The sequence below is a fragment of the Candoia aspera genome, chromosome 2 (assembly GCF_035149785.1).
Source record: "Candoia aspera isolate rCanAsp1 chromosome 2, rCanAsp1.hap2, whole genome shotgun sequence".
Taxonomy (NCBI): domain Eukaryota; kingdom Metazoa; phylum Chordata; class Lepidosauria; order Squamata; family Boidae; genus Candoia; species Candoia aspera.
The window spans coordinates 147,859,721-147,911,575 of NC_086154.1; the positions used below are offsets into that span (position 1 = coordinate 147,859,721).

General features: G+C 43.4%; 4 protein-coding genes across 4 annotated transcripts; 2 read left to right on the forward strand and 2 right to left on the reverse strand.

Annotated features, from left to right (window-relative positions):
* The first annotated feature begins 11,599 nt into the window (after positions 1–11,599).
* SLC35A2 (solute carrier family 35 member A2) lies at positions 11,600–19,962 on the forward strand. Its single transcript, XM_063294115.1, has 4 exons — positions 11,600–11,738; positions 15,346–15,528; positions 16,030–16,181; positions 17,322–19,962. Exons 1-4 carry the CDS (start codon positions 11,684–11,686, stop codon positions 18,060–18,062), a joined length of 1,131 nt encoding a protein of 376 aa, XP_063150185.1. The 5' UTR covers positions 11,600–11,683; the 3' UTR covers positions 18,063–19,962.
* A 5,078-nt stretch (positions 19,963–25,040) lies between these two features.
* On the reverse strand, positions 25,041–32,403 carry PQBP1 (polyglutamine binding protein 1). The gene is made up of 6 exons (XM_063294116.1): positions 32,287–32,403; positions 31,955–32,066; positions 28,167–28,276; positions 26,799–26,909; positions 26,598–26,658; positions 25,041–25,846 (listed from the first exon to the last, which is right to left on the reverse strand). Exons 1-6 carry the CDS (start codon positions 32,351–32,353, stop codon positions 25,690–25,692), a joined length of 618 nt encoding a protein of 205 aa, XP_063150186.1. The 5' UTR covers positions 32,354–32,403; the 3' UTR covers positions 25,041–25,689.
* A 1,804-nt stretch (positions 32,404–34,207) lies between these two features.
* Positions 34,208–43,619, forward strand: TIMM17B (translocase of inner mitochondrial membrane 17B). Its single transcript, XM_063294117.1, has 6 exons — positions 34,208–34,353; positions 35,982–36,081; positions 38,708–38,771; positions 40,512–40,640; positions 40,738–40,848; positions 41,815–43,619. Exons 1-6 carry the CDS (start codon positions 34,328–34,330, stop codon positions 41,898–41,900), a joined length of 516 nt encoding a protein of 171 aa, XP_063150187.1. The 5' UTR covers positions 34,208–34,327; the 3' UTR covers positions 41,901–43,619.
* LOC134492424 (chemokine-like protein TAFA-1) lies at positions 43,562–45,364 on the reverse strand. Its single transcript, XM_063296594.1, has 4 exons — positions 45,210–45,364; positions 44,535–44,675; positions 43,765–43,889; positions 43,562–43,579 (listed from the first exon to the last, which is right to left on the reverse strand). Exons 1-4 carry the CDS (start codon positions 45,358–45,360, stop codon positions 43,562–43,564), a joined length of 435 nt encoding a protein of 144 aa, XP_063152664.1. The 5' UTR covers positions 45,361–45,364.
* Positions 45,365–51,855: the final 6,491 nt, after the last annotated feature.

Below are 51,855 nucleotides of genomic sequence, written 5' to 3' on the forward strand. Positions count from 1 at the left end.
GACAGGACCATTAGGCAGTGACTCAGAACAGACACCGTATCGCCTGTTACTTCCACCCATCCCACAAGGTCATCCAGGATGGGTATGATCCTGGTCCCTTCTTTGAAGCAGTATTGTCTAATGGGACCTGGGAGATGTGCTTTCTCTGTTGTTATGCCTGCCCTTTGGAACCAGCTCCCTCCACCACCAGGTTCAGGTGGCCCAGACCTATTAGCCTTTCATAGAGCTGTGAAGACCTGTCGTTTCTCCCATGCATTGGACCAAGATGCTGAATGAGCCTGTTCTGCTGTGAGAGTGAGTGCTTATTACACCCAGTCTAGTCTATATGGTGATCATGTTCTGTTATATTGGTTTTGTATTTTGTATTTTTATTTTTATTGATGTATTCTGTACAGAATCACAAATAAATTAAGAAAGTAAGTAGAGGCAGGAGAGGGATTGGTAATAGGGCAGCCATTTCATACTAGTATAGTCTTCTGCTGACCCACGGATGGATGGTCAGCATTAACTCACAATGGGGAAAGACCCACTATGACTTAGTGCATAGTACACCCCAGCCAATTGTACTTTCATTGATAGTCACTTATTAAATAGGCTGTGGCTTAGCACAATATACGAACTAGGTCCTTGCTGGTCACTTTCTGCTTTCCCACCTAGCAATTATTCCTCCACAGCCCTTCATTACTGTCCTAAGCCACCATACCAAGCTTGATATATGCAGGTATTAAGCTCTAACACGAGCACAGCTAAACTGAGGAAGGCATGTGGGCATGCATGCATGCTTCTTGTACCTTCAGATGCCCCCTTTCTTGCAGACCGTGTGCAAAGATCTGATCAAGAAGTTATAAGCACTTTCAGTGAGTTAGGAATGATGGGTTCCAGATCATGGATAGTGTTGTAAATAGCCTTTCCCCATTTCAGCTGCACTTGTGTTGTACACAGGCAACCAACACAGATTCTCTAAGCTCAGGCCTGTCTCTTACAGGAAAAGCAGGCTTCAGCACGACCAAGCAAGTTCCAAGCTTTGCAAAAGTAGAACAATCAGGGAGTAGGAGAACCTCCCTGAAAACAGCCCAATGTGTACTGCTTGTGTTGAATAGCTACAGAATTCAAACCAAGGGGAAAGAGAATGAAATAGAATCAAATCTGGGTCCCTCGAGATGTACAGTATTTGTAACAGTCTTTCGGCACCTTTGAGCAATGCTATTACTACAATCAACCCCAAAGTTCCAAATTAGGATGCAAACTTCTGAATGTTTCATAATTCTTTGCCACTAGTGGTACAAAATGAAGGGGATGGGGTTAAAACAACAACAACAACAACAAATCAGACATTATTCTATGCAGGCAACATTTTGGAGGCAGGTCCTTTAAGAGGGCATTCTTCCTCTGCAGATCATCTTGTCTCCTTCAGGATAAATTTGGACTTTGGGATCTTATGCAGTAATCAAATGCTCAAGGGAACACGCAGCAGCCAGAGAGCCTCTGTTCACCTACAGCTTTATTAATTAAAATGGCTCAAGCATTATCCAGACACATGTTTGTACTTGTTCGCTCTGCTGGACCCTAGGCAGGTGGTGCACAGGGATTGGAGAAGACAGGAGTGCTCTATAGATGGTATTTATGGCCCTAAATAGGGAATCTGCCTTTTTTTTAAATCTGACATTGAGCGCTCCCTTCACTTTCCACCTCAGCTGTTTGCTCATTGGATGTTATTGTCATGACCTCGTTGAAAGGCACAAAGAGCCTCACAACGTAGATCATGATCATAAAGGAATAGAGGAAGGAGATAATTAAATCAGAGATTAAAACAAGCACCCAAAGCACCCACACCCATGGACTCATATACAGCCAAAAAGAAGGGCTTCCGATAAGCAGAGATAAGCCGCACCTGGTGCCCTGGAGGACACACCGGAATCAAGAGGACAAGGGAAGACACCGGGAAAACGCCCACGCAACCATCAAGGCACCCATCAAGAGGGATTAGGGACAATGAAGGGTGGAGAAGCACGGGACCCCAAAAGAGGGTATAAACAGGGTGCTTCACCACCGCACCCCCGTTCCCGTTTTTCGTTCTGTCAGCTACCATTCCAATAAACCAGAAATCCTTAATACCCATTAAGTGAGTCCGTGTCTTATTGCGAAGCGAGCCTGACCCTGACATAAAAACGGGAACCCACAAAAAATTTTTACCTAGCACCTATCCAACCAGCTTGTGAGGGACCCAGCTAGGTATGAGCAACCACTCGGCACCCGGCAGAGAAGCTCCTCTTTCCTCGGGCAGGATGCAGCTGAGGTCCGGGCGGCGCCACGCCCGGGTAAGTATGGGATCCAGCTCGGGGGAAGAGGAGTGGGAGGGAACCACCCCGGCACCCCGGGGCCCACGGGCTGCTGGGTGCGAGACGAGGGGGTCCTCTCCAGGTTTGCCCGGCACCCCGGAGGAAGCGCGAGCCGAGCCGACACCCGCGGCGGACGGAGTCGAGGGATCGCCCGGCACCCCGGAGGGACCGAGGGAAGGGGGAGTATCGAGCCAGACACTTCCCCTACAGCTCAGAGGAGGAGCGAAGCAATCCCGATGAGCCGACGGGAAACGACAGCCACCTGGCCTAAGGGGCGCTGAAGGACAGGTGGAGAAGAGTAACAGGCGCAACGACAAAGGGGTGAGTGAGGAATGCCCCACCCTCTATGTCCGTGTCACCCTCACCCATGGGGATAAAACTGAAAAGGTCTGGGCACTGATTGACTCTGGCTGCTCCAAAAGCCTAATGCACCCAGACCTGGTAGCCGCGCTTAACCTCCGCTGCTATCCACTTCAGCACCATTTGGTGTTCACGCAGCTTGACGGATCAGCAGCGGGAGGGGGCCCGGTCACCCAATACACCGGAGAAACTGCGCTAAGGCTCGGCAGCCACGAGGAAAAATTGGTTTTCATCGTGGCACCGGTGGGGCAACCCCTACTCATACTAGGGATCCCATGGCTCGTGCAGCAAAACCCAGTCATCAACTGGAAAACCAGAGAGATTAAGTTTGCTGATGGGCATTATCAAGCACCTGCAGGGAACAGGGTCCCCCGAGCGGCCATGGGGGGGGGCAACGACGACTGCAGAGCACAGAGAGGCGGCGCTGCCAGAGGGACTGCCAATCAAATACGTGGATTTTGCAGACGTCTTCGGTGAGAAAGAGGTGGACAAACTCCCCCCTCACAGGAAAACGGACTGTGCCATTGAACTGGTCCCGGGGGTACCCCTACCCAAACCCAAAATATATGCCATGACCCAGCGGGAGCTGGCAGCATTGAGGGACTTTGTGGACAAAAACTTGGCCAGAGGTTTTATCGAGCCTGCAAACTCTCCAGTAGGAGCGCCAGTCCTCTTTTGTGAGAAAAAGGACGGGTCACTGAGGCTCTGTACAGATTACCGCGGATTAAACGCAGCATGCATATCAAATAAATACCCCTTACCCTTAATAAAGGACATCTTGTCCCACCTGGCAAAGGGTAAGGTATTCTCCAAACTTGACATAAGGGAAGCCTATTACCGTATATGGATACGGGAGGGGGATGAGTGGAAAACTGCCTTCAACTGACCATTGGGGGCGTTTCAATATAAGGTGCTCCCATTCGGACTGGCAGGAGCACCGGGGGTTTTCATGCAATTAATTAATGAGGTCCTGCGTGACCACCTTTTTAAGGGGGTGTTGGTTTACCTCGACGATGTATTAATCTACACGGAAACGGAACATGAGCACGAACGCTTGTTAAAAGAAGTGCTCAGGAAACTCCGCAAGGCAGAGCTGTTTGCCAAACTCTCCAAGTGCGAGTTTCACAAGAAACAAATTGACTATCTAGGGTATAGGATTTCAGCTAAAGGAATAGAAATGGACCCAAGCAAGGTCCAAGCCATACTGGCATGGGAGCGCCCACGCACGAGGAGACAACTCCAAAGTCTCCTCGGATTCACGAATTTTTACAGGGGGTTTACCCGAGGCTGGAGGAGATTATATTACCCCTAACTGACCTACTTAAGACAAAGGGCTTGGGGGACACGCGCAAATCAAGAAACCTGGGGGCGTTACTAAACTGGACAGCTGATTGTCAAATGGCATTCGAGAGACTAAAAAACCTCTTTACAGCTGAGCCAGTGCTACAACACCCCGACCCCACCAAGCCTTTGGTGGTGCAAGCAGACGCCTCCGACTTTTCCATCGGAGCTATCCTGCTCCAAAGGGACTCCGACAACCACCTAAAACCCTGCGCCTACCTTTCCCGCAAATTCTCCGAAACAGAGCGGAGATGGCATGTATGGGAAAAGGAGGCGTTCGCAGTAAAAACAGCTCTGGAAACATGGAGGCACCTGCTGGAAGGGGCCACCTGCCCCTTCGAGGTCTGGACGGACCACAAGAACTTGGAGGCACTCAGCACGCCAAAATGGCTCAGCCCGAAGCAGGTGCGTTGGGCTCAGTTCTTCAGCCGGTTCAATTTCACGCTGAAATTTATACCGGGCAAGAAGAACTTCCTGGCAGATGCCCTCTCCCGACGGCCACAGGACGACACGCAAGCCTCCGACATCGTGGGGACAGTATGGACTGAGAAACAGCTGGGCTGCCCAGCTGTCACGCGCAGCCAGACAAGGAATCAGCACACGCCAGCACGAACGGCAGGGAACGAACGGAGCCGCCGTTCAATTTCACCGAACTGGCAACAAAAACTCGCACAAGCACTACAAACAGATACATGGTTGCAAACCAACCAACACCATGTATCTATCAAGGACAGCCTCGCCTGGAAAGAGAAAGTCTTGTACGTGCCAGAATCTCTGTGGGGGGAAACCTTACACAGATCACACAATGACAAAACTGCGGGACATTTTGGGTTTGTAAAAACCCTTCATCTAACGAGGAGGCAATTTTGGTGGCCAAACCTGAGAAAAGACGTTAAAGACTACGTTGCCACCTGCCCCACATGTGCCACCTCCAAACGGAAAGGGGGGAAACCCCAAGGGCTGCTGCAGCTAGTAGCCAGCCCCTCCCGCCCATGGGAAGAAATTTCCATGGACTTTATTGTGGACCTCCCACCCAGCCAAAGGAAAACAGTAATATGGGTGGTAAAAGACTATTTCTCAAAGCAGGCACACTTCATCCCATGTGCAACCATCCCCTCCGCACAACAACTGGCACGCCTGTACCTGACACACATATACAGGATACATGGCGTCCCCTGCAGGTTGGTAACCGATAGGGGCACACAATTCACGTCAAAATTTTGGCGGGAATTTTTAAAACTAATCGGGACTAAGCAAGCACTGTCCACGGCATGGCATCCACACACGGACGGATCTACAGAGATCCTAAACTCAACACTTGAACAGTTCCTGAGGGCATTCATAAATTACCAACAGGACAACTGGGTGGACCTACTACCTTTTGCAGAGGTAGCCTATAACAATGCAGTACATCAGAGCACTGGCCACACCCCATTTAAGGTGGTCTACGGAAGGGACTTTGTACCGATACCAGAACTGCCTCAACCAGATGCCCCGCCATGCTCGCCAGATGACTGGGCAGCACAGCTGGCAAAAACCTGGCCAATCATCCAAACGGCCCTAGCAGACGCACAAACTACGTATAAAAAATATGCGGACAACCACAGGGCGGAGGCACCGAACTACAAAGTGGGAGATAGGGTCTACCTCTCCACTAAGTTCATAAAAACCTCGCAACCCTCGAAGAAACTGGCACCGAAATTCATCGGACCTTTCAAAATCACAGAGGTAATCAATCCAGTTACATTCAAACTGGAACTGCCCAACAACTTGAGACGGGTCCACCCAGTATTCCACTGCGCCCTACTAAAACCAACAAGCACATCACAATGGCATACGGAAGAACCCCTGCCCCCACCCATAATGATAGACAACCAACAGCATTTTGAAGTACAAGAAATACTGGGCTCAAGAAAGCAAAGAGGAAAACTGCAATACCTCGTTAAATGGAAACATTTCCCACACCCAGAGTGGGTACAGGCACAACATGTCATGGCAAGACAACTAGCCAGACGGTTCCACGAGGCATACCCTGAGAAACCAGCACCCTAAAGACATCTTTGGGGGGCAGCATGTCATGACCTCGTTGAAAGGCACAAAGAGCCTCACAACGTAGATCATGATCATAAAGGAATAGAGGAAGGAGATAATTAAATCAGAGATTAAAACAAGCACCCAAAGCACCCACACCCATGGACTCATATACAGCCAAAAAGAAGGGCTTCCGATAAGCAGAGATAAGCCGCACCTGGTGCCCTGGAGGACACACCGGAATCAAGAGGACAAGGGAAGACACCGGGAAAACGCCCACGCAACCATCAAGGCACCCATCAAGAGGGATTAGGGACAATGAAGGGTGGAGAAGCACGGGACCCCAAAAGAGGGTATAAACAGGGTGCTTCACCACCGCACCCCCGTTCCCGTTTTTCGTTCTGTCAGCTACCATTCCAATAAACCAGAAATCCTTAATACCCATTAAGTGAGTCCGTGTCTTATTGCGAAGCGAGCCTGACCCTGACAGTTATGGATACTCACTGCCTGGCAATTAAATCCCACTTCTTCCACATCAGTAGCTATTATCCAATTTGGTCTGGCTTCAGCCTGTTTGCTTGCTATTCGTTCTTTGGGTTACTTTGGATCACATCTGTCTTTGAGATGGTTTTATTTGTCTACATGTCATGCTACTCAACCTTTATGGAATTTATGGATTTTATAACACATAAAAGGATCTAGATTGTGTCATCTTTTGTTTGTGACCCTCCTGGATTTCCCCACTGCTTCTTTTATCTTTGTTCTTACCATAGCAAATCTTTGAAGGAAAAAAAATGGAATAACTGTGCTATGGCTGCACTATGGCAGGGTTTACACCATATACTAAGCCATAGTTTGATTTAACCATGGATTGTCAAATAAGCCACAACTGGATTCACACACAGTGATAAGCAAATTGTGGTTACACATCACAATGGCTTCTGTAATGACTGTGTTACTCAATTTACCATTAAGTTAAATTCATACATGATTTTAGTAGAAATCTCTTCAATGGAAAGTAGCACACAGAACAATGAAAAAGTGGTGAATGAAAGTTCCAGCATTTTCCCCAAGTTAAACAACCCAATGAGTACAAGCTCCCTCCCCCTCTTAGGCATGCAGCCCCCCTCTTCATGCCGGTCAGCTCAACTCCCCGCAGATGTCTCCAACAGCTCGGTAGCTTGACCTTGGATACCAGGGATAGTCCAAACAAGATGTTTTCACACTCCTGGCATGTTGCCCCTCCCAACTCTACTGACTCGCAAGTCCCAACACGTGTCAAGTCCATTCATGCATGTGAGTCCAATCAGATGTTCTGGGAACGTTTGATCGGGGAGCATGACAGCTTCATTCATTCAATATGCTGAACTAACTATAATCTTATGTCTTAGAATAACTATGTCTTAAAATAATAAAGCACTCTCAATCTCAAACTGAGATTGTAAACTGGATTAATTAGTCATGATTAGATATTGATGGTATGCCAGAATTATTAGATAAAGAAACAATGGCTAATATTTATTTCTGAAAATAAAAAGGATGCCTGTTACCAAAGCTTATTGCTTGCCTTTGATGGACACATGGGTTCCTTGTTAGACTAAAACCAGGAATAAAGAAAAGCATGAGAATCTTTATATTCACAAAGCTGGAAATTAGTATTGGGTGGTACCCTGAATATATAAAATCAAATGAAATTTAAGGGTGTAGTATTCCCTGTGGGTTGGAAGGAATGAACTCTCAAAATGAAATGCCTCTTTTCATTTTTGGGTGACAGACGATAATCTTGTGAACTTAAGGCTGATCATTGTTAGAAGCTTATATTTTGTCTGTGGATTTTTACTGCAACTCCCAATTTATATTGGTTTGGCAGTTTATTCTTTTCTTCCAAAAATTTCTGTTGAAAGAGGTTTTAAACACAATTCACAAATTTTGCATTCCAGGAAAAAGAGAATACTGCCCCATGGCTCTTTGAAGAGGTTCAGCAGAAGTAGTAATCTTACCCCAACTAATAAGAACTAAAATCAGTAGTACTTAACTTGGGAGACACAAATAAGACTGCACTTGAAAAGCCTGTTCCCAAGTTTCATAGGGAACTCAGTGTCCCCTGTGGTCCATGTTATGAAACTTGCAGTGATTCACATTTGCCTATTAAATGCCTCTTGCTGATGACAAAGTCTATAGTTGCCACATCCAGGCAAGTAAAATGTTTAAGCCAGCGACTCTGCACGAGAGAGAAGTAGAGAGAGTGATTCAGCCTTTAAAAAGCTAGCCCAAAGTTTTCAGTCCATTGTGTTCAGCAGCTTGCACTAGTAATTTGCCATCATAGTTTGGTAATACGTCTTAGAAGGTTCAAGGGACTGAAAAAAAAGAAGGGGAGGCTGCATGCCTGGATTGCCCAACCCTGTTCTACCTGCTGCAGGATCTTAATTAGGTGAAAGTTATCCATGCTAATATCTCCTCTAATGTTACGGTGGATCTAATGTGTCACAACCACTCCACACACATATTACATTATATGTTCTGTCAGTAGTGATTTCATCCTGCCTTTTTTCACCATCCTTATATAAATAGCATTATATTCAGCCCCTCCTAAAAGGTAAAACTGAATGTAACATTATGCCTTCCTGTCACCCCTACTTGACCTGAGGTTCACACCCTTCATTAAAAGTAGAACATTCCATTACCTGGGAAGAATGCCAGTCTAATGAAACCCACAGGGCAAGTTCCTATAAATTCCACCCTATGTGGTATCAGTATGGGAATGCCAAGCAAGATCTAGAAATGACGCGCCTCAGCGTCACACTAGTGTTTACTTAGCTCCTGAGTACACAGGAAGCCACTACACAAAAGCTGGACTGTCTACTTGTATGCCTTCTGCCTGCATCTGTGATGTGCTGGCTGCTGCCCTTCCCAGTTGCAACATCTGGTCAGAAATGTAAACCTGAGGAGTTAGTGGTAGAGTTAGGGAATGAAGTTTTGGGAGAAACAAAAACCTCATGTCAAGGAAGATGCTACCTATAATATAATAATTAATATAATAATATATATTAAATATATGATAATATTGTTGTTGTTTAGTCATTAAGTTGTGTCCAACTCTTTGTGACCCCATGGGCCATAGCACACCAGGCCTTCCTGTCCTCCACTGTCTCCCAGAGTTTACTCAGATTCATGTTCATTGCATCGGTGATGCTATCTAACCATCTCATCCTCTGCCATCCCCTTCTCCTTTTGCCTTCAGTCTTTCCCAGCATCACGGTCTTTTCCAGTGAGGAAATTTCGCATCAGGTGGCCAAAATATTTGAGCTTCAGCTTCAGTATCTGTCCTTCCAATGAACAGTCAGGGTTGATTTCCTGTAGGATTGACTGATATGACCTCCTTGCAGTCCAAGGGACTCTCAAGAGTCCTCTCCAGTACCACAGTTCGAAAGCATCAATTCTTCAGCGCTCAGCCTTCCTTATGGTCCAACTCTCACAGCCATACATTACTACTGGGAAAATACAATATTATACCTTTTATTAACTTACAGCTTACAACCTCCCAAACCTGATACCTCTCGACATCCATAATTTCTGTTATTGAAGCTGGATGCTACATTTTAGGTAAATTTAAGATGACAATGAGCTGAAGCAGATCCAAATGCTAGGTTCCCTTTAGAAGTGCCACCAGGCCTCATCCCTGCTAACTGTCCCAGCAAGTTTTACTGGCAAACTACTACTGTTCTGAATGGAAGTCAGCACTCCAACCATCATCTTCAATCACTCCAAATGCATGTTTGACCTAATGTAAGTATCAGACATTGCATTTAAAGTAATCTAAGGCAGTGACCAACTGGAGTGGAGCCACCAGCTGAGTTCCATTCAGAAGTGCCACACTCACCTTTATAATAACTAACCTGTTTTTTAACATCCAGCAAAACTTCTAAATAGAAACCCAGTTGGCCCTTGCCTGCACTTGTTCTGAATCACGTCAGAACATCCTTTGTAATAGTGGAACATTTTGGACATGTTATGTGAAGACCTAGCTCTCTGGGGAAGGCTCTAATGCTGAGAAAGGTGGAAGGAAAGATGTCCAGTGGCAAGGTGGATGGACTCAGTTACAGAGGTGATGAGTGCGCCATTGGAAGACCTGAAAGACCAGGTTAGGGGCAGATGGTCATGGATAAAATCCATCTATGTGGTTGCTAAGAGTTCACACCGTGATGCCACATAATCAATCAATAGTGGAAACTGGGTTCACAAGAATGTGGTACTTCTGGGACTTTTTTATTGGCAGGGACTGTAATGTTGCCTGACACCAGTGGCAGCTATGGAACGGATGGGGTCAAAAGAGTCCTGATTGTGGTTGCAAGTGTGCAATTGAAACCTTGTTCCTTTTGTATGTGTGGCACCATGTACAAAGGGGCAGAGCATTGATTGTGCAGTTGCTCTATCTTGATCCACCCTGTGGGTGCCATTGTCCAGAGGTGTGTGTGGGGTATCAATTGAAGAAAGCAGTGTCATGCCATCATGATGCAGGCTCTACCCTTTATGTGCATCGTGATGTTGCACACATGCATTAAACAGGCAAAAATTGTCTCACAGTGGGGCAATGTTGTTTTTCTCATTGTGAAGAAAGCCTCCAATTTTGCAGATGCCTCTGTCTTCTCCTTAGCAACTTGGGAGATAACTTGGATTCTCAAATGACAGCAATCCAGTTGCTGAGATTTCTGCCACTCAGACTGAACCTTTTTTTTGTTGAAGTGAATAGCTAGGAGCTTGACAATGTGGCACAAGGAAGCCCCACAATCCAGAAACCAGGAGATGGTGAGTTCTAGGCTTGCCTTAAGCATGAAAGCTGGCTGGGTGGCTTTGGGCCAGTCCTTCTCTCTCAGCCCAACCTACCTGCCAGGGTGGTGGTTGTGGGGAAAATAGGAGGCAGAAGTATCAGATTGACCTACTACATATACTTGGAGGCAGAAGTATCAGGTTGACCTACACACACACACACACACACAATAAATATATATTTAAAAGGTGGGATAAATATCTAACCCTCCTCCAGGGCCGCAACTAGGGTCTGTGTCACCCGGGGCGAACATGGATTCCTCACCCATTTTGCCGCCCCCCCCCCAGCGCTCATTTTGGCGCCCCACCAGCGTGGCGCCCCGGTTGCCCCCCCCCCCCCGCCCCAGTTGCGGCCCTGCCCTCCTCCTCATCTCCTATTGCCCACTTCAGGCTGCTGGGGCACACTCCTCCTCTCTGATCAATGTTCTCCGCGACCAGTTTTCCTTAGGCTGCAGCTTTCTGGCTTCTGCAGAGGCATCGTAACAGCTGACCAGCACTTTGCGTTTTCGGGAGTCGAAGGGTCTGGAATTTTTTCGGTCTATCTTTACTGAACTATATGACAGTTTCGCCACTGACATCCCCATTCCTCCGCTGTGACGCTCTAGGAAGAATATTATCTATGGAACAGCTGTGTTTTGACCACGCCTACCCGCTCACTTCCGCCTCGCTTTCTATTCCATCTCGATGGCTAGCTAAGCTTCTCCCGGAAACGGAATCAGGCCGGTAAGTAGGATGCGGAAGTACCCGTTACAGTGGGAAAGCTCGGCTGTCCTGCGGTTGCCACCATGGCAGCGTCTGGGGGTCCGGGAGGCGGCGTTGACAGTCTGGTGTCGACAGCAGGTGAGAGCGAGGAGGAGGAGTGGGGACGTTTCGGGGTTTCTCCTTGTGTAGCAATCAAATTCCGAATATTTTCCAAATGGTTGATTTCCCATCTCCCTGCTCCCTTATGACTGCGTTGCCTCCTCCCTCCGGAAAGGTCTTTCCTGCACACAGGTCGGGCGAGTCTTCTGTAGGCTTTGGGGTTGGGGATTTTATTTTCGTGGGCGTAGAGGGAATCGCAGCTAATTTGCTGGAATGGATATTAATTCCTGAAGAAATAAAATAGTCCCCAACATCATGTACCTCCTTCTTCCCACATGTGTGTGTGTGTGTGTGTAGAGAGAGAGAGAGAAAAAATGCACCCCAAAGAAGTCTGCAAAATACTTAGGAAAGTCTTAGGCGTTTTATGGCGAGTAGCCAACATGTATTCCCAGTCTGATGATCTTGGTGAAGGTGAAAGGTCCCCTGTGCAAGCACCAAGTCATGTCTGGCCCTTGGGGGGATGCTGCTTTTGCGAAGTTTTCTTGGCAGACTATAGTGGGGTGGTTTGCCATTGCCTTCCCCAGTTGTCACCTTCCCCTGCAAGCAAGCTGGCTACTCATTTCACCAACCTCGGAAGGATGGCAGGCCGAGTCGACCTGAGCCAGCTACCCGAGAGAGAATCCAGCTTCCACTGGGATCGAACTCGGGTTGTGGGGAGAGTTTCGGTTGCAATACTGCCGCCTACCCCTCTGCACCATACGAGGCTCTGCCTTAACTACTAGGCCAAACTAAATCGGTATTTTAAAAATAGGCCTACTTTTAATGAACAGTATGCTTTTAATTTCACAAAGTACCAGCCACACAAGTAATTAATTTATATTATGGTGCATAAAAAAAATAGGTTAAAATTAATTTTTCAGTTTGAGATCTAATGCTGGGCCTAATAATTGTAGCTCATGAATATTCATCCAGCTCGAAAAAGCAAGTCCTTGATGTAATCTATTTTATAAATAATTACAGAAGGGCTCCTAGTTCATAATTTCTTAATTAGCAGCACAGCTAATATAAGCAAAGAATTTCTACCATGTTTTCTTTGTTCTTTTAATTACTGACTGATGGCCAACTTCTTTTAAAGATAAAGATTCTACTTCTACCTCTAGTAGGAAGTGAAAAAAAATTGAGTATCCTCTATGCTTTGTTTGGATTAGGAGAGGAAATGTACAGTATCCTAATTTATAAACAAACAGCCCTTAATGGCTGTTTGAAAGCTTTTGCTACTTTTCAGTCCAAGTCCAGTTTATATGCAAAGAAGTCTAAGTTTGGAAAACAGGGATTTTGGACTTGCCTATCTATGCTTGTTTTCTGGTAACAGTCTTCCCACAATGAATTTCAAATGGAATTATAGCAATTATTTGTTAATGCCATGTATCCATCTAAATTAGCAAATGCAAGGTTCTGTCTTTTGTCTTTTTGATGACATGTTTTTCTCTCTTTTTGGGGGGGGGGGATTATATATTTAAATTGCTGCCATAGTTGGACTGGGCAGTGAAAACATTTGGTTCTACGCAGCCAAATGATCAGATTGGAGTTCATCACGTATATAAGCCCAAAGAAATATTTCAATTCACCTAAGAATCTGATATGCCTAATTATTGTTGTTTGTTCCTTGTCAGTATGTTCCTTAACAGTCTCAAATAAGGGTATTATTCTTTAATGGAAGGGCAAATACTATCACGATACCACTTTATATAACATTACAAAGCAGGCAAAAATGGAGGCTGTTCTTCTGGAGCTCATATCTGTCTTATAAAAGGAAGATAACATTAAGAGCAACAACCTATGCATGTTAACTAAAATCAAGAACAAGAGAATTCAGTGGTGCTTATTCTCATACCATTGTGATATTGAGGTCTTGAGCTGAAAGAAAGTTCAAATGTACTTTGTTTCAGAAGAAGCTGATATCAGTAGGAAACAGAGCACACCTCATCTATATATGTGTGATGTGAAAGGTCCCCCATGCAAGCACTGAGTCGTGTCTGACCCTTTGGGGCGATGTTGTTTTCACAATGTTTTCTTGGCAGACTATCACGGGGTGGTCTGCCATTGCCTTCCCCAGTCATCTCCTTCCCCAGCAAGCTGGGTGCTCATTTTACCAACCTCGGAAGGATAGAAGGCTGAGTTGACCTGAGCCGGCTACCCAAGAATCCAGCTTCCACTGGGATCGAACTTGGGTTGTGGGGAAAGTTTCAGTTGCAATACTGCTGCCTACCACTCTGGGCCAGATGAGGGTCTCCGATGATCTCACGTTGCTAATAAACTCCAAGAGCTACTATTTGCTGTGGAGAGTGGGGAGTATAAGTCAATAACTTAGTTTAAAAAGAAAATTGGAAGGGCTGTAATTGCCACAATGGCTGCAAGGGGAGCACCCCTGAACTGTTGATTAATAGGTATTGAGGATAATCCTGAGGAAATTAAGGCATACACTGTTAATTTCCTATATTGTGAGTTTCTTCATGTGCTGGGTTAATTGTTGTTGGTTGTGGACAACTAGACAATTTAAAATGCAGTAATATTTTTAAAACAATTTCTGCAAACTAAGGTAGGTACATTTCAAAGCTAGTTTGAAATAGGGATAAAACTTGAATCCTGTTTTTAAGTTGACAAGTGTGCTTACGCAGCAATTTATTGCAAGACAAACTTCCTTGAAGCCCTTCAGATATAGACCATTATATTTGGAGTGCACCAGATTATGAATATGTTCTTTATTTACATAGCTTCCTTGCTACTTGGCTTTTCATTCAGGAAATAACTTTTTTGTTCCGAGAAGTGGAATGTTGTTCATCAAGATGTTACCCTGTTCTTTGCTCTCCACTTCCTGCTTAATGTGCATCTTAAATTGACAGGCACAAGGTATTGTTTGCAGAGCCAATCAAAGAATCCGGTTTAATGTCGGCACAGCCGGATGGAAACCCTTGACCTTTTTTTATTTCGTTGGAGTCCTGAGATATGGATCATTAGATGTGAAGAATATTGCTCCTGAATTACTTTTATACATTTGCCAGTTAGATTAGAGAGGAGGTATTTTCCCGTTTGACGTCAAGAAGCTAGGCTATTGGATTTCAGTGCTTAATGTCACGCATTGTATTTATCAAAACCAGACACATTTCAAATAAGGAAATACTATTCTGTTTTGGCATGGTCAGCAACTAGTTTAATAAGATGCCTACTCTTGGAAAGATGGAAGTTGGTAAGTTGGTGTTTTCCACTTCCATTCCTCAAAGTCAGAGCAGACTTCCAATTTACAGTATAGGAGTACACTTTAGATTTTGATTTCTTCTGCAAGATAATGTTGGAAATATAAACGGGTGGGGCTGACATTGTTGGCCATTTGTTGAGCAGTAAGTTAAGAGGTGAAATAAGCCTCGATGAAGTTAAATGTATGAGAGGAATGTAATTTCGATAAGAAAAATGGTGCCTCCAAAAATCTATGGTTTTGACATTGAATTTTGACAGTGCAAGCTGGAGGAGCTCTAGAGACTACAAAAACGAGGCTGCAGAGCTCTTGTGGTGGTCATGGGTTGTGAACCTGCTGGGGAGTGATACTGGTAGAAGGATACTGAGCTGTTTTCTGTTTTTCCTTTCCCAGGTAACCGACAGTTGAAGTACATTAGTCTAGCAGTCTTGGTGGTGCAAAATGCCTCTCTCATCCTGAGCATTCGCTATGTGCGCACCCTGCCAGGGGACCGATTCTTTGCTACCACAGCAGTGGTTATGGCTGAAATCCTTAAGGGAATCACCTGCCTGCTGATCATCTTTGTTCAAAAGCAAGGTGGGAATACCACACCGAGGAAAACGAAGGCCCTCAAGGAAGGGCTTGCTTCTCCCAACATTGTTCCATGTTCATCAGCAAGTCTTGCTGGGTTGAGATTTGAGTTTCTGCCTTTGATGAATCTAATGGTTGAATTGAAAAATCTAAATCTCTTTTATGCTCAGTCATTTCTACTTATTACTCTTTATGATCGTATCTGGATTTGGCTCACCATAAATTTAAAGAACATGGTTGAGTGCTTGCAACTGTATGCAATAGTGAGAAGAAAACAAGCAAGAAAAAAGTATTTTCTATGGATACAGAAAGAAACAATGACATAATTAAACAATTAAGTGATGTGAAACAATGAATAATTTAAAACAAACTGTTATGTCTTGATATGTACAAGAAGCCATGTAGTTGCATGCATTGCTCAGCTCTCTCCTGGCCCTCCCAGATCTTACTCAGTTAAAAACATGAGCTCTGTTAAAGAACTAGTTTCCTGTCTGTATCCTTTTCCAGGTAATCTGAGACAGTTTGCTGCCTCCTTGTATGACTCCATTTTGGTGCAGTATATGGACACTCTCAAGCTAGCAGTGCCTTCTCTCATTTACACCCTCCAAAACAACCTGCAGTACGTGGCCATCTCCAACTTGCCAGCAGCCACCTTCCAGGTGAGATGCTCCTGCTTTCACTGCTTCTCTAAAGCGCTCTCAGGCGGTCTCTCCAGAGGAAGCATCTCTCCAAAGGAGAGTCCTTCCGTTTCATCTATGCGCTTCATATCCCATGGGGTCGTACGTGCCGTTCTGTTTTTCTCTCTGTCCCTCCTCCCTGCCTCAGGGTCATGAGGATGGGCATCCTGAGTTGTATTCCTTAAAGTGTCTTAGACCGTGCTTGTTGAAATCCCTAACTCTAGAAATACCCACCGCTGTGTGTTCCCATGGTTATTGTTTGATTTCATTATCAGTGCACTGTGTATCCAGGGGGCGCAAGGGTTGTTTCCCACAGAGATGGGAACTGCAGCTAGCTATCTGGAAAGGACTGACAGTCACATTATTTCAAAACCATACATACTGTACATAGATATATGGAAAGGCAGCCTGTTTTCTATCTTTGGAAAATGCTGAATCACATTGATGTAAATTATGCAAATCAACATTTATTTTCTCTTGCTCTGCACAATTTTATGATTCTGTGTAATATACTCTTTCTAATGATTGGTTGGGGGGAACATGCTAAATTCCTGGGTTTGGAAATCTCAGCAAGTATTCCTTCTTATTCTCAAACAAATGGTCACACTATCATGAAGAGTAGAGAATTCCTTTCTTTTATAAAATGAAAGCAAACACTAATGGGATGCTGAATTGTCCAAATTGTTACAATCTCCACTTTTTATCCACTTTAGTGGAATCAGGGTACACATACAATCCTGGATATTTGATTCTAAACCACTATAGTTTCAGTGAACCACCACCCCTTTTTTTTTGAGTAAGATTAATGACCTAAAGTGGGTTAAATCAGTGCAGTGCCCTCTGAGATTTTAGTTTCATTTTGCACACAGAGAATAAGAACTGAAAGGGGATCTGGATCCTTGCAGTGATTTGGATTAACTTTCCCTAACCAGATATCTTCTGGATGAGTGGAGCTGCAACTCTCCCAAGCTACTGGGAATTCTGGGGATTGTAGTCCAGTGCGTCTGGAGAGCAGAGTCTGGGGCGAAGGGGAAGTACATAATCCTTAGGTCCCTGGCTGGCTGGCAGCTCCCTCAGTCATGGTGTATTGGGGTGGCTACTAAACTGCACTGCCTTTCCCAGGTCACCTACCAGCTGAAGATCCTCACCACAGCAGTCTTCTCAGTGCTGATGCTCCGCAAGAGCCTGTCTCGTCTTCAGTGGCTGTCCCTCGTGCTGCTTTTTGCTGGTGTAGCCATTGTCCAGGTGGAGCAGCAGCAGGCAGGGGGCAAGCCAACCCCCAAGGACCAGGGGACGCAACAAAGCTACATGGTGGGGCTTGTGGCCGTGGTGGTGTCGTGCCTCTCGTCTGGCTTTGCTGGGGTCTATTTTGAAAAGATCCTCAAGGGCAGCACAGCCTCGGTTTGGCTACGTAATATCCAACTGGGCATCTTCGGGACCTTGCTGGGGCTGTTGGGGCTGTGGTCCACTGAGGGGGCAGCCGTAGCTCAGCATGGATTCTTCTTTGGCTATACTCCTCTCGTGTGGGGAGTGATCCTGAATCAGGCTTTTGGCGGCCTCTTGGTGGCCCTGGTTGTGAAGTATGCCGACAACATCCTCAAAGGCTTTGCCACCTCCTTCTCCATTGTGGTGTCCACCGTGGCTTCCATCTACCTCTTTGACTTCCACCTCAACCTACTCTTTGCTCTAGGAGCAGGCCTGGTTATAGGAGCTGTCTATCTGTACAGCTTGCCCAAGGGACCATTGGCCAATCGATCCCTGGTCGGGGCGGCTGTCCAGCAGCAGGGCCATGGAGCACAAAGCAAGGAACTTCCTTCCGTGACTACAGATGGCTTCCTGTCCAAGTCAGTACTGATCAGTTGAGAAGAATGGAACATGTCCTGCATTCCCTGTCACTGGTTTCTTGTGAAGGTTCAACAAAACCTGGACCCCTTTTTGCAATGTCCATCTTTTTCACTTCTCACTCTCTCTCCCCAGGTCTTCTCCCCTCTTTTCTCTCCCTATTGCCTTGGTCTTTATGTTCTTAACTTTGTGCTGACCACTGCATATTCTCCTCCTTTTCCTCTCACTGGCTTCCCAGCTTATTAAGCTGCCAGTTTTATAGACCCATAAATTGTTATTTTACCCAACAGTGTATAATTCTCCACACACCTCAGCTGGTATCTGCCATTGCCTGCTTGAATTGTTCACCTTCTCTTTGACTTCTAACTTTCCTATCTGTTTCTCCACTGTCCCTCTTTTGGGGACATTGCCTCCTGAAAAGCAACTAGGGGCAAAACTGCTTTGGGAATCCTTGTGTCCCAAGAACTTTCTTATGTCTGGTCAGCAGGGAGAAATTTTATAAAGAGGTGTACTTCGGAGTAAACACTTTTCATAGAAGATCAGATATAATCTCAAGAAGGATTGAGTGGGGGAGATACAGCAACACATAAAAAGAGAAATCTGAAGAAAAATGTCCTTTGCCCTTTGGGAGCATACCAATGGTTTTTAAAATGCCAGATATGTGAAAGTAATAGGAATTAGCTTGTTTACAGCTGTTTGCCCAGAAATTGTCAACTTTATCTACTGTAGCAAATGAAAATTTAACAAGAAAGGTGGTGTGTGCGTGCGTGCATGTGGCAGTTCCAGGCCAGTGGATCAAGGTGTTGGGTATTTGAGTTGCTTGACGTTCTGCTTTTGTTCTTTCTCCAGTTCTGATTATGTAGCAAATGCTGTTGGATCGCTGTGGAAAGGGAACTGAGTTTGTGGTGTACTTAATTCTTTCCTGCCCTCAGTGAATATTTAGAATATTAAAGGTTTGGGGGTTACTGGGCAAATGAGGAGACTGAATCATTATTAATTAAGGTTTCATTATGGATGAAGATGGAGTGAAACTGACAGCAGATGGTCTCATTTCACATAAGGGACACTTGGCTTGAAGTAGTAAGAATCTCAGGGTAAGGGTGGGAGAATATTAGGATAGAGCCACCAGATATGGGCAGATAATGTATATACAGTACAAGAAGAGAAACTTGCATCAGCCAGAGATTAAGAGGAGGAGCGTCTGCTGGTGCTGGTGCTGTCAGAGCACCAAGATTGGAATGTCTGGCCTTCTGGAACTCCATGGCACCTACTGGGGAGTCTGTGGAGCACAAGCTAAGAATCTGAGTGCCATTCATTTTCTTTCATACTTTGCAGGGAGGAGAGGTGATTAAATGAAAACAGGGTTCTTAGTGAACGTCCAAGTCCATTTCAAGTAAGCGTCCCCCCTCTTCATCCCACCCTCAAATGGAGGTCTCCCAGGTGTTTGCTCTGCACTTCCAGGCACAGGTGCACGCAAACAGTTCGGCTTGGTGGTTCACATGCTATGTAGGGCTTGAACCTAAAAGCAACGGAAGGGTAAGGGAGGCTGGGATTCTGAGGAGGTAGGGCCCTTCTCAGCCTCGGTTTCCTTTCTCTGTTAATATCTTAGGCTTATTGGGATTTGGACTGCCTCTCCTTAATCCTTATGCATTTTGTGCAGACTCAGCCAGTTGGTTGAGGGAGGGTGCACTAACCCTGGAGTGCAGGTGGGGTGGGAGGGCCTTGAGTGAATTTTGGTTCCTTTTGAAATGGGGAGGATAAACACAAGTCACGTGATATGTGTGAGTGTGTATGTACGTGTTTTTTACATTGCTAATCATTTTTTATGAATCCTGCTTTTTTAAGGAAATACCTAAAGAAAGCCTGTACTGTTTGTCAATGTACATAAATTACAGATGAATAAAGAGAGTGTATTTATTTAGCCTTATTGCTTAATGATTGAGGAAGCCTTGGAAAGGGCAGATCTGTCTCATGCTGCATGTCTAACCCTATTAACGCTGGGGGGTGGCTGGGGCAAGGGAGGGGGCAGCCTTTTCACTAGAGATTGGGGTCAGCTGCTTGTAAAGAGGAGGGGCGGGTGTGATTTTGAGCCAGGACACTGTGGGAGAGAGCAGTAGGTAAGTAGCATGGGACTGGGTCAGTCCTGAGATCTCCAAGTGGATCCGGAAAGAGCTGTGCCTGAAGCCTTTAAAGATATGGTCATGGCTGTGAAATTTCAATGGCTGATAAACAGGATTAAATGGCATTTTCAAAGATTCATGGAGCAGATCTTCTGTGGTCTCCAATATTTCCTTATCTCATGATAAGGCAGGAAGCTTGTCAATAAGGGTTAATAAAGTATGCAAGCTAAGCAAAACTCTGCATGTTTTGCTTAACTGATAAATCTTGGAAGATGTAAATAATTGCTTTCAAATCACTGATTTTTTTTAAAAAGTTGCAGAACTCACCCCGGGTAAGGGAAAATGTTGGATGTGAGCTGTGGATGAACAGCTAGGAATCGTTGAACCAAATCACCACAGAATCTGTACGCCCCAGCTAGATCGACTTCTGCATTGATTCTGCTCTGCAGGATCCAGTTGTGATTGATGGACCTCCTGCAGCCTCTTTTCTGGGTGGATCCAATGAAATAGACTGCTGCATATCTGTCTTGGGAAGCACTGGACCGCTCTCTTTTGGAATTAGTAACTTCTACCACGTGGGGATCTTACCACTTCTCCATTCTGGATTTGTAACTGTACTGGCACTTTGAGGCTGGGTTTCTCACTTCATTGATCCTTTGAGCACTAATTTATAATTAGATTAGAATCACCAGATAGATAGCAGTTGTTTGCTGTTATCTTCTATGAAATGGTGTTAATACTGTGAGTTTGGTGGCTACTTCCGAGGCAGAAATAGCTGTCATGGTTCACATACCATGCTTAGTTTATTGAATAAACAGCTAGCTTTGCATGTGCTGAGCCATGGTTGGACTAATAATGGACTAATAAATACCAGTTAACCATAACTGATTCTGTTCACACAACATGCTAACCAACTAAGAAAGCCACAATTACGCCTTGGCACAATGTCTGAGCTCACTTCAGGAGTCCATTTCAAATGCAACAGTCGCTGTATATGCTTGCTCCACACAACAGAATTGGGGATAGCTCCTGTTTTGGCACTTTGCATCTTTTTTTTTTTTTTTTGCTAAAGTCAATATGGGAGTTAATTATTGCCCTTTATAAAGGTTGCCAGGAACATCCAGGGTTTTGCAAGTTGCAGAGAAAGGAAAGCACAGGTAAAGATTGTTTGGGCATATTGATTCTGCAGCTGAAATACAGTGTCATAGAAGACCTTGCAAGTGTTGGTCCTTCCTTTCGATGGCAAACTTACATTGGAGCCATTCTACACTACCTGGAATGAGTAATAAGTATATTTTTGAATGCTGTCTTTTTTCCCCTCCTCTCTAAAACTGCAGCTAAAGCAGGGCTTTTTCCTCTAACAAGCTTATTTTCTAATTGAAGTGAGTGTGTTGCATGAAAGAATTCAAAATAATATTCCCCCATCCTTTTTTGGTCTCAAACTACATTGTTCGTTGGTGTGCTTTATTCTGGCTATATGTACAGATCTGGCTCAAGGAAAAAAAGGAAGGAGTAGTAAGTAGCATTGCAGAGGTCAGTGTCCTTGATACTGTGACAACATTGTCATAACTACCTCGTTAAACTAAGAACACAATGCACCACAAACCAGTAATCATTTTAGCTTAGTGTATGGTGCCAACTCTTGACAATGTGATTAGTTTATAATTCAGTGCATCCTGCAAACCCAGGAAACTGGGTTAACTGAGTAAACCATTTGTTAGGATAACTGATTAAGCATGTCATCGGAACACAGCAAGCCTTTGCAGTGTGCTTTAAAAATATGCCATTGCTTCTGATAGCAGGAGAAGCCATATTACACAGGATCTGTGTACATAACCCTCTTTGCCAAATATGCGCCATTTCCCCTATTCTGTGTTATGGTCTATTGAGTGGACTAATTCAATAACTACTAAATTTTGGATCCTCCCATGGAAAGCATTTAGACATATCCTTTGTTTCCTTCACTCTGACCACTTTAGGTTGCTCTAGGTCAGGATTTCTCAACCTTAGCAACTTGAAGATGTGTGGATTTCAACTCCCAGAATTCCCTGGCCAGCATTGCTGGCTGGGAAATTCTGGGAGTTGAAGTCCACACATCTTCAAGTTGACAAGGTTGAGAAACACTGCTCTAGCTAGAAGGGGATGACTCTCCAGCAAACAGGGCTTTGATGTCTGTCTTCCCTGGTCCAAATGCAGCACTATCAGGAATAGAGAGTTGATCCCGTGTCACATTCTAGATGTTGCCAAACTACCACTCCAACATTCCCAGCCAGCTTGGTTAGTAATGAAGGATGCTGAGAGTTGTAGTTCAGTATTATTTGGAAGGTCGCGGATTACCCATCCTGGCACTTCACCACATTGGTCTAAGGCTACCATGCCTAGCGAAGCTGTCAAAACAATATAAGAAATTGGGCTGAACTCAAAGAAAAGCCCGAGGTCAGAGAAAACTCAATGGCGTGCTCTTCAATCCTGCCAGATTGCTTAATGAACCATCAAAGAACTCTTGTTTCAAGGGGTGTCCACAAGTTGGTGTCAACAGTGTAAAAACTGGAGCGCAACTGGGTGATCATGCCCCAGTCTTTCTGCATGGACATACTGTAAAATGGGGGAGGGCTTTGATCCTCACAGTCATGCCTGCTATTTTGACGCTGAGACCCCACCCCCAACCATGTGCCCCTGTTCATTTCATTTAGGAGGAATGTCTTTTCAAGCCCTCATGAATATAAAGAACTTGGGAAAAGTGCAACAGGCAAAAACAAAAACAAAACAAAATCAAGAGATCTTGGAAGTTAGATGCTTCTGATATAGCTGTTGTTTGCTTTATGGGGAAAATTTGTTTTGCGATATATACAAAGTTGAAATGTGCAGATGTTATTTCTTTCTGTTGCAGAATGCTTTTTGATTCCTGTAGTCTAGGAAAAAGGGCAATGGTACTAGCAAGGTCCAATTGATTGCTATTATTTTAATGATGGTTTATTGTTATCCATGGCTGGATTTGCTGAACACAGTCAGTCATAAGTTGTTCACAGACTACAATGATTGTGTTCAGAGAACACAGTAAACCAAAATCATCATGGTTTATTGCAGTATGTGAGCCCAGCCACCATTAAAACCATCCACATGGCCATAAGGGTTAGGAGCAGGCCAGCAACTAGGGTCTGTGTCACCCAGGGCAAACATGGATTCCGCGTCCATTTTGGTGCCCCCCGGCACTCATTTTCCTCCCCAGTGCTCATTTTGGTGCCCCCGCCCGTGCGGTGCCCAGGGCACATGCCCTACTTGCCCCTCCCCCCACTTGTGGCCCTGGTTAGGAGCTTGCTGTTTTGAATTTTTTGGAAATGGAAAACTGCAACTGTTGCATGATTAAAGACTTATAAAACACCAAGGGATATTGTTCCATTTTATTTATCCATGGTTGCTTATTTGTAGAGTGGATGTTCAAATCCATGGGATTCACTAAGCAAGGTTGGGGTAGTGGTGTGGGTTTTTTATCTAAATTCCTGATTTTGGCAAGGAATGAGTTGTAGAAGTAGAAAAATACAGGTGATCAGCCTTCCCCTGTACCCCCTAAATTAGTGGATCAGGTCCCAGATTGGGGGAGGTGGCTATAACTAATTAACTTAGAGGCAGATGGAATATCCTGAGATGACCAAACTCCAGGTCCTCTTCCTCACTGAGCTTAACCACTCTTCTGCTTTTTTTCAGGGTCTCAGCTAAAGAAAAAGGTTCTTGAAGCAGCAGAGAAAACACCATGGAAGACTCTAGCAGCATTTCAACTGTGATGCTTTCCTAGACTAATGAAATCTTCTGCCTGAGCTTCTAAGCAGCAGAACAATTCATGGCATTATGTACAGGGAAAATAGGACTAATTTTCTCAGGTGTGCCTTTTGGGTAACCTGATGCACTCTATCGGGTGTCTGATAACAAGCAAGCATGGAGCAAAATTGGTCCCTCGTTAAGACCTGCCTCACATACACGGCTGACCCATAGGGGTTCTGAAAGCAATTAATGGTTCCCTATTGGATTATCCCAGAGCAGCAAAGGAGCTAGTAGAGCTGATTTTTTTTTAAAATGAGACAACACCCTTAATTAATTCCTTGTCTCACTAGCTGGGCGTGCATTCTGAATTCTAAGGTACTGTTCCAAGTGTTTGCCAAATTCTGCCAGGAGCCTGTTACAAATTGCAACCCTGGGAAGCAACTTCAGGCCTGTGCTTTTTTTTCCCACCTCCTCCTCCTCCTCCAATTCTGTTTTGTTTACAATGCAGCTGGGGGTGAGGGGCAAACTTGTAAGTTCAAACGCTTGCTCACAAATTTTGTGATATTAATACTAATTACAGAATTGTCGTATGTGGCAGTGTGAGTGAGCTCAGAAAGAAAATCACCATGCGTGAACCAGCCTTGGCCCGGTTGTTGTGAACTGAGGTTCATTCCAAACCACTGTTCTCCTCTGAAGGACAGATATTATCAGAAAAGTTGTAACTTGTCTAAAGCTTTGATTTTGCTCCTACCCCACCAGAGAATCTGAAGCAGAGACCCAACCCGGTGTTGAGTTCCATGGCTTCGCTTTGCATTGCTTTCCACAGCTCAGTTTGCAAAAGCCTGGCCTGCACAAATCCAGACCTTGGAGGCCAAAAAGAAGACAACATACTGGCTTCTCCTTGCTTGCCATTTCTGTTTCACTTTGTGTGCTGAGCCTTTCCCTCCCCTTGTACAAAGGGAGAGGGTGTTTCCTTTTACTCCCTAGGTAGGACTCTCCCCACCCATCCTATATCAGTGCAGAGCTGTAGCATCGTATCAAATATTAATTGCATTATAAAGGCATTGTTGAGATAGTTCTATACATGGAAGCAATGTATTATATTTTAAATATTCACTCTGCAGTTTTGTACATTTTATTCTTGTAAAAACGTAATACAGATTTTTAAAGCAAGCAGGCTGGGTGTAGAGTGATCATTTAATCAGAGCCAAACAGCTGCATGTTCTAGCTAGTCTGAGCACACAAGGTGGATTTGGGGGTGGGGGGAGGTGTGCTGGCCTCCATCTCCCAGCCTTGGCTGGTCCTTACCGGCCAGACTATAAACTAAGTCTGCAGAAGGAGTTTTCTTTATGCTATGCAAATATTATAAGCAGAGAATAATTGTTATATGGGGGAAAAAAGCAGGTTCTATTTCATCTTTGTTTTAGAAATTCAAAGTGGGATGGGGGAAGGAGATGGAGACCAGTGAGGAGACTGTTCCCTGCAGAAGTCAGCACGCAGAACTGGAACATGGTAGAATCTCTTCTGCGGTGAAACACTGCCTCCAAAGAGCCCAAAAGATGTTGAGAACGTGTAGCCTTCCAGAAGCTACTGAACTACAAGGATCAGCAGCCCTTACCATTGGGCATGCCAAGAGTTGTAGTTGTAGCAAAGATCTGGAAAGACTACCAGTCTGTAGTCCAGAGGGAGTCTTGTTGTTGCAGATCTTTCAGAACATGTTATCGCTAATGTTCTTATCAAATTCATTCAGGAAAGGAGGAGTGGGCATCTCAGTCCTGCTGCTTGGCTCGAGAAGCTTCTGCGTTTGCACGCAAGACTGCCCCAGGACTCGGATAGGGGCGCTGCTGGAACAGTGGACCGGCGGCTGTAGTATCTGCACCTGTCTTGGCTTCATTTCGCTTGGGCAGCCCCGTGGACCAGGTCCCCCTTGAGATGTAGAAAAGATATAGAAACAATTTCGGCATCACTGGCTGCTCCCCAATCCTATCACTGCCCCTCATTACTTTGCCTCTATTTTCTAAATTCATCTAGCTTTGGTCCTACCCCACTGCCAATGCATCCACTCCTCTACTTCCCAGCTACTAAGACAACCTGAGGTGCTCACTGACTTTTAAAATTCTATGAACACATAACGCAGCAACACTTGAGCATCTGATTGGTATAGTCTTAGAAAATGAAAGAATGTAATAACAAGGACAGGTAGAGGTACAGAATTTAATTTCCTCATAACCCATGTTTTCATAGAAAAAGCAAGTTTCTAGTCCCCAGGGATCATACAAGTTATGCTTTGACATAATTTACACTTTTCTAGTATATACACTAGAAAAGTTTGCTAAAATCTAGAAAGAAGAATTTAAAGTGCCTGAATGCCTTTCATTGTTAATTCCAGCAGACAACTGGAACATATGAAGCTGTCATATATCAAATCAGAGCAATGGAAGATACAGTCCAATGTTTGTGATTAGTGAAAGCTCTTTAAGGCCCAGCAGGAAGCTACTCAAGGTTTTTTTAAACACACATCCTGTTGTATCCAATACTCTTATCCTGAAACTGGAAGCATTTGTCCTCTCCCAATGCCTACTTCTGATCTTCCAATCTAGCCATTCTCCTGCAACGACCCCCAGCTTCAGCAGGGTGCTTGAAGCAGTGGGTGAAGCCTTCTATTGAGCAGACTCACCGAGGAGCATCTGAGTAAGCGCTGGGGTCCATGGGATCAAGTTCTTCATCCTTTCGGCTTGCTGTAGAAGACAGACAAGAGGAATGCTGGACTCTGATAACCACTCTCCCTTATGGGGCCAAGAGAAACCCAGCCTCCAGGAGGAGACATGCCTATGGCTGAAAGATAGTTGGGAGCTCAGGGTAGGGCATCTGCTCTTACCCTTTTTGCTCTTGGGGTAGGGGGCCAGCTCTTCCCGCCGGTGATAGCGACGTTCCTTCACCTCTTCACGCTCGACCTTCTCATGGAAGCGTTCTGTTTTGCTTTCACCATCTGGAGGAGATTGATATAGTTGGCATTAGTTTTCTGAAAACCTACCTCTTGCCTCCCCCTTCTGCACTGGCATTTTTCTTTTGGTTGTTCTTAAACAATAATGTATACAGGTGGTCACATATACAGGTAATCCTCGTTTAGTGACCACAATTGGGACCAGCAACTCAGCTAAGTGGTCGCTAAGTCAAACTACGACTGTGCTTATGATCTTACTTCAGCTTTCCTTTGATTTACAGACCTGCGATGGTCGCAAATGCCAGTATTGATAGTAATGTTATTTCTTCATCACTGCTGTAACTGTGAACAGTTGCTAAATGATGCAGTCGCTAAATGAGGACTACCTGTAACTAGATTGCTATTCCCCCTGCTCTGGAAATCTTTTGAAAACCGAATAACAGAATGTAATCAGTGGCCACCTAACACCATTTTGACAGCCCCAAATCCAGATAAGTGTCAAAACAGCAGCATGCACAGCTCCCTGTGAAAGAGAGGGAGGGTAGGTCACTGAGGCAGTTTTAAAAGCCTATCACTACTGATGAACACAGAGTACAACCACCTATTCCCTCTCATGTAAGATTGCCCATTGACTACTTGTTGTGATACATCAGCAGCAACTGTTACAGTGAGCAGTAGATGAAGCTGTCCTTTTTCCAAAAGTCAAGTGTTCCCAGTTAAGTGCTTCCAGATCAAGCCACTAGTAACTAACCTAACACACAGTTGAGAAAGCCGGCAACCCCACATTTCCATTATCACCTCTCTTCAGGATTACACAGCTTAACAAGGTATACAGTTTATCTTCTGTATGCCCCCGTGTCTCCATGCAGAGGAGGAGACCTTTTTTTCTCCAAGTGTAAAAATGGTGGCTGGGGCCTGTGCTTCCCTGGGGTGGCAACAAATGCAGTGGGAGAATTGGGATGTTTCAAGATTTCAGAGAGTTTTTTTTTTACTCCTCACATTACAACTGCATGTTTTCCTGCCTCAAAATAGCAGAAAAATGCACCACTCATTTCCAGTCCAAAGGGGTTCTAGAGTTTCTGTCTTCCTTTTTTTTAAAAGGAGGGGGGTCCAGAGGCCATAGGTTGTCCGCCCCCATTTTGTAGCCTTATGCATACATTCATTCTCACCAGAGGCCAGATTAAATTTTCTGTCCTTCCAGAAGATTAAATCCCCTATTCATTTAAGACCAGTTTACGGTTCCCCTACTATGACCTACTCAGATAATACCAAAACACTGTATGTAAAACAAAACATTCTTACCTAAGTTGTTCTTCAGTTTCTTAGCTGCTTTGGTCACCACAGAATTGGGATCGTTAGGCGAGAGCCATGAAACCAGATCAGTTTCTATGTTCCAATAATAAGGGAGGCAGCTACAAGGAGAAGAGAACCATATTTGCTACGTCTATAGCCAAAAGCAATAGTTCCAAAGTTCCCTCATCCTCAGGGAGCAGTGAAATTCTCAACACTTTTTGTCAAAGGCCATTGGCATTTACCTTCAGAAAACTGTGTGTATGTATGTATGTATGTGTTTGTTTGATTGATTGACCAGTGTTTCTCAACCTTGGCCCTTTTAAGAGGTGTGGACTTCAACTCCCAGAATTCCCTGGCCAGCCATGCTGGCCGGGGAATTCTGGGAGTTGAAGTCCACACCTCTTAAAAGGGCCAAGGTTGAGAAACACTGGGTTAGACTGATATCCCATCGTTTCTTCCGCAGTTCCCTATTCACAGTAACACGCCCTGCCAAAAAAAAAAAAAAAGCCTGTGGGGTTGGCTGCAGTGATAGTAACTGGCCCAAGGTCACCCAGTGAGCTTCATGGCTGAGGGATGTGAACTGGGGTCTCCTTGGTTTTATTTCAATACCTTAACTACTACACCATACTACTCAAAAAATCCAGGATAGGTAGAGCATCAGCTGCCCTCCCATATTAGGGTACTGTACACTTCCACCACATCCCTGAATGAAGGAGCCTACCAGCAGTCTACATTATGCTTTCAGTTTCAATTTGACTTAAATTACAGCTTGTTCTATACTAAGCAGCATGAATAGATCCTCAGGGATTTCTCATCAGCAGTACCGATGCACAGGGGCTCTCAGACGTTCCTGCTCTTTCTACTTCTTCCTTTGCAATAGTGATTTTGATAAATGCACAGAGATCACACATCTACCTCAAAACCAAAACCCATTAACTGAGTCCAAGTACTTTAAGGGACAAAAACACACACACACACAAATGTAAGAAACAGAACAAAACCACATCCAGTGACTCAGCTGATACTATATTAACCCAGATACTGTAGTTTTCCAAAAATGGGTTGTAAATATGTGAGGGGAAATAACGGTAGCCATGGTTAACACCCCTCAAGTTTTGCTGTGCTGCCTCATTGTGTCAATCTGAAGCTGAAAGACAGAATTATAGCGGGAACATGGAACATAAGAAGCATGAACATGGGAAAATTCAATAGAGTAAAAGATGAAAATTGACTACAGATTGATATTTTAGGCATTTGTGAATTAGAATGGACTAGAATTGAACCCTTTTAGTCAGAAGACCACACTCAGACCACAAAAAACAAAGAAGGAATAATGCTGTTTTTATAGTTAGGAAGGGGATAATAAAGACAGTATTTAGGTACAATGCAGTCAATGATTGAATATCAATTAGACTTCACAGACAACCTTTAATATGAGATTATCCAAATGTACACTTCAACCACTGATGAAAAGGAGGTTGAGGAGTTTTGTGATCAACCTCAATCTGAAATTGAAAGAACATGCAAGCAATATGTACTGCTTGTGATTGGAAACTGGAATGCCAAAGTTGCAAATAATGAGGAGGAAAACAGAGTTGGACTGTATAGCCTAAGAAAACAAAACAAAGGGGAGTGATGTATCAACTTCTGCCATTACAATGATTACTTCATTGTTAACACAGCCTGCCAAGAACAAAAATGACACATTTATACATGGACATCACCAGATGAAGTACATACCAAATTTATTGTTGGAACAAGGAGATGGAAGAGCTCAGTTATAGCATCAAAGAGGTGGCTAGGCACTGACTGTGGAATGGATCACAAACTGTTCATGTGCACGTTCCATTACGCTAAAGCGGAAGGAAACCAACCAGTTTCCATAATGTAACAATATCCTGACCTAATTAATTAATTAATCAATCACTCACTCACTCACTCACTCACTCACTCACTCACTCACTCACTCACTCACATTTAGCCACTGCCCATCTCCCCCAGAAGAGGGACTCTGGGCATATGCCCACCATTTACAAGGAGAACGTTAGGAATCACTTTGAAGTCCTGAACTTCATTGATAGGGAATCAGAGGAACTGTGGAATGAAATCAAAGAACTAGTTAAGGATGAATTTGAAAAGAGACTGCCAAAGAACAAGAAGCAGAAGAAAGCAAACTGGATGTCAGAAGAAACCGTGGAAATTGAAGAGAAGAGAAGACAAAGATCTCAAGAAGTAACTTACAGGATTTGTTAAGAGCTGTTAGAAGAGACAAGAAGCAGTATTAAAAGAAAATCTGTAAAGACACTGAAGATGGAAAACAGGCACAGAAAAATAAGGAAAGTCTTTCAAAAGATCTCTGAACTCAGAAGGGGGTCCCAACCTCAAATTGATATGCTAAAGGATGGACTACTTCAAAGATCAAACAAACGTGGAAGGAGTATACAGAAATTCTGTACTGCAGAAACGTCAACATTCAGGACACCTTAGAAGATACTTTCCTTTTTACAAGAACCTCTAGTAGTGAATACATACGGCTTCCAGTGAAGACATGGAAGAAATTAAATTGATTTTTGATGAGTTTTGTCTTAAAGTCACTCAATTTTTGGACTATCTCTCAGAAGTTGTGGATACTGAAATGAGCCAACAGTTGGAAAAAAATTGATAATGCTGTAAAATACTGAAAGGACAAAGTCGATTTCCCAAAGAAGAAGATGGGGATTAGAGATTTGGATTTAAAATGAGAACTGGAAAAGACTGTACTGTTGGAATATGAAGAAAAAGAATTTGGTTTAAAATGCTGCAGGGTCCCAGAAGAATTATTTTTCCTGTGACACTCTATAAAAGCACAAGTTGGACTTTGAAGAAAGAGGATATATAGCTTAGATAGCTAAGAAAACAAACAAATGGATAATGGAACATATCAATTCAAGGCACAAATGATCACTTTTGGACACCTTATGCAAAGACCTAGCTCTCTTGAAAAGTCTACAATGCTGGGAAAGGTGGAAGGAAGGGAAGAGAATGACCAGCAGCAAGCTGAATGGACTCAATTACAGCAGCAATGGGTGTACCACTGGAAGACCTGAAGGACCAAGCTGGGGACAGGTCATCCTAGAGAACATCTATTTATGTGGTCACTACAAGTCAGCACTGATTTCATGGCACATCATCATCGTGATTAACACAATTCATGGGTTGGTATAATACTCTGACTCCAACATATAACATAATCAAAGTATTAAGACATAGAATATTCTAACTTAATAAATGCCGTCTACCATATAATCATGACAAAACAGCTGACTCCTGGAAATATGGACTGGACCATCCCTTCTTTTCTCCTTATTTTTCAGAAAGCCATAAAAGGTTAGCTCTTCAGAAAGGCATCTAGAGACAGTCAGATCATGCTTCTCCCACATTATATTAATTGATTTTTGTTTTTAAATCCTATTAATACTGTATGCCATACCAAATCTCTAGAAATGGAGCCACATATGTTGCAGTAATAAATAAATAATAATAAAAAAGACATTACTCTGTTGGACAGGAGATATGAAAATACTAAAATGTTTGCCAACTCAGTAATGGCTAGACAGCATATGGCAGCCTTCTAGAAGCATTAAATCTTTCCTCCTTCAGGTGTATCAGATTTGCAGAGACCAGCTAACACAACCAGAAACATCTCCCTGACCAGGCAGGCCACTGATGAATACTGGTACCAATCCTGCAAGCACAGACTAAAAGCACTCTAATGGAAATCATTTGCAGGGCATACTAAGCACCTACTATATTCTTACCAAACAGGGTCGATGACTTTGTACCAGTTTGGTGGCAGATTCTCCATCCTTGTGGCTTCATAATCAACATGATCATCATCATAATCTTCTGCAATTATTTCCTCTTCTGGCTCTTATGTGGAAAGAAACAGGATCAGGCTTGAAAAAAAAGATGGGGTCAACAGGTGGCAAAATTGCACAATCCAGAATGGATAGCAATTTTAGAGAGCCAAAATAATCACTTGGGAACTAGCCAGCTCTAGTTCCTGGGTACTGTCCCAGATGCCAATCCTTGTTATGGAGTCTGCCCACACAAGTTATCTTCTTCCTGCAAAAACATTTTCTGTACTTACCAGGTTCTACATGCTTCAGCAGGCCTCGCCTGGCCAGGCGGGACTGCAATGCCACCGGAAGAGGCATCAGAGTGGAGCAGGTGGGCAAATGTTGCCTTGCCAACCACTTTTCTATACCTGAGTAGAAAGAAAAATGTCACACCTTGCATTTAACTCTTATCACTGCTCTTTCCAGAATGTGCACACTACCCCATAAGTTTTCACACCAGAACTCTTTAATACTATTTCTCAGAATATGTGGGATTCAACTTCTATGGATGATGGCACATATAATCCATCAGGGTACCACTTTGGGGCAATATCTGCTTTATACTTTTCTTTTTTCTTTTTCCTGTCTACATACATTTCCTTAGGAATCAAGCCAACTCCTATTTAAAATTTCCCTAAAGCTCTACTGGCATCCCTGTTGCAGTCAAGCCAGATACTTTACCATTCCTATTTACATGTTTTTCTTACATTCTCCTTGCAACCAGGCCAGTAGTCTCTTGCCAATGTTTTATTTAACAACTTAATTTAGTTAATTACATGTATTTATTTAACAATGTTGTTCAATGCTTTTTCTTTCTCCAGTTCCTGTCACCTATGCTTTTAGCAGGCCACATGCAGAACCACTCAGTCACCTCCACTACCATTTGATTCTCTTAAACCTGCACTCTTATAATGATTTATCAATCCTAATCAGTTTTCTCTCTTATCCACTGGATGTAACTGTGGATAAGCAGTTACATAAGCAACAAGCAGACCTGCCACTTTGTGGCCTGTACATTGTGGAGCATACCCTGAGTATTAAAAGACATGCTATCATTTATCTGCGTAACCAAGACTCTCATCTGCGGCAACACTGTTTTTCTAAGATTGGTACTTTTTGTAATTCCACAATTTTTGTAATTTCATCTAGCCTGTACCTTAGGAGTGTTTTGGGTCCAATTCTTAACAAGCAGATAAATTTCCTGCCATACCATTTCAGGCTACTGCCAGGCCTGTGTACAACAAAAATGCTCATTGCATAGAATTCTCCCACGAGGAAGAATAGTTCTAGTCTAGCTGACTCAGTTTTCCATATAAAATGATCTTATTTATTCTAAACGGGAATTTAAAAAAGAGAGTTATATTCTATCTGCATATGGGAATGGAAGACCACAAATACGAGAGTCCTTTCAATCTGTAACATATTTTATTCTATTTTTAAAACTCACAGAGTTTAGAACATTTGCACAATGAAGCTCTATTTATATCATCGTTTCTGTGCAAGAAGTGATCCTTGGAAACCGCTTGGCTCACAGTGTTAACTCTTAGTGAGCGCTCACGTTTCCGTTCATAACCTCTACAATTCTTCAGTTTCACCTTCTTAACGCCTAGAGTCATCCACCCGCCTGCACGCTCAAGAAAGCCCCGTCACCTCGCAAGCAGCCCCTCGCGTTACCGGATTCAAAGCGCTCCTGTTGCTCCTACAGCGTCACCTCCATGTGACACATTTCCACCAATCCGCAGCCTAACAGAACTCCTCCTGGCAGGCCTTTCCCCTCCTTGAGGGATTTCATCGTTAAATGAAAAACAAACCAACCAATCCCAGGGAAGAAGACTTAATTGGGTCCACCCCCTTCGGCGCCCTCTTAGCCTATTAGAGGCTGGTTTGCTCCTCCGGTAGTGACGGAAGATGTGTTGCGGATTAACAGCCTCGTTTGACCCCGACCTTTCCCTGTATCTTGATCGACCGAAGTAAAACATGAACGTGGGAAAATATGGGTATTAAAAGCAGAACCCCACGTGATCATTTGACATTTCCGATCTGCACTGTAGCCCCTCTCTTTCTCTTGTGTTATTCAGTACTCAATAAGAGCATTCAAAACTCGCGTCCCCTCCGTACTTCCCACCTCCGGGACCAACGAGCGACTGACGTAAGAACCTTCGGTTAACTTCCGAAGCTCGAGCGCATTCGACTCTTGCCACGTGCGCGCGCCGGCCAATAGGCATTGATCACGTGACTCGGCCGAGGACTTCTTCCTTTTCACGTGCAGCGCCGAGCCTACGGCTGGGAGCAATGGAGGAATACGCCCGGGAACCCTGGTAACCGCGGAGTCGGGGGAGGGCTGGGCGAGGGGCTGCCTTGGGCCGGCTTCGTAGGCGAGGGTGTGTCGCGCCCTTTCCTGGCCGGCTTCAGCTCCTTCGAGGCCGCGGGGGAAGCGAAGCTGATGGAGGCCCTTCCAGCCAGCCGGTCGGGGTCCTTGTTTCAGTTCGTCCCTCCTTTCTCCCTCGTCAGCTGCTCCTTTCCCTCGCGTCCCTTCCTCTGCAAAGCGCATGCGGGAGGGAGGGAAGGTTAGTCCTATTTTATATACATCACAGCAGCCCTGTGAGGTAGTTCAAAGTCGGCGGAGAGAACGACCGGACCCATCTCTGTGCAGTGAGTTCCTGTGAAGGAATTTGATCCGCAGCCCAAGCCTGAGACTCGAGCTGCAGTGGTGCCATCTTGGCTTTTGCTAGTCGCCTCCTTCTCTCTTCTTGCTCCCCTCCTAGCTAGAAAAGCAGCAAGAGCAGAATGCTGTTCAGAAGCATAGCATAAAAGTCACAAAGAAATGAGCCGGCTTTTGAGTTTAGCAGAACTCTTGGGCAGTATGGCAGAAGGGTGATGAATAGGTTCAAGGTCACCCAGTGGGTATTACGAAACACGTGGTACCTGGGTTTACTTGCTCCATGTCCATCTCTCTACCGAATCTATTTATTTATTTTTCTGCTGGTGTGGAGCACTCTGTCGTTTCTGTTGGGTACTACTTAAACATGTTAACTTTCTGCTTATTAGCCCACATGTCCATGCAAGCAGGCAATCAGGATCTTGCTGGTTAACAGTGGATGCTGTTGTAACTATCGTTCGTCTATAACAACATACTTAGTTGTCTTTAGTCGGAGAGACATTTCATGTTGGTGGTTCTATTTCAGTATTTCTACTGAAAAGTTTATGAAACACTTGTGTGTGTCAACACTTGTATGGAATAACTTTATCATGTGTAGAGCTGCTTTCAGTCGCATGTAATTTTGTGCAACCCTTATGATTTAATCATATTTACAGCAAGAATGGATGCAGACATTGGAACAGTCAGGCATATGGCACAAGACTGAGCAGCATTTCATTCGGTTATACATAGGGTTGCCATGAGTTGTAAACGACTCGACGGCAACTAACAACAAAAGTAGAAGTAAAAGAATGTATTTTTAACTCTATGAGTTTGAGATGAAATATGATGCATGGACCTTTGTAAATATAAATAAAAGAACTCACATGAACTGGTGGTCAAGGGAGTAAGGCTTTTGAGAGGAAAGTACTACTTAATGGGCAGAAGCTCGATGCACTAGCGTCTGTGTTCTCTATGCAGGTGATGTATCTCTGTCTCCTTTGGCACTGATAGAGAGCTATTCTGTTGCAACCATTCTGTACTTTTCCCCCAAGCTGGTTTATGTGTGTGTACTTAAGCTGGTAAATTGTTGATTACCTGTGTGTGCATGTGTTTGTGCTTTGAAAAGGAGCTCACTTATTATTGGGTGCCAGTCTTTAAGTTTTCCATTTGTTATATTAAGACATCAGTAATACATATCAGAATCGTACTGGGGTAGTCATAATACTTCAGAAAATATAAATTCTTAGCATAACACAGAGCTTCCTATGTGAAGAGCCTGCACTAACTTCTGTTTCTACCTGACAGCCCCTGGCGGATTGTGGATGACTGTGGTGGTGCCTTCACTATGGGGATGATTGGTGGGGGTGTATTTCAGGCAATCAAAGGCTTCCGCAATGCTCCAGTGGTGAGTTCTACATTTTTATTTTATTTTTTGCTTCCTTTAAGCAGCAAGTGATGAGGAAATGGAGTATGTGGAATAAGAATCCTTGTTTGAGTGACATCTGCTGTCATAAATTTAGAGACTGCTGGAATTTAATATATAGCACTTTCTTTTGTGATTTAGCAATATGGAAAAGAAATGGTTGTTGCTTCCATCCATATGTGGCCTTACTGCTCTGCAGTGTTGTTACTTGTTACAGATTGAGCATGGAATTTCTCTGATCATCCGAACAGCTCATTCTTAACTTCAGTTGTTATTGCTGGATTATTGGTAAACCTGTTTTATAAATGTTTATTGTATTATTTTCCTCAGCTTGATCCCCTCTAGGAAATTGGTCTTATAATTCTCATCTGCCTGAGCTAACATGGCCAGTTTTAGGGATGATGGGAATTGTATTCAAAACTTCTGAAAGATGCTAGCCTAAGATAACTGACTAAAATGGGAAAAGGAGGTTGTAATGAGAGTGCTATACATTATGGGGGATTCTTGGCTGTGCCCTCATGGGGAGTATCAGAAGCACTCTGAAACATTTTTTAAATTCCCAGATGACTGTGTGGAAGCCTTCTGCTCCATCCTCCACTTCTAGATTGAGTGGGTCTTTTCTGTGTTGGGCTAACCTCAAAAATACCTGTTTTCCACCTGCATGGAAAATAATAACTTTTAATGGGTAGGAAATAATTTAGCTTAGAGAAATCTCACAAGAGAAAAAAGTTAACCTCCTTGTTTTCTAATCAGCCTTGCTTTGATCTGACTGAAGTCTCATGTGGCCCATTCTAATTTTAGTGAGGGGGAAAAAGAGAACCACTTGTCATCTTCTAACATTTTACCTAGTCTGGCTCTAATAATTTCTTCTTAGAACATGCTTTATATCCCAAATTCATGAAGAGTTAATTGCAAAAATAATCTGTATTTTTGAGGGATGCACAGTTTGGTTTTCTGACTAGATTTATATTCAGAGACAAGTTTCTTAAAAGTGTAATTTAAAAACAGGCTGCAAAGGTCCTTGGCTGCCCAAGGACTGATTATTTTGATCAATATCAATATCCTTTTAAAAGTAGCTGCAGGTAGTCACAGTTAATGACAGTAATTGCGACCAGAATTTCCATCACTAAGCAATACAGTTGTAAAGCAAGGTGACAGCAATCCTGGCAGTCCCTATTGCTGTTGTTAACTGAATCCCACCAGTCATTAGGCAAGGACCCACCATGATCCAAGCCATTCTTGGCTTGGTCCCTCCCAGCCCTAAGCCTTGGTAAGGTAAGGGACTGCCTCCTCTTGAACTCCCTCCACCCACCTATCTCCACCCACCTCCATTTCTGCCCTTTTGGCTGCCCTGCACAGTGACATCCTCGGCAGCAGTGGCAGCACTGGAGGTGCTGGGGCTATACTACCAAGAGCCCAGGTTCACAGCAACCCCAGAATTCAAAACAGCAATTATAGTACTGAGATTACATGAGTTTACTAAAAAAATAATCAGGCAATGAATAGATAAATTTCCACCTATCGCTAAAAAGATCTCAGGGGCAATTCTAGACAAACCTGTAATGACCAGCCTGCTCGAGCATTCACTCAAAGACAGTATAGAGACTTGGGATCAATTAACTGTTTAATAAAGTGGAGCGTTCTGATACAAGGAAAAAGTTGCGAATGGGCTTTTCCCGTGCATTCTACAGTTTAAAATCACAGACCTCTAATTCCCCCCCTCACTCCCCGCCTAGGCATGCACCCCTCCTCGGTACCAGCAGATGCCTTGAATGGTCTCTGCCTGTTGGCAGGGGCATCTAACCCAAAGAATATAATTCACACTCCAATCTCACTCCCCCTCCCTGCTGGCGACTTGCAACCTGCTGACACGGGTTTCTGGATTTCTTCAAAATGGAAGCAAGTTCGATCAGATGTTGTACTGACATTTGATTGAGGAGCCCGACAAAACCTTTCTGTGAAAACTATCCCATCAGAAACGCCTTCTTCCTGGCAATTACTTCATCCAGCAGAGCATTTGGAGCAGGGTAATCATTCTTAGTATGGAGTAATTGAAGGAAGAGTCTTTTGTAAATGGATAGTAATTGAACTGGGCAAGGGAAGCTGAGATCAGGTATAGGGAAAAAGTAAATTATATTGGTTATTGGGAAAGTACTAGAATCTATATTAGGGTGATGTTCCTATTTGATTGATGCAGAGGTCACAAATATATGCCACTGTTGAGATCATCTAATGAAGAGATCTGAAAAACTTGAAATGTGTATATTTCAATGATATTTCAGCTGTCCTGGAATGGGTTTTGAGGTCAGGTAAGCACATCCTGAGCTCATCTCCATTCTGCAAGCTGAGGACAGAAATGTCTGACTCCATGATCAAGCTGTTGTTTGGGAATTGTAGTGTGAATGAGAAGCCTTGGAAGTGATAATACCTTTCTGCTGCACTGTTTTAGCTTGCTTGTTCTCATTTAGTTCACATGTTCATTTTTCTTTGCGAACTTCTGAATCCTATACTGTGAGTTTTGTATGCATTGCTTGAATTATGAGTCCTCTTGGTTAAATATGGAACTGATTAACCAAAAAGGGTTTCTGCTTTTTCTTTAAAAATTCAGGGTGTCAGGCATCGGTTCAAAGGCAGCATCAATGCTATCAGAGTCAGAGCACCACAGATTGGAGGTAAGCTAAGGGGTTTGGCAGTGGAGAATGGGTGTCATAGGCAATGCATACATCAACAGATTACAGTAGTGGGAGTTTGAAATCAAGGAGGGGCTGGATAGTGGTTAAAGGTTTGAATGAAGATCAGGGAGAACCAGAATCAAGTTCTGATCCAGTGTTGAAGCAATGGGGTGACATTGGATCAGTCTGTTTCAGCTTGACCTACATCACAGTTTTGTTATAAGGACTTAAGTCTCTGGAAAAAAGGCGAGAATATAAATTTGGGAAAGAGATGTGCAGAACTGTGTGGTCTATTTCCAGAATGTTTTGGTGTTTCTCCAGAACAAGGTGATCTAAGAGTTTGAGGGAAATGGTTTATCCATTCTGGAAGTGAATCTTCCACAACACTAAGTACTTTGTAGTGTTCCAGATGTGGATCACCTCTTTCAGACAGACTACTCTTTGAAGGCTCAGATGAACCCATCTCTGAAGAAAAATTGAACATTGCAGGCATGGACCTTGCAATTTTGGAAACAGTTAATCCAGGGTGGGGGGTCCTGTAGCCCTCACCCTGATTTCAGAATCTCTGCAAGCCATCAGGTAAGAACTGTCTGTCCTAGCCTACAGTGAGGGAGACAGAGAAAAAGAAGGTGGCAGAAGGCAGAGGAAAGAGAGGATGCCAGAGAGTGGATGTCTTCACATAGCCCAGAACCTGTTTGAACTTCTGTACCATTTATATATTATTCCGAAGAAAGTGGAGCTCTTGGTTGGAGTTCTTACCAAATCCTGGAATATATTTATTTTTAAAAATATCTTCAAGCAGTGGAAAGTGGGAATTAACTGGGAAAGAGAGCTGGTGGTTGGAGAGCTGGCTTGGGGGCTACCTCACTCAAGTTTACTTATTGAAATCTTCCCCAACTTGGTGGCCTCCATATGTGTTAGACCAACTAGAATAATTTCCAGCATGGCCACACTAGCTTGATATATTGGAAGTGGAAATCCAGCACATCTGGTAGGCATCAGATTGGGGAAAGCTGGTCTGTCCCATCTTGAACAGTGCAGTCCTATAAATGTTTGAGTAAAGTAAGTAAATAAGAACTTCTAAGGTAATTGTAATTCCTGAGTTAATATTATTTATTTACTTGCAGTAAGCTGCTATGAGACCTATGAGACTTTTACTTGCAGTAAACTTGCAGTTTACTGCTTACTGCAATAAACTTGCAGTTTACTTGCTGATCTTTACCTGCAGCTATGAGACCTGTTTACTTGCAGTAAGCTGTCATGAGACCTATGCCTGTGTAACAGTTTGTAGAATGAGACCCCACATTAAAAAATACCAATGGAAGCAGAATAAAAAATCAATCTAAGTCATTTCCATTTGCTCACACTTTCCTGTCTTAAGTTATTTATTCATATGCAAGAAACTGACACAAAATCTGAGACTGAATCAGTTTGTTTTTTTTTAAAGCTAAGTGTTGTTTGTCTTTCAAGATTCAGGTGATAAATTAGGAAATCAGTTAGTGAGGAGGTAGAATCTGTGAATTGCAGTGACTGCTGCCCCTTTTTGAGAAGCTCTGACTATGTTCTTTGGCAATACCTTTTAAGATTCTGGTGTATCTTGATCCAGTTCTTCATGTGCATAGAACAAATATTTATAATAAAAATTGCTTAATGTGAGACAGTGATTTGTTTTGATGCAAGTTATGAACAAATTGGCATCCAACCGGAGACTCCAAAGGCTTTCCCTCTTTCTCCTCCCAGGGAGCTTTGCAGTGTGGGGTGGGCTTTTTTCTACCATTGACTGTGGTCTGGTGAAGATGCGCGGCAAAGAGGATCCTTGGAATTCCATCACAAGCGGGGCGCTCACTGGGGCCGTATTAGCATCACGCAGTAAGTGATGTTTCTTAGCTCTGTAAAATATGCACCACCCATTTATCATCACTTTCTAATGTCTTACTCGGGGCTTACTAACTGCTCTTTCATTTAGGTGGGCCGTTGGCCATGGTAGGCTCTGCTATGATGGGAGGCATCTTGCTTGCCCTGATAGAAGGTGTTGGGATTTTGTTAACAAGATATACAGCCCAGCAGTTCCAGAACCGTAAGTTATAATTCTGAGATTAAGAGGTCCCAGAAGGAAGGGGGAATTTTGGACTTGGGGGAGGTGTAGACCAAATGTAGTTGAAAGACAAATCCCAGGCCTTTCTCACTGTTGGATTCCAGGAATGCTGGGAATTGAAATGTAATAATATCTGGAAGGCCAGAGGTCTCCACTACTATTCCGGGAAGTATATTTGGAGTGCTTTTTCATATTGTACTCCTTCTTATGTGTGGGAGACCTGCAGCCCTCCAAACACTGCTGAACTACAATTTCGAGCAGCCCCAGCCAACATGAACAATAGTGAGAGTTGTGGTTCAGCAAAATCTGAAGAGCCACAGATTTTAATGCACCTGCCCATGGCTATCACCTTGTAATGAAGCAATTTAGTGAGAGTTATGTGAACAGATTGGGGGTGGGGCAGGGAGTGGGGAGAGAGGTGTCAAGCCTGTTCCACTTTGTGGCAAAAGAGGTTTTGGCTTTTCTAGATGGGTTTTCCTCTAAAAAGTTAGGTTCCTTTGCAATTACCCAAAATGCAAGAAGCGTCTCTTCCTGATTTCCATGTCTCTCCCTCTTCTTATCCCATATCTTGGTGCCTCTATGGGCTGGAAGCATGCTGCATGCCTGTCTCCCCACATCTCCTTTGTTTTCACACAACTGACAACAACAATGGGCATTTTGCTAATGATTCTATAAATGTGTGCCAGAGTTACACTTCTTCCCACACTGTCTGGCACCCTCCTCTTTATTTACAGATTGACATTTCAACCTCTTCTGAACCTTCTGATAGTAAAAGTTGAGATTTTTCACTTAATTTAATGAATCACCTCTCCCTTAAACCCCCACCTTCTTTCCTCCTGGCTTCACCTTTGTTGCTTCTGCTTCAGAAAGAGGTTTCCTCTGCTGCCCCTCACTGTGAGCGATAGTGTTTTTTGATCTGTCACTGATCGGTCCTTCTTTCCTTCTTAGCCAATCCTTTTGGAGAAGATCCCAGTCAGCTGCCTCCCAAGGATGGTTCACCTACAGGATATACAGGCTATGGACATTATCAGTGAACCAGTGTGGGGACAGGATCACTTCTATTTTTGGCAGGGATGGGACAAGATTTTTCCCCTGGAAACCAAGACATTCACCCAAGAGTGCAAACAAAGCATGGAAGGGATTTGGTTCCTGGAGTTATCTTTTAAGTTGTGGGGGGGGGCATTGGGGGGATTGAGCTGTATAATATCTACCTCTATGAGGGGCTAAGAAGCTTGCAGTGATAAAATGAGGTGGCCCAGGATTGATTCCATACACTGAAGGAACCAAAGCTTATTAGGAGAACTTGGAATCCTAGGATGATATTTGCCTGACGATCTGGGGTGTGCAATTACAGTTAAATGACTCTGGCAAATTTTAAAGGGCTGTTTTCCTGGCTTTCTGGTGGAGGGGCTCCTCCAGTTTTCTCTGTTGGTAGGAAGTCTTAAGTTGTCTTTTAAAGATCTGTAAACGAAGTGTGTTTTCCCAGACCTTGCATGAAAGGGTGATTGTAACAAGGGGAAGCTGTGTCACTAAAGCAATTACCACAGTCCCCTGGGTGAAGATATCCTCTGATGAGCCTCTTCGTTGTAGGTCAGGTCCCCATGTGCTGTTGAGCCAGAGTAAGAGATGCTGCTACCCTGAGTCCTCACCCTTTTCCTGTGTTTAATAGTACTCTTTGCTGGTTGCTTAGGTTTGAAAAAACAAAGTGGGAATGATGGTTGGTCAAAACAAAACAGGGTTCATGGTCTTGACTCAGCTTACAAGGGTGTCAGGTTGTGCAGGCCTCCCCTGGAACCAAGTTTTATTCCAATAAAATGCTGCGTCAGTTCCATCTTTAGAACAACTAACCAGGACAGGCTGGCAGAACAGAGTGTGATTCAGCCTCTTAGTTGCCTAAAATGCCATCTAGCATATTGAAACAGTGCTCTAGTTGCGGATACTGAACCGTCCAAAGTTCTTTTGAGATCCAAATCAACATTGATTTAGACATTACACCTCCCTCCCCCGCCCACCTAAGCCAAGCCACTTCTAGTCCTGCAATATAATTTTGGTTCCAGCTTTATACGCTTGGCCTTTGTGGGCTAAGGACCCCAATTCACAGTGCAAAAGACCTATTAAGAGAGGATTAAAATTCTAGTTTAAAAAATGTGTTGTATCCTCCTAATGAGAATCGTGAGATTGGCTCTTCATAAAATAGACCCAGTAGTGCATACTCCAGCCTGAAGATCTCCTGATATTGGGGCAATTTGTATTTCAATATCATTTTAAAGAAAAACTGTATTATGTTACAGATGTAAATACAAAACGGGCTTTTTTGCATCTGTCCTGGAAAATTTAATCAGCCATTTGACAAAAGTGATAGTTGTATGGGAAATGTCCCAGCAGTGTTGCATGAGGAAACTTTAGAAGCATTTGAACCAACTTGCTCCACTGTTTCTAAGAAAAAATAGGGCTGAATCTTTCTTCTGTTAATGAAAGATCTTTGATTCTGTTTCCCTTAACAAAGAGCAGCACTGTCTCCTGTAAAGTCACAGTGCAGCCAGCAGTATACTCTGTTTCACCCTGATGTTTTGTCCTCTCCAGTGGACAAAAAGTTTGCGTACCCCCTTAGCATTCATCATGAAGTTGGTGATGATTACAGTATTTGAAATCTGTCATGACCTCTTCAGAGATGGGTTCTCCATTGTAACAGCCTTTAATTCCTGGGGTGGATCTGAAAAGCAAACCAAGATAAATGGTAAAATGGAAATTAATCTCCCCCAGTATCTGCACATTGTGCTTGAAAAGGAAAAAACAAAACCTCTACAGTCCTTAAGACTAGATACACATTTGAGACATGGGAAGGGAAGTGACATCTTGGGTAGACTTCTCTTTTGTTTGGGTTATGAGAGGCCTTACCTTGGTGGTTTTGACACGATTTCCCAGTGAGCACATCCAGCCGGAATTGTCAGGTAAGGCTTTGCACTCCTCTTCAGCCTGGCAGGGCTCCATATCACACCACCACTTTCCTGTCACAATGGAGGCTGTAAAGTAGAGGGTGACACCTGTTACCATAGCTCCCTCCTTAGAGCCATGGCTCTTTACTGACACCGTTGCCTTGTTCAGTGTGGCAATTCAGTAGGTCTGTGGCTAAGATGGAGTGCCTCTCCAGCCTCTCCAGGCCTCTCGGCATCAAGAGGTTACAGACCAGGGACAAAGGGAACCCCCTGTATTCCATGCTGCAAAGCAACAGAAACTAACTTGCCCTTGCCCTGCCTGAATCAGGCTGTTTTAAAGTATCCTGCTCTACTGTGAAGTTTCAGGACATAGTATAAAAGTAAAGTTCCCCCAAGCATAATAAATTATTAATACCATATGATGACTTTTAAGACCACCAGAACCACTACTTGCATCTTGCCTGAGAGCCAATATAGAACACACACAATCATCTCATAAATGAAGCGACAGCTATCAAGCCCTTTCCTTCAACCTGCTTGCTATCCTCATCCTCACCAATATCTGTTTATGTGTGTGTGGTTTTTTTCTTCTTCTTTACTTTGGATCCATCTTCTAATCTCTTCCCAGGACCCTATTGCTTGAATTCTTGGTCCTTCCTAAATCCACTTGGGTTTTCCTGCCACTTGGGGTTATGGGTAGGAAAAGGAAAGTTCTTGGCTCCTAGCACTTACTATCCACACAAGAAGGTTTGCCACGGGTTGTCCCAGCCACTTTCCCTTGGAGGCAGGAGCACTGAATGGTTTGGGACCGTTCTTCAATATGGTTGCGGTTGCAGCAGCGTCGGACAGCAATCACTTTGCAGGTGCCCCCATCTGTGGTGGGGAGCAGTTGAGAGGGAAGATTGGAGGAAGAAGCAGCACTGAGGATTTAATAGGGAGTTTTTGTCTGCTGCACCTTTTTTCTCTAGCTTAGAGGAGCGAAGCTCTGATGTCCTACCCCCCCCCCCAAATACTTTGCCTCTTGATGTAACAACTACAAGCAAATTGGAATGCATCTGGATGATAGTTACTTGAAGTTGCGATTTTCAGAACCAATTTTGGTATCCCTTGGGTGGAGTTGCAGTGCACACAGCTTTGTCCTGTGATACTTAGGGAGCACCTTTAGTAGTTGCCTATCTCTGGAAGAATCCCACCTTCACAGTTTTAAGACTTAAAGTATACAGTAATTTTATTTGTGCATTAAAAAAAACGGGATGCTCAAATAGTGGTGTTAACAGAAAATGCACAAACTTGTCCATTCAGATGACAGAAAAAAAGAGTAGACCCTAAGTTTCCATAATGAGGGCTGGAGTTCATGCCTTTTGCTTGGATACTGAAACCCTCTTCCCCAGAACAGAAGCAACTCACTGATCACTGGGATTTGATCTACTGCTGTCTGGTACCAATATTGGTCATGATGATGATGTTGACTCTGAATGGGGAACTCTTGAGCAAAGGTGCCCGGCTGCATGAGAATGATGGAAGCCATTAAGAATGCTGGAAAGGGGTGGCACGTCATGATCGATCTGCAAGAGAGGAATGTGATTGGATGAAGAGAGAAGGGGAAAGGAAGATAAAATCCTATTTTACCTAGTTGTTCTTATCCTTAGCTCTGGCAAAGTTACCACATAAGGAGAACAGTTGCATCATAGCCATCTGGAACTCTCCAAGAGAGGGGGCATATGAAAATGGAATAATTTGAAGACAGCTTCTTCCATCTGTGCTTAGAAGGGGTGTAATTCCTGATGTACTGTTGTAATTTGTTTTGAAGGTTTGAATTGGCTGTTCAGAGAATTTGGCTGCTAGGTCTCATTTGACATCCTTGACTCATGGGGAGCATGACCACAAGCTGACAAAAGAAAGGGATTTTTTAAAAAATAAAAACATGGGATGATTTTATGGTACCTGTGATACCTGCATACCTCTCTTCAAGAAAGACTGCCTGGATCTTTAAGAGGCCTTTTCTCAATGTAAATTCCTACAAAGCTGTGTCTTCAAAAAAACAGTATTGGGCATGTATCACCAATACATTATTGTAAGTGCATATATGCCTGTTACAAGTTACTTTTAACTGTAAGTATACCATGCATCTACAAAACAGTACTGTATGTGCTAATCATGTACATATTTGTGTATATTTGATTTCGCTACACCAAACTTCAAAATGCAAATTGAAACTAAGCTAGGTTCCACTATTCCGGAATTCCCTATTTGCTAGGACTGATGCAAATCCTGTGTTACTATTTCTTTATGTGGCATATTCTCAATTCATCCCAAGCAAAATACATTCTAGATTGCTTGATGTTCACACTTTCAATATGTATGCTAACATGCAATTTACACCCTGGTACCGATCAGGAATTGCTCAAAGGCCATCTGACTGCTTTCTATGCTACAAATCCAGGAAGGTATTTGTTTACTACCTTGGAACAACCTTACTGACCTGAATGGGCTTAAATGGTTTATTTCTGAATCGGCACTTGAGCAGGTTCAACCAGCAGCAACACTTGTTTCAAAGGAGTTGTTAACAGCTCGTTCTTGCGTCAGGCCTAGGTGAAAGAGGGCAGAGTCAGCTCAGAAAACCAAAACAGCCTAACTACTACAATAGAGTCCAGTAAATAAGTTGTTTATTTTCAACAATGGTAACTGAAGTAAGTTCATGTGCTGATTTTTACAAATACAAAGTATGAGTTGCTGGTGGAAGAGTGGGTGCAGATCATTTTGTGATGCTGTATGGGGCAATGTTAGTACATTCATTCATTCTGTGGCATGACTGATGAAGAAGACATTTAGTTCTCCAGCACGGTCTACAGATCTTGTGCTCTGGGGGTTATCTACTGGAAAAGCGATCTCTGGTAGTATAGAATCACAGTAACTTGGAATTATTCAGGGATATGGAACTCCAATTTGTCTAGAATTCTCTTCTGGTCTAGAAGATTAATTCCTAGTTATTCAGCAGGCATCCTATGGGGGAAGGATGTGGATAATTTACATTGATTTCAGTGATGGTTTCGGAAAGCTGGTGATAGATAAAATTGTCCTGTGCATTAACGTTACTTCAAATTAGTTTTCATAAATTGAATTGCAAACTTAGAAGCCTGATCTGAATGCATGGTTGCTCATAATATAGAGAAGCCAGTTCCCCAGCTAGATGACCTGAGCTATCTCTTGGAGAAGCAACAAGGAAGCACCTTGGTGGAGTCAGAGACTCTGAAGAAAATAGTTCACACACACGCGCACACACCCATCATAGAATACAACAAAATTTGTACTCGCTAATGGGATCAGAGCTATCAGTGACTGGTGAGGAAAGAGATCTTGGATTAATGGTAAACAGTTCAATGAATGTATCAACACAGTGTGCCTCTGCTGTAAAAAAGGCCAAAAGCATGTTATGAATAATAGGAAATCATATTGAAAACAGATGCCTATATTATAATGCCCTTACATAAATAAATGGTGCAACAGTGTCTGGTTATTGTGTGCAGTTCTGGTTGCTGCACCTTAAAAAGAATATGGTGGAGCCAGAGAAGATTCAGAGGAGGGCAGCTAAGATGATCCAGGGGCTGGAGCCTTTGTGAGGAAAGGTGGCAAGGTTCGAGGCTTTTTAGTCTAGGAAGGTGGCGAATGAGAGGGGACATGACTGAAGGATAGAAAACAATGCGTAGTGTGGATAAAGTGGAAAAGGAGAAGCAGTTTTCCCCTTCCCAAAATATTAGAACCAGAGATCGCCCAATGCAATTTGAATCCTGGGAGAATCCAGTAATGTATCTAATCTAATCTAATCAGGGGTATAAATCCCAGTCTAATAATTCCATCAATATCAGACCCAACCCAAGTAATTCCTGGTTACTTCATGAGAGACGTCTGCTTGCAGAAAGCATGTGTTCTCATTTGACCAGGCCAAAGGGTTTAGCTATCAGAAGCAGCATTAGAACAGGGTGCCAAAACTGATATGTGGGGGCAATACAGCCATTGACTCAGCTGATCCCTCCAAAGTGGGGTGGAGTCAGAGACAGTCTTGTAGGAGGGGATGATGTTATACCTGGCCCCTAGAAGCACAGATGGCATAGTATTAAATCTAGCCTGCAAAAACACTCTTCTGTGCAAAACGGGGTATTAGAGAAACATTTAAGCTTCTAGTAGTTGAGGGCTAAATAACAGCCTTTCTGTAAATAAGAGTGAAGTTTATACTGCTTTTACTGCAGTGATGCTTTCTTGTATACTTGTTGGAGCAAGAATTGAGCTGAGAGGCCACAGGAACATGATGCTTTTCTTCCAGGACAAAACTGAGAATTGGGGTGGGGGACACAGCCTCTCTCACAGTTTGATTTAAATCGGTATCTTAATTAGCAAATTCTCAAGTGTGCCTGTGTAGAGAAAAGAACTGCTTCCAGAGACAAGAGTGTTTAACACACAACAACGAGCATGAAGTCTACCTCTCATAAACTTCTCAGGTTCTTGAGCTCTTGTATGCATGCAACTGCATGCTATAAGTAAAAGGCTGAAAAAGACACTATATAAACAGTGGGTTGTATTATACTTTTAAAAAGAAAAGGAGGTGTTGGTTGGTTAGTGACTTCGAGTGTTACCATAAACAACATCTAGCCAAATGGAAATGCAGTGACTTGTGCAATTCCTTGTACAAGGACTTTTCAAGGAAGGGCTCATTGAACATCTTGTGCAAATGAAATCAGAGTCCTGGATTTGTTATTCATGCAGGGATTAAAATGTGCCAGTGACACACTTGTTCTATACCAAAGAGTTCAGAATGTGTTTCTCCTGCTGTCCTATGTTATCCTTGTTGAACCTCCTGATGAATTAGGTTAGGAACTAACCTTAATCCTAACTTGGGAGCTTTGTCCCTCTGCACTGAGGATATCAAAGATTCAATCAGGATTTTTCAATCCATCAAAATACTCTGCCCACTGTGCTTCTTATGAGTACCCTTCCCCCCCTTCCCTTAAGACAGGATGAAGTGCAAAAGAGGACAGAAATACAGAATAAACCATCTCTTATTATGTAATAGGTAATAAATGTTACAGGCTTTCAAAAGTTCAAGTGATTCTCTTACTGTTGATGTCAGGAGCAATGCTAAACGGAACTGTAATTTCACTTGAAAACTTGAGACATTTTTAAAATGGCTAGTTCCTTCCATAAAATATTGGTTTACTATTTGCCTGCCACTTCTCCCTTAGATCATTACCTACAACAATCTAAACAAACTTTAATAGTCATCCAGGCCCCATTCCTCACTTACATATTTCTCATTTCTTACCTGTGATCCTGTCCTTGGTGCTGAAGTTTTCTCACCTCTCTGTCCCAGCCATGGCAGCAGAGTCTCTGGAGCCTGGAAGCATCCTCCTCTTTTGTTCGGATTGATTCTCTTACTTGGAAGAGATGGAGAAAAATGTTCTGTGTGCTCACGGTTCTGGAACCAAAGTAACTGTTCTGGCAGCTTTGATGTGCCCTGATCATAACCCCCTTACAATCTAGCAACTCAAGTGCTCTCTCAGCCAGATTTGGGGCTGGAACCGAAAGTTCTGGCTGCCAGCCCTCCGTCTGCAACCCAGCAGATGTCTCAGTATCTGTGCGAGATTTTGAGTCTGCCTATTCTTCAGTTTTGCTTTGACTGATAAATGCATACACATGTGTTCGCGTATGAGAGCTCCAGACTGCCTCTTTGTGCTTTTCTCCTTTATACTGTCTGTCCAAAGAGCCCTCCTGCTACACCCACACAAGGCTGCCTCCTCCAGATTTTGTATCTGATACCACTCTTGCTGGGAGATGAGCCAGCTTTGATGGTCTGTCTTTTTTTTGCCTTCACCGTTTCTCACTTTGGGATGATGTGTTAGAAAAGTTGGAGCCACAAAGGATGCAGCTAGAGATTTCTGTAGCTCTTTGACTCTGATATCCAGAAAATCAAAAAAAGAAATGCTGGTACATTGTGCAAATTAAAGGGATGTACTTGAATGCCTTGTGCTACCCAGGTAGTCATGCCCATTTTGCCACCCCAGGATTAGTGACATACATTTTATTGCTGTTCTTGTAAAACAATGAGGAAAACTCTCTTTTATTTTAAAGCACATCCTGATGTACCTTTGATTTGCAAAAGAATACGTTCTGTATGAAAACACTTGCACATGAGTAAGGTGTGGTTATTCTGTGGTAGATATGAATTTATAGCTGAAATGTCTGATATTTCATTGCCTTTATCTCTTAAATTTCCCAACCCTGGGGCTGCATGGCCAGTACCAGCATATTTTTTTCTCCTTTTTTTCAATCTTAGGCACTCCCAACCCCCATTTTCAGGTCGAAAAGACAATTGCCATATGCATGATTGGGATTGCAGAGATTAATTATGGAGAGTGATGGATGCTAGTGAATCCCATTGTTCTTTTCTTCCCAGGACCAGTTCCATCATTAGCTACAGCTGGGTAACTGAGATGAGGTTGATAGACAAAGGTACATGTCTGCTTGTGCTATCTTCAGTACAGCAATAAGATTCAACTACCAGTTGATGGAATGAGGGAATGCTGATTTGTCTTTTGTCTCAAGTAGAAAAATGTCTTGGGTTTGCTCTGAATCCATCCTTCTTTCTCTAACTGGAGTTAAGAGTACTCAGTTATGTTCTCCACCCTCCTCTTCCTCAACCTCATTCAGCATTGATGATAAGTTTTTCCATTGTTAAACACCATCTTCACTAATGTACAGTAATTGTCAGTGTAAACTCTGGTGTCAAAAATGAGGGTGTGAGGAGCGAAATGTGATAAAATGTCCTCCTAGACAAATCTAGGTTTGCTACTGACCCAGTATCGCTGAAGTGAGAAAAATGACACAGTGTGTGTTGGTGTAATGCACAATTTATTAATTAGGCCAGGTATGAATAGGCTCTAGCTGTTCAGTTGCTTAATGGGGCTTTGTGATGGCTGGAAACTTGAGCTTTGCTACTGTAGTAACTGGTAGTAGACTAGTACTGGGGTTTCAAAAAGCCCATGAAGGAAAACTGACTTGCCAGGAATGTAAACTGTAAGCATTGTTCCCTTGGGCACATCCCGGCTACCTTTTCACTGAGATTAGGAGAGATGAGATTTTTATCTCTAAATGTTGCATTTTTCCCCCTTCTACAATCAGGAGGATGAGGATGAGGGTTGGCTTTGATGGCAGGAATTGCAAGCTGTATGTGTTCAGGGGTGGAATCTCCTTTATGACTACTCTTTTCAGAAAAGCAGATGCTGTGACTGAGCAGATCAGTCCCCCACTAATACAGCTCCATCTCTCTAGGGCTCTTTGAAGCAGAACCACATTATACCCATAAGGTAGATGTGCTTAGAAGAGAGTTTATAGCTTTCAGTAAACATCTGGCAGGCCACTCATGAGACATTGTCAACTACATTTTGCCACATCCAACTGCCATGTTGTACTAAAAAAGTTTAGCATTTCTTTTCCAGCATTTACTTTAGATTCAGTCACAAGAGAAGCAAAAGGAAGGAAGGATAATTGCACCATTAGTAAAAAATATATACATCTGCATAGAAATCCAAGTGAATTAATGCAGTGATGCCACTGAGAGCATCCAGGTTAAAATTAGTGAAAGAGAGAATAAAAGCAGTGCCCCGATTGTTGTCCACTACTGACCACCCAAATAAGGAGAAGGTATAGAAGATATACTCTGCCATCTGTTGGTAGACAAGTTCAAACAATCCCACCCAGGAATGAAAAATGGAAGAGAGCAGAAGAGCCACGTGTCTGCACAGAAGGGTGAGGGGAAAATCTGAAAAACAAAAGGAATGACTATGGATATGGACAGGTCACCAAGGTACAGCACCTAGAGATGGTGTCAGGAAAATATAAGCTCAGAATGGACCAAGGTTTGCATGGCAGGCTATGTTTAAAACAAAAGAAACAATCTATTAATTGTTCAGCAAAGAATGCAAACAGAAAAAAAACAGTTACTCAATTCCTACTTTGGCTCAGTCTTTGAGAAGAGGAATTTGTTCCACTAGACAAATAT

Excerpts from the sequence above, each read along its gene's own strand:
- SLC35A2 (XM_063294115.1), top strand. The coding sequence starts at position 11,684 with ATGGCAGCGTCTGGGGGTCCGGGAGGCGGCGTTGACAGTCTGGTGTCG. Across the intron at positions 11,739-15,345 it reads CAGTCTGGTGTCGACAGCAG|GTAACCGACAGTTGAAGTAC; the intron begins GTGAGAGCGAGG and ends TTCCTTTCCCAG. Across the intron at positions 16,182-17,321 it reads TGCCAGCAGCCACCTTCCAG|GTCACCTACCAGCTGAAGAT; the intron begins GTGAGATGCTCC and ends TGCCTTTCCCAG.
- PQBP1 (XM_063294116.1), bottom strand. The coding sequence starts at position 32,353 with ATGCCTCTTCCGGTGGCATTGCAGTCCCGCCTGGCCAGGCGAGGCCTG. Across the intron at positions 32,067-32,286 it reads GCTGAAGCATGTAGAACCTG|AGCCAGAAGAGGAAATAATT; the intron begins GTAAGTACAGAA and ends TTTCCACATAAG. Across the intron at positions 26,910-28,166 it reads GAAACTGAAGAACAACTTAG|ATGGTGAAAGCAAAACAGAA; the intron begins GTAAGAATGTTT and ends AATCTCCTCCAG.
- TIMM17B (XM_063294117.1), top strand. The coding sequence starts at position 34,328 with ATGGAGGAATACGCCCGGGAACCCTG. Across the intron at positions 34,354-35,981 it reads GAATACGCCCGGGAACCCTG|CCCCTGGCGGATTGTGGATG; the intron begins GTAACCGCGGAG and ends TCTACCTGACAG. Across the intron at positions 40,849-41,814 it reads AGCCCAGCAGTTCCAGAACC|CCAATCCTTTTGGAGAAGAT; the intron begins GTAAGTTATAAT and ends TTTCCTTCTTAG.
- LOC134492424 (XM_063296594.1), bottom strand. The coding sequence starts at position 45,360 with ATGACGTGCCACCCCTTTCCAGCATTCTTAATGGCTTCCATCATTCTC. Across the intron at positions 44,676-45,209 it reads AGATCAAATCCCAGTGATCA|ATGGGGGCACCTGCAAAGTG; the intron begins GTGAGTTGCTTC and ends TCCCCACCACAG. Across the intron at positions 43,890-44,534 it reads CAAACCTTCTTGTGTGGATA|CCTCCATTGTGACAGGAAAG; the intron begins GTAAGTGCTAGG and ends TCTACTTTACAG.